This window comes from Manis javanica, chromosome 9, assembly GCF_040802235.1.
Source record: "Manis javanica isolate MJ-LG chromosome 9, MJ_LKY, whole genome shotgun sequence".
Taxonomy (NCBI): domain Eukaryota; kingdom Metazoa; phylum Chordata; class Mammalia; order Pholidota; family Manidae; genus Manis; species Manis javanica.
Genome location: NC_133164.1, coordinates 73500663 through 73572751, shown reverse-complemented (window position 1 = coordinate 73572751; position 72089 = coordinate 73500663). Strand labels below are relative to the sequence as shown.

Genomic DNA, 72089 nt, shown 5'->3' with positions numbered 1-72089 from the left:
AGGTAGAGAAAGACAAGTACCAAATGATTTCCCTGATTTGTGGAGTATAACAACAAAGCAAAACTGAAGAAACAAAATAGCAGCAGACTCACAGACTCCAAGAAAGGACTAGTGGTTACCAAAGGGGAGGGGTGTGGGAGGGCGGATGGGGAGGGAGGATGAAACGGATTGAGGGGTATCATGATTAGTACATATGGTGTGGGGGTTGGTCATGGGGAAGACAGTGTAGCACAGAGAAGAGAAGTAAGGACTCTGTGGCATCTTACTACACTGAGGACAGTGACTGCAATGGGACATGGTAGGGGGGACTCAATAATGAGGGTGAACGTAGCAACCACAATGTTTTTCATGTGGAACCTTTATAAGATTGTATATCAATGATACCTTTAAAATAAAGTAAGTAGCAAAGGAGATTTGCAGAGAGAAGGGGGAGGATGGTAGAGACAACAGAGCATTTGGCCACAGAAAGCATGAGAACAGACAGAGGAGTGGCTGAGAAAAGAGGCTTGAGGAAGGCTGGAAGATCGACTTTCAAGGGTACTTGCCTTGTGGTTGCAAACAGTGCTGGTTGAGGGTGTGGACTTTTCCACGCCACTCCTATCTCAGGAGAAAGCAGCTGGTTTCCTGGCACAAGTGACCCAAGAGGGAGCAAGACAGAGTGACAGTGTCTTTTATGACCTAACTTCAGAAGCCACACACCACTGTTTGTGCAGTCTTATTGGCTACCCATAGGTCAGGCCTATTTGGAAGAAGAGGGCCACACACTAGGGAGTATGGGAATACATGGAGGGGAGAATCTTTGTAGGCCATTAGGCAACTTTCTAATGCCTGTGAGGCCCCTTTGAGATTCTTCTTACTCTTATGAGAGCCATCTCCTTTTTTTTCTCCTTGATATAAAGTGCATTTCTGCATCTTTGCAACAAATGAACCCTAAAGAAGTGATGAAGGGAGAAAAAGACACTTATTACCTGTGCCATCAACTCTTAACAAATGCACGTGTCTCTGAGGTCTTGCCCTTCGAGGTGTCTTTGTGGTAGCCTCATGTCTCTTCCTGGCATGTGGCATTTCACTCTAGCCCCTACTCATCTATGCAACAAGAGTGACTGTTGGGCCCTGGGGAAATGGTCATAGACAAAACAGGAGAAGACTGTTGCCTGGAGCTTACATTCCAGTGTGGGAAGACAGACACCAAAGAAACAGAGAACGTACCAGGTGGCAGTATGTGTTATAAAGATAAATAAAGATAAAAAGCAGGTACGTATATTATTTCATAAAGAGTGATCAGAGACAGCCCCTCTGCCGAAGCAACATTTGAGCAAAGCCTAAATGAAAAGAGGGAAGGAACCATGAGGAAAGTGGAGGAAGGAGGGCCCAGGAGTTTGCTGAGAGGGAAACCAAGTAGTGGGCAGTGGGAGTGGAACATTGGGTCAGGGGAGAGCTTTTTAAAATGGGACTGCAGCATGACCTATAGCCAAGGAGCAGCTCATGGCTTGAGGTTGTAGGAGAGGTCAGAATGAAACCCAGAGGCAAAAGAAAGACAACACCCTCCCAAAGAGCTGGGACCCTTTTCCCCCTTAGCAGGAGTGAAGGCGGATGCAGCTCAGATGGAAGCAGACTGAAGATATGCTAAAGGGAGCAAGGGAATTGAGGATGACTGCTTCTGGATTCTCAAGGTGGTGTGAGGCTAAGACTCTTTCATGGGAGTCAGAAGACTTTGGGAGAAAGAAAAAGATGATAAATGAGTTTCTGGTGATCTGGAAAGCAACCACTAGGGCAATGCTTCTGAACATTTACTGTAGAAATCACTTAGGGACTTTGTTAACATGCAGATCCCAATTCAGCAGGTCCAAGTGGGGCCTGAACTTCTGCATTTGCAACAAACTGCTTGGTAATGCCTGTGCTGTTAGTCCAGCACCATCTTTAAAGCAGGAAGGGATGTAAGGCATATATAGAATTTGTGGTTATGTAGGAACATCTGAGGTACAGTCCCTCTAAATACATTTTCCTTCCTGGTTATGTCCTGTAATTCACCTGTACAAGGTCATTCCTTTGACTGGATTTTGTACCCTGGCAAAATGTAGGCACTCTTTACAGAAAATATTTACCATTATTTACCACATGCCATGTGCTGCTGTTTTACACCCATCATTTCATGTGCTCAGTAGGAACCCTATGCACTGGTTAGTACTATCCTCATTTTACAGATGGGGAACTGGACTCAGAGACCAGAGGACATGTCTAAATGCTCAGAAACCATCAAGGGCAGGGCCAGCCCCTGCCGCTGGTCCTGCCCCCACTGAATGCTGCACCCCTGACTCCTAGAGCTTTGGATGGGCATGGCAAAGACACTCAGCTGGGAATGGGAGAAAGGAAATATGCTGAGACCTGAAGACTGGATCCTGTAGGCTCTATCCAAAGCACAGGGATTGTTCTGTAGACCTTCTTCTCTTCTATTATGACTTTCACCCATAAACATCTTTTAAGTGTATTTACTCTCCATGAGACCCAATAATATTTACTTAGATATTTGTGATGACATGTTTGAACAAAGAAGTTAGAATAGCAAAGGCCTCCAGGAGGCAGGCCTCCTTGCATCTACTAATCTGTAGAACAAGTGTGTAAGGGGTGGGGGCAGGGAGGCTGTCTCAGTTCGGGTCTGTTCTCCAGGGGTCTCAATGCTGCCCATCTTACACATGGAGTGTATGATGCCTGGTCGACTTTGGTGTGGGCAGGTGAGATATCAGAGAAGTTTTAAAGCTGCTGCAGTTAATGACACCAGCTTGTGCCATGAAGGATGGACAGAGACAAACAGGAATCCATGTTCTTTATTTTATAAACATAGAAACCCCGGAAGGGCCTGGTCCACTCAGCACTGGTTAGCACAACAGGACCAGAATCCCAGCCTCTCATCTGTTCCTCTAATCACTCCAACCCTCTTAAAAAGAATCACTACAAAACCAAACAACAAAAACTCCAGAAAGAACTGGCATCTTTTGAATAAGCATGGCCTTCACTAAAGAGTTTTCTGAATGTGTTCTTGGTCCCAATGTCCCATGGATCACAGCTGTTCTGTGGGCAAGTACACGTCTCCATGGCTAAACATTTTGGGCTCTGAACTATTGGCAGGATGGATGGATGTCTGGATGGACGGTGGGTGGATGAATGGTTTAAGTGCAGGAAGTAGTTGAAGAATATCACCTTGACATCCTCGGAGTACAATTCAGTGACACAGAACATCAAATTAGCACTGGTTAGTTTTTCTGGCAAAGAAGATTATGTCTTGGTGGAAAAACTCTGCCATTGCCCTGCAGTGTAGACAGCAATAGTCAATTAATTATATATAGTTACCACTGTTGTTTTCTAATGTGTCCTGACTCCTTCAGTGGAGAGGCAATAAACAAAACACTTGCCCCTAAGCTATTCTAAATATTACTTTTGAGTGGCTGTGAAAATCAACCATCCTAAGGAATAGAGAAGGGGAGAAAAGAAAGGAAAGGAATTAACCCTCAATTCCCTCACCTTCAGAATACATCAGGGCAATAACAAAATCACTAGTGGAATGCAAACATTGGTAGAGATGTCTAGGGCTGCAGTAGCAGCTGCCAGTACCTCGGAGAAAAAAGGAAGGATTATAAAAGCTGTTTTGGTTCTCTTGCCTCTGGGGTCTTTTGCTGGGTCCATGCCTAGATCTGCAAGTCACTTGGTCCTCAGGGGTGGTCACTTAGGACTCCCTCTGGCCACAGAGGCGTTTTGCTGCTTTTGGAGGCTGACAGAGCTAGGTTCTACTCCACTAGCTGTGTGACCCTCCACTTGTTACTTAACCACTCTGTGCCAAATTTACTATGTGAGAAGCAATAGGACCGTCCGGAACAAGTGATGTAGCACCCCGGGTGTCAGGGTGCACCCAGCGAAGCGCTCAGGGGGACTTCCCTCTCCTCAAGTTACTTCGGGAAGGACAGAGGACAGCTGCAGGCAGCCCTCCACACAGCCTTCAACAGCTCTCTGCGCTCTGCACTGAACGCTGGGCTTTCAGCTTCGAGTTCTGGAGACAGCGCGCCCCCTAGAGGCCGAACTCAGGAACAAGGGAAGCTTCCACCCAGAGCGAAAGACCTTAAGGGCGTTCCAGGCCAATGCACAGAGTACCCAGAGCCAGCGAAGCCTTGGATTGCATTTTCTGGAGGCCTAGAGAGGATCCTGTGGATACTAGCGTGCATTTCCACGCTGCCGAAATGACCACATCCGGCTAAGCTGAAAATGATACTTGGTTTGCTAAAGCGGGAAAGACTCAGATTTGACTAACATTTACCCAGCACCTACCACCTTCCAATCTCTGTGCTAGGTGCTTTCCTTTACATTATCTTACTTAAACTTCTCAGTAACTCTGTGAGGGAGGGTTTATCTTCTGTTTTTCCAAGGTAACCAAAGCACTCTAAGAGAAGTTATGTTTGTACAGTTGAAACATAGCTCTATCAGAATTTGTATCAGTTTGCTGGAGTTGCAGTTGGGTGGCTTAACCAACGGAAATGTATTGTCTCACAGCTCTAGAGGCTGGAAGTCTGAAATAAGGTATTGGTAGGGTTGGTCCTTCCTGAGCGCTATGAGTGTGGGATCTGTTCTAGGCCTTTCTCTGTGGCTTGTAGATGGCTATCCTCATACTCAGTGGTATTTGCTCTGCATGCGGTCTGCCCCAAAGTTCCAGTTTTATAAGGACACTAATATTGGATTAGGTGCCATCCTAATGACTTCGTTTTAATTTGATTATGTTTGTAAAGATCCTGTCTCCGAATACAGTCATGTTCTGACGCATTGGGGGTTAGAACTTCAACATATGAATTTTGGGGGACACAATTCAACTCATAACTTGGCTCAGGAGTTTGCCTGTGCTTGCCTGTATATTCAAGCAGTAGTTCTCAAACTTGGTATACATTGAATTTACCTGGAGAATTTAAAAAATATATTGATGCCTGTGTTCCACCCCCACAAATTATTATTTGATCGACACAATGTGTGTCTGGACACTAAGAATTTAAAAAATCTCCCAGGTGGTTCTAGGAGCAGCCAAAGTTAGAGCCACTGGTTTAGAGTGCCTTTGTATCACCATTTCCGGGCTCCACCTTGGAAGAAGGCAGCACTCTTCCCTTGCTTTGTTGTTAGGGGAAGGAGGAAAATTTGTCTTTAATGTCCTAACTTCGGTCACATTTCTGTTTCCCTCTTATTAAGTACATTGTTATTTAAGTACATTTGCTTCTCACACCTATCAGAACCTAGCATAAAGCCTGACACACAGTTGACCTTAATAAATATGTGTGGGAGTATGGGAGGAAAAAGAACCACAAAAGAAGAAATAAAAAGAAATGGGTTATAGAATTGGGAAATTCTTGAAAATAAGATATTTCTTTCTAAATAAAAAAATATACTTCATAAAAAATATACTTCATGGAAAATGTTAGCACAGCCCTAGGGCTGGCAAATTACAGTCCCAAGAGCCTCCTCCTACTGCTGGATAACCCTAGAAGACAAAGTGATGTCCTGACTTCATTGTTTTGTATGGTGAAGAGTGAATGATCCTGGTTTTATGGTGCCCTGGCCTCTTTCCCCATCTTGGGCCTAATCCATCCCCACCCACTGGGCTAAATGTGGTTGACAGGGACTGAATGAATTAGGGCTTGTCTTCTCCTATCTACATTAACAGACAGAAGAGTCCATATCTCCAGAGGAAAATGAATTCACATGTCAAAGTTACAGGAGATTAGAGATGCAAAGCTATTTGAAATGAAAAGTAACATATTGGATTGCAGAATCCAAGTATACATGTGAAAACAGATGAATCGATAATATAATATTGGCCCAATAATTTGATCTATTTTCAAGTTTAGAAATTTTGCTACTGGGCTGGTCACTGCTACTGTTTATATGAGACATTCCTACTTTGGAAACAACTCTGAAGTATTTACTATGCTTAGATAAATCACATATTTTTCCTTGCGAGTACAGCCTGTTCAGGTTTATGCATACCATTGTGTAAATTCCCCAAGCACTTTTTCCAGCTTAAAAGCATGATGTCTGATGCATTTGTAGAAGTTGACGTGAAAAGATCTTTGCTCTTTAAAATATTTGCTAACCAGGCCAGTTAAAAATATGCTTTATTACTGAATTGGCTTTGATTGGTATTGGCTTCAAAAATAAAATAGGACTAAAAGAAATCAGCTTCTTTTTCTAGAATTTGAATGGAGAAACCCATGACTAAGAAAGGAAAATTTGTCATAATGAGAACAGAATCCTTAAAAGGAGAGACACAAATGAATCCAGCTAAGAACCCAGACACTTCCCTGTTTTCTGTCATCCTGAGACTTTGATTCAAGAAATACCCCGATCTTTTTCTGTAATCTTCTGTCATGTGCTAAGATACCTAAACAGTCCATATTATTAGGAGAAAATGACTCAGTCATGAGTAGATCCCAGAGGAGATCTTTACTGTTCTCATCAAATCATTGTTCATGCTCCCCAACAAGGCCCAAAACACACTCCCTCACTAAAGCACTGAGAAGTACACTAACAAGGGGGGTGTCTGCAAGCCCTCTAAAGACGGGTCGTGGTCACTCTCAATAGGTCAGGTGGATGATATTGCCCTAATTCCAGTGGGGATGATAGGGTCTTACAGTGGCAGAGGTAATGTCAGCACTTCCTCACCAGAGACAAACTGAATCTATCTGCTGTGAAGGACAATAGTAGAGATCTTCGATGGTGGTTAATTAATCATGGTGCTCCAAGGAACCAAGTAAATGGGACATCTAGGCGGCCCTTGCAGTGGCCCAGAAGGCCCAGGAGGAAGTGTACACCACCAGGATCACTGCCAAAAAGTTCTCCCCCTCCTTCCAGCACAGGGTAAATGGTGAGTATGGGCCCCAAGTGGGGTCCCACCTCCTGGCCTCCGCCATGCACCAACATGCACGCCTTGGCACAGGTGTCTGTCCCCCAGGGCATGCACGCATGCCTGTGCATTACACTCCTGCTTTCCATGAGGTGAACATTCACATGCTCTGTGCGCAGGCTCTCTGCTCATCCCCGTTATTCTAGAACCTCCTGTGGCCAGGGAACTATTACCTGCTCTGTCCAGCAAGGTGGCTCCTAGCTGTGCAGGAACTGCAGCTGTGATAGCTGAGGAGCCAGGTCTCAAGCTTCATGTAGCTTTGGCTCACAAGCTCACACATAAAGAGCCACGTGTGTCCAGTGGTGCCATATTGGAGGGCACGGCTCTAGAATGAGGCGGCCTCCTGCCCTGTCCTCTGGTGGCAGCTGGAGGAGCAGTTGGCCAGACCCATGGCCCTCACCTTTCCGAACTCTCAGAACAGGGTCATGGCTGTGTCTGGCCCACTGAACCTCGGCATAGCTCGAGGCCTGTGGGAATGGGTGGAGCTGGAGAGGGGTCTGGCTGAGGCCTTCAGGCCAGACTTCCCTTCTGGCCTCACTAGAAGCTTCTTCCAGAGTGGGTATGGACTGCACCCCTCCAGTCCCTGCTTCCAACTGGAGCTCAACCCCACCGAGTGCTCCTCCCAGAGCCCTGCAATCCTCCCAGAGCCCTGAAACTCAGTCCCAGCCTTCAGTGCAACAGAGGGAGGGAGGCCAGGTCTGCTTCTGGAGGCAGGAAGACCTGAGTGGCCTTTGAAACTGCAGCACCCAAGATAGGGGCTGAAGGCGCTGGGGTTCAGCTGCAGACACCCAAGCTCCACCTGGTTTTCACAGAAGCACTTCCAGGAATGTCATGTGCTAGGAAGCTAATTGTAGCTGAGGACATTTCTCAGCTGGTGACACTGACAGGGTGTTACTGTGTGTGTGTGGTGTAGGGTTAGCAGCCTGGCTGGGGCTCCACCGGGGCTGTCTGTGGACCCTGCAGGGATGTGTCCAGGCTTGTATGGGTTCCTGGGATCTCAGGTGTGGGCCCTGCCCTGAGGGAGTCACAGTCAGGCAGGGCCGGGCCACAATCATGGGATTCCTCTGATGGAATGGGACTCCAGTTCAGGCTGGAGGAAGTAAGACCCCACCTGTTCTCTCATGCCACCCCTGACCCCCAGAATGCCCTGGGTTACTTAGAAAGATGCTTCCTTTCATCCCTGGAAGGGGCCCATCGGGGTGGGACCTTAGAAGCCCTGGGGCAGGCCAGCTGTACACTCTCACACTGTCCAAGCCCTGGGTGTCCCTGAAGCTGGGGCCAGGCCTGGAGCTGCTAACACTGCCTGTCATTACCTGGGCGTCCTCAAAGTACCCATGGTGAGTGGGGGCTTGGGACCACTGTCGCCCACTTCCCTCAGCCCTCACCCTAGTGGTGAGCAGTGAGGGTCCTGGCTGCCTGTGACCCTAGTCCGGGTCCTGTCCTCATGCCGCTGCAGCCTGGTCCTCGGCTCCTGCTGTGCTTGGGCAAGATCAGGCCTCAGCACAGAGGGTCTGAGTTACCCAACCTGTGTGTGCTTTCCACCACTGCATCAAGGCCTCGAGTACCACAGGCTGAAGCATCAGCTCTCCAGCATGACATTGAGGTGGTCTCCACTGGGACACCCCTGCAGCAGGAGAGCCCCGAGCTGTACTGCAAAGGGACCACCCCCTTGGACCTGATCCCCAGTGACAGCCCTCTGTAGAGCTTCCCTGCCAGCTCCACAGCCATCCTGCCGTAGGTCCCTGTCTTGAGGGACAAGGTCTCCCACTTCTCCCAGCAGGTCTTGGTGGATGAGGAGTGAGGCAGGGACATCTATATGGTCCTGGAGGGCCAAGGAGGGTACTATGTCCCCAACAGCTGGGGCAAGGAGAAGGCTGGGGGCTCCAGGGCCAGCTGTGGCAGTGCCCTCCATAGCAGCCAGCCCACAGATGACTTCAACACCTGGGGCTTGGGTCACAAGGCCCCCAACAACCCCATGCCCTGGGAGTAGTGGATGGAGTCTTCCCCTACATTCTCCTGGACTTCCCACCATTGGGCCAGCGACCCCAGCTCTGGGGGCACCAAGGTACTAGAGCTGGATGAGAAGCTGAGCAACTATGAGATGGAGATGAAGCCCCTGCTGAGGATGGATGCACAGATGCAGGAGGAATCCCCCAGAAAAGGCATTACAGCAAGGGAGGTGCTTGCTGGAGTCTGGGGGAGGACCACCACTCTAAAGACTGGGGCTTTGGGGCACGGAGACCGAGGTCCAAGTCCCAGAACAAGGAGAGCTCCAGGCCAGCCCCATGTGTAGAACCCACAGCGCAGAGACTGGGGAGCCTCTGGTTGGGCAGCAGGGCTGGGCCTCATCTGCTGCACTGGGACCTGGCCTTCTCCCCACCCCAGAAGTCCTTGCCTATGGCCCTGGAATTGGACAAGGAGAGCAGGGATGAGCTCATGTCCAGCATGGTAAGTGGGCGCAGCTCTGACCACTGAGAGCCTAGGGTCCCCAGCCAGCTGAGGGCCAGGCAGGGAGGCCAGCATGGTGGCATCTGTGTCCAGGGACTGGAACCTGCCGCACAGGAAGCCAGTGGAAGGGGTTCATTCCCTGGCCCAATCCTTTTGGTGAAAGTACTTGGGTGGTTTCGGAGGCCCCAAAAGGAGCCATCCCTGCTCAGGCCTCCTGGCTGTCCCTTGCCTGAGCTGGTGGCCTTCTGGTTAGAAGCCACACCATCGTGGAGCTGGGAGAGTGTCCCATGTCCTGGAGGTAAACCCAGAGGACTGGACACAACACATGGGTGGAGCACCGGCCAGGGACACCTTTGTCCAGGCCACACCTTTTCCTTGTGGGCCAGACAAGGTGGTCTGTGCAGCTACCAGAGTAGACATGTGTCCTGCCCACGAAGCCTATTCTGGCAAAACAGAGTCAAACTGTGTCTGGCCATCCACACTGGGGCCTCCCTTCCCTGCAGTCATGGCTCCTCATGCGTGGTCTGGGCTGTGCATCAGCCTTCCCTGGGAGGCCTGAATGAAGCCTCTTGGGCCTGCCCTGGCCTATGGACTCAGATCACCCTGGGGGACTGCTGGGGCTTGCTTGTGGAGGACCATGTGTCATGTAAGACTTGCCCTAAGCACACACCTCCCACAGACAATGGCCTGGAGGACAGAACAGGGTCCTAGGACCCTTGCCTGGCAGCTTCCATCTATGAGCAGACACACCTGCCCCTCTGGCCGAAGGGCAGCAGGGCTAGTACAACACCTTCTCAGGCCACTTGGGCAGATGGCCTGGGCATGGCATGTCTCTGCCATGGTGCAGTGACACATGCCTGTGTCACCTGCAGTAAGGACACAAGGGCCTCAAACACCCAAGCTTCACACACCCCAGCAGGTCCTCTGGGACCTAGCACGGCCTCCAGGGCCCCCTGGAAGAGACATATTCTGTCAGAAAGAGGCTTGCTGGCCTAAAGCCCCTCTGGCCTCCCCTGGAAGCCACTGTGAGCCTGCCTTTCTTGCTGGTGGGCTGGTTCCTAAAACTTTCTGCCTCCTCACACTCCAGCCTCCCAGGGAGCAGCCACTGTGAAGGACCAGATTACCAGCTCCTCCTCCAACTTGACTGTCCCAGAAGAGCAGCTGAAAACGTGGGTAAGTGCAGTACCCAGGCATGCTTCAAACAAGTTCCTCAGGAGCCAATGTGGATGAGGCTGGGGAGTGAACAGGCTTCTGTTTTGGATACTTTGAAATTAGGCTCTGGCCTTGGTTAGAGTCAGGGGTGTGGGGCTGACTTTTCTGGTGCCAGGACTTTCTCTGCTCCCCAGGGGTGGCTCTGCAGGGCACTCTGCATCCGGGGCCCCTTCTGGGGTCCTCATGGCCTCTGCTTCAGATCCTGTGGGCCATCTGCTGCTCAGGGAGGCAGCCAACAGTGTGAGCAGCATTGGGCAAGGGGGTGGTTCCCAGGAGGGTTAGCAAGCACTCCTGCTGCTGCCTTTGGGGTCTTAGGCTGAATTTTGGGTCCACTTCAGGTCAGCCACAGCTGAAACCCCAGTGACAGTGCTCTTGGTCTGGTCCCAGGACAGAAATGTCATTGGAACCCAGTTGCTGTAAAGTTCCTAAGAAATCATTGCATTTCTGTCTCCCAAAATAGACAGCCTAACTTGTCTCAAACAGAGACCGGTTCCTGGTATTTCTGCCTTCTCTGCCAGCACTGTTCCATCATCCAAACAAAAAAAGAACAAGGTGAGAGAGGAGACAAGATGGCGGCATGAGTAGGACAGCAGAAATCTCCTCCCAAAAACATTTATATTTTTGAAAATACAACAAATACAACTATTCCTAAAAGAGAAACCAGAAGATACAGGACAAAAGCCAGGCTACATCTACACCTGTGAGAACCCAGTGCCTCAAGAAGGGGGTAAGATACAAGCCACAGCCCAGTGGGACCTGAGTGCCCCTCACCCCAGCTCCTGGTGGGAGGAGAGGAGTCAGAGTGGGGAGGGAGAGGGAGCCCAGGACTGCTAAATACACAGCCCCAGTCATCCGCACTGGGAGCGCAGACACACAGTGAGCAGGGTGCTGGATACTAGAACAGTAAAACCTGCAAGCGGGTCCCTGCAGCCAGCACCCCTGGGACAAAACAAAAGTGAGTGCTTTTTGAAAGTCTTAAAGGGACAGGGGCCTCACAGCTGGATGGAAGCGTCCCAGCACACTCAACCCAGCAGCTGGGAATCCCAGGGAACTCTGGGCACCCTAACCCCCTGGACTGCAGCACAGCTCTGAGACCCCTCATGGCAATAAACAGCCTCCCACCCATTCCCCCTCCGGCAAAGCCCCACCATAGCGGAGCAGCAGCCTGAGGCCAGCCATGCCCACAGCAGCCGTGGAACTTACTACACAGCAGCCGGGCAAGAATCAGAGATACAGTCTGTGCACAACTACCCAGCACAAGCCACTAGGGGTCGCTGTTCTCCCAGGAGAGGAATGCGATGAGCAAGTAGGAAGAGATTTTGTTCTCCCAGCTGACAGACGCACCATCTACCCATCACCATGAAAAGGCAGAAGAATTTGATTCAGACCAGAATCACACAGAGATGCACCCCTGAGAGGGAAAGTGGGGAGATAAACATAACCAATCTTTCTGAAAAAGAATTCAAACCATGAATTCTGAAAAAGAAGTCAGAACCATGCTGATGGACTTGCAGAGAAATATGCAAGAGCTAAGGAGGGAGAATACAGAAATAAAACAATCTCTGGAAGAACTTAAAAGCAGAATGGATGAGATGCAAGAGGCCATTGATGGAATAGAAATCAGAGAACAGGAATGCAGAGAAGCTAATGCAGAAAGAGACAAAAGGATCTCCAGGAATGAAAGAATATTAAGAGAACTGTGTGACCAATCGAAATGGAACAATATCCACATTATAGAGGTTCCAGAAGAAGAGAGAGAAAAGGAATAGAAAGTGTATTTGAAGAAATAATTGCTGAGAACTTCCCCAAACTGTGGGAGGAAATAGTCTCTCAGACCATGGAGGCCCACAGAACTCCCAACACAAGAGACCCAAGGAGGACAACACCAAGACACATAATAATTAAAATGGCAAAGATCAAAGACAAGGACAGAGTATTAAAGGCAGCCAGAGAGAGAAAAAAGGTCACCTACAAAGGGAAAACCATCAGGCTATCATCAGACTTCTCAACAGAAGCCTTACAGGCCAGAAGAGAATGCCAAGATATGCTTAATGCAATGAAACAGAAGAGCCTTGAACCAAGAATACTGTATCCAACATGATTATCATTTAAATATGAAAGAGGGATTAAACAATTCCCAGACAAGCAAAACTTGAGGGAATTTGCCTCCCACAAACCACCTCTAAAGGTTATTTTAGAGGGACTGCTCTAGATGGAAGCACTCCAAAGGCTAAACAGATGTCACCAGAGAAAATTACAGCAAAGAAAGTGGAACAATCAAATACTAACTAAAGGCAAAAAATAAAATAAAATAGCCACAAAAGCAGTCAAAGGAAACACAAAAGAGCACACACACACACACACACACACACACACACACACACACACACACACAAACACACACACACACACACAAAAACGACCTAATGTATAAAGAATGGAGGAGAAGGAATAAGAAGGGAGAGAAACAAAGAATCATTAGACTGTGTTTATAATACCTCAATAAGCAAATTAAGTTAGACAGTAAGATAGTAAAGAAGCTAACCTTGAACCTTTGGTAACCACAAATCTAAAGCAAAAAGTACATATCTTTCAATAATCACCCTAAATAAAAATGGACTGAATGCACCAATTAAAAGACACAGAGTAATAGAATGGATAAAAAAGCAAGACTCATCTATATGCTGCTTACAAGAGACTCACCTTAAACCGAAAGACATGCACAGACTAAAAGTCAAAGAAAGGAAAAATATATTTCAAGCAAACAAGGAGAAAAAAGCAGGTGTTGCAGTACTAGTATCAGACAAAATAGACTTCAAAACAAAGAAAGTAATGAGATAAAGAAGAACATTATATAATGATAAAGGGGTCCGTCCAACAAGAGGATATAACCATTATAAATATATATGCACCCAATACAGGAGCACCAACATATGTGAAACAAATACTAACAGAATTAAAGGAGGAAATAGAATGCAATGCATTCATTTTAGGAGACTTCAACACACCGCTCACTCCAAAGGACAGATCAACCTGACAGAAAATAAGTCAGGACACAGAGGCACTGAGCAACACACTAGAACAGATGGATCTAACAGACATCTATAGAACTCTACAACCAAAAGCAACAGGGTACACATTCTTCTCGAGTGCACATGGAACATTCTACAGAATAGACCATATACTAGGCCACAAAAAGAGCTTCAGTAAATTCAAAAAGATTGAAATTCTACTAACCAACTTCTCAGACCACAAAGGTATAAAACTAGAAATAAATTGTACAAAGAGAGCAAAAAGGCTTACAAACACACATGGAGGCTTAACAACATTCTCCTAAATAAACAATGGATCAATGACCAAATTAAAATGGAGATCCAGCAATATATGGAAACAAATGACAAGAACAACACAAAGCCCCAACTTCTCTGGGATGAAGCAAAAACAGTTTTAAGAGGAAAGTATACAGCAATCCAGGCATATTTAAAGAAGGAAGAACAATTCCAAATGAATAGTCTAAAGACACAATTATCAAAATTGGAAAAAGAAGAACAAATGAGGCCTAAAGTCAGCAGGAGGTGGGAGATAATAAAGATCAGAGAATAAATAAATAAAATTGAGAAGAATAAAACAATAGGAAAAAAATCAATGAAACCAAGAGCTGGTTCTATTTATTTATTTGTTTGTTTGTTTGTTTCTTTGTTTTTATTAGTTTATTTTGGTATCATTAATCTACAATTACATGAAGTTTACTAGGCTCCCCCCTTCACCAAGTCCCCCCCACATACCCGTTCACAGTCACTGTCTATCAACATAGTATGATGCTGTAAAATCACTACTTGTCTTCTCTGTGTTGCACAGCCCTCCCCATGCCCCCCCCCCACACTATACATGTTAATCATAATGACCCCTTTCTTATTTCCTGCCCTTATCCCTCCCTTCCCACTCATCCTCCCCAGTCCCTTTCCCTTTGGTCACTGTTAGTCCATTCTTGGGTTCTGTGCTTCTGCTGCTGTTTTGTTCCTTCAGTTTTCTTTTGTTCTTATACTACACATATGAGTGAAATCATTTGGTACATGTCTTTCTCCACCTGGCTTATTTCACTGAGCATAATACCCTCTAGCTCCATCCATGTTGTTGCAAATGGTAGGATTTGTTTTTTTCTTAAGGCTGAGTAATATTCCATTGTGTATATGTACCACATCTTCTTTATCCATTCATCTACTGATGGACATTTAGGTTGCTTCTATGTCTTGGCTATAAACATAGGGGTGCATCTGTCTTTTTCAAACTGGAGTGCTGCATTCTTGGGGTAAATTCCTAGAAGTGGAATTCCTGGGTCAAATGGTATTTCTATTTTGAGCATTTTGAGGAACCTCCATACTGCTTTCCACAATGGTTGAACTAAATTACATTCCCATCAGCAATGTAGGAGGGTTTCCCTTTCTCCACAACCTCTCCAACATTTGTTGTTGTTTGTCTTTTGGATGGTAGCCATCCTTACAGGTGTGAGATGATATCTCATTGTGGTTTTAATTTGCATTTCTCTGATGACAAGGAATGTGGAACATCTTTTCGTGTGTCTGTTGGCCATCTGAATTTCTTCTTTAGAGAACTGTCTATTCAGCTCCTCTGCCCATTTTTTAATTGGATTATTTGCTTTTTGTTTGTTGATGTGTGTGAGCTCTTTATATATTTTGGATGTCAACCCTTTATCGGATCTGTCATTTACGAATATATTCTCCCATACTGTAGGATACCTTTTCTATTGATGGTGTCCTTTGCTGTACAGAAGCTTTTCAGCTTGATTATAGTCCCATTTGTTCATTTTTGCTTTTGTTTCCCTTCCCAGGGAGATATGTTCAAGAAGAGGTCACTCATATTTATGCCTAAGAGATTTTTGCCTATGTTTTTTTCAAAGAGTTTTATGGTTTCATGACTTACATTCAAGTCTTTGATCCATTTTGAATTTACTTTTGTGTACAGGGTTAGACAGTGATCCAGTTTCATTCTCTTACATGTAGCTGTCCAGTTTTGCCAGCACCATCTGTTGAAGAGACTGTCATTTCCCCATTGTATGTCCATGGCCCCTTTATCGAATATTAGTTGACCATATATGTTTTGGTTAATGTTTGGAGTCTCTATTCTGTTCCATTGGTCTGTGGTTCTGTTCTTCTGCGAGTACCAAATTGTCTTGATTACTGTGGCTTTGTAGTAGAGCTTGAAGTTGGGGAGTGAGATTCCCCCCCCCCACTTTATTCTTCCTTCTCAGGATTGCTTTAGCTATTCAGGGTCTTTGGTGTTTCCATATGAATTTTTGAATTATTTGTTCCAGTTCATTGAAGAATGCTGTTGGTAGTTTCATAGGGATTGCATCAAATGTGTATATTGCTTTGGGCAGGATGGCCATTTTGACGATATTAATTTTTCCTAGCCAAGAGCATGGGAAGAGCTTCCATTTGTTAGTGTCCCCTTTAATTTATCTTAAGAGTGACATAGTTTTCAGGGTATAGGTCTTTCACTTCTTTGGTTAGGTTTATTCCTAGGTATTTTATTCTTTTTGATAAAATTGTGAATGGAGTTGTTTTCCTGATTTCTCTTTTTATTGGTTCATTGTTAGTATATAGGAAAGCCACAGATTTCTGTGTGTTAATTTTGTATCCCACAACTTTGCTGTATTCCGATATCAGTTCTAGTAGTTTTGGAGTGGAGTCTTTGGGGGTATTTTATGTACAATATCATGTCATCTGCAAATAGTGACAGTTTACCTTCTTCTTTACCAATCTGGATTCTTTGCATTTCTTTGTTTAGTCTGATTGCCGTGGCTAGGACCTCCAGTACTATGCTAAATAACTGTGGGGAGAGTGGGCATCCCTGTCTAGTTCCCGATATCACAGGAAAAGCTTTCAGCTTCTCGCTGTTCAGTATAATGTTGGCTGAGGGTTGATCATATATGACCTTTATTATGTTGAGGTACTTGCTCTCTATACCCATTTTGCTGAGGGTTTTTATGAATGGATGTTGAATTTTGTCAAATGCTTTTTCTGTGTCTATGGAGAAGATCATGTGGTTTTTGTCCTTTTTGTTGATGTGGTGGATGATATTGATGGATTTTCGAATGTTGTACCATCCTTGCATCCCTGGGAGGAAACCCACTTGGTCATGGTGTATGATCCTTTTGATATACTGTTGAATTCTGTTTGCTAATATTTTACTGAGTATTTTTGCATCTACATTCATCAGGGATATTGGTCTGTAGTTTTCTTTTTTGGTGGGGTCTTTGCCTGGTTTTGGTATTAGGGTGATGTTGGCTTCATAGAATGAGTTTGGGAGTATTCCCTCCTCTTCTATTTTTGGAAAACTTTAAGGAGAATGGGTGTTATGTCTTCTCTGTATGTCTGATAAAATTCCGAGGTAAATCCATCTGGCCCGGGGTTTTGTTCTTTGGTAGTTTTTTGATTACCACTTCAATTTCTTGCTTGTAATTGGTGTGCTTAGATTTTCTGTTTCTTTCTGGGTCAGTCTTGGAAGGTTGTATTTTTCTAGGAAGTTGTCCATTTCTTCTAGGTTTCCCAGCTTGTTAGCATATAGGTTTTCATAGTATTCTCTAATAATTCTTTGTATTTCTGTGGGGTCCATCATGAATTTTCCTTTCTCGTTTCTGATTCTGTTGATGTGTGTTGACACTCTTTTCCTCTTAATAAGTCTTGCTAGAGGCTTATCTATTTTGTTTATTTTCTCGAAGAACCAGCTCTTGGTTTCATTGATTTTTTCTATTGTTTTATTCTTCTCAATTTTGTTTATTTCTTCTCTGATCTTTATTATGTCCCTCCTTCTGCTGACTTTAGACCTCATTTGTTCTTCTTTTTCCAATTTCGATAATTGTGACATTAGACCATTCATTCGGGATTGTTCTTCCTTCTTTAAATATGCCTGGATTGCTATACACTTTCCTCTTAAGACTGCTTTTGCTGCATCCCACAGAAGTTGGGCTTTGTGTTGTTGTTGCCGTTTGTTTCCATATATTGCTGGATCTCCATTTTAATTTGGTCATTGATCCATTGATTATTTAGGAGAATGTTGTTAAGCCTCCAAGTGTTTGTGAACCTTTTTGCTTTCTTTGTACAATTTATTTCTAGTTTTATGCCTTTGTGGTCTGAAAAGTTGGTCGGTAGGATTTCAATCTTAAGGAATTTACTGAGGCTCTTTTTGTGGCCTAGTATGTAGTCTATTCTGGAGAATGTTCCATGTGCACTTGAGAAGAATGTGGATCCTGTTGCTTTTGGATGTAGAGTTGTGTAGATGTCTATTAGGTCCATCTCTTCTAGTGTGTTATTCAGTGCCTCTGTGTCCTTACTTATTTTCTGTCTGGTGGATATGTCCTTTGGAGTGAGTGTTGTGTTGAAGTCTCCCAAAATGAATGCATTGCATTCTATTTCCTCCTTTAATTCTGTTAGTATTTGTTTCAAATATGTTGGTGTTCCTATCTTAGGTGCATATATATTTATAATGGTTATATCCTCTTGTTGGACTGAGCCCTTTATCATAATGTAATGTCCTTCTTTATCTTTTGTTACTTTATTTTGAAGTCTATTTTGTCTGATACGAGTATTGCAACACCTGCTTTTTTCTCTCTGTTGTTTGCATGAAATATCTTTTTCCATTCCTTGGCTTTAAGTCTGTGCATGTCTTTGCGTTTGAGGGGAGTCTCTTGTAAGCAGCATATGGATGGGTCTTGCTTTTTTATCCATTATATTACTCTGTGTCTTTTGATTGGCGCATTCAGTCCATTTACATTTAGGGTGATTATTGAAAGGTATGTACTTATTACCATTGCAGGCTTTACGTTTGTGGTTACCAAAGGTTCAAGGTTAGCTTCTTTAATATCTACTGTCTAACTTAGCTCACTTACTGAGCTATTATAAACACGGTCTGATGATTCTTTATTTCTCTCCCTTCTTATTCCTCCTCCTCCCTTCTTCATATGTTGGGTGTTTTGTTCTGTGCTCTTTTTAGGAATGCTCCCATCTAGAGCAGTCCCTCTAAAATAACCTTTAGAGGTGGTTTGTGGGAGGCAAATTCCCTCAAGTTTTGCTTGTCTGGGAATTGTTTAATCCCTCCTTCATATTTAAATGATAATCGTGCTGGATGCAGTATTCTAGGTTCGAGGCCCTCTGTTTCATTGCATTAAGTATATCATGCCATTCTCTTCTGGCCTGTAAGGTTTCTGTTGAGAAATCTGATGATAGCCTGATGGGTTTTCCTTTGTGGGTGACTTTTTTTTTTTTTTTTATCTCTGGCTGCCTTTGATACTCTGTCCTTGTCTTTGATCTTTGCCATTTTAATTATTATGTGTCTTGGTGTTGCCCTCCTTGGATCCCTTGTAATGGGAGATCTGTGTACCTCTGTGGTCTGAGAGGCCATTTCCTCCCCTAGTTTGGGGAAGTTTTCAGCAATTATTTCTTCAAAGACACTTTCTATCCCTTTTTCTATCTCTCTTCTTCTGGTACCCCTATAATGCAGATATTGTTGTGTTTGGATTGGTCACACAGTTCTCTTAAAATTATTTTATTTCTGAAGATCCTTTAATGTCTCTCTGCATCAGCTTCTCTGTATTCCTGTTCTCTGTTTTCTAGTCCATTAATGGTGTCTTGCATCTCATCCATTCTGCTTTGAAGTCCTTCCAGAGATTGTTTTATTTCTGTATTCTCCCTCCTTAGTTCTTGCATATTTCTCTGCAAGTCCATCAGCATGGTTATGACTTTTGTTTTGAATTCTTTTTCAGGAAGATTGGTTAAATCTATCTCCCAGGTTCTTTCTCAGGGGAAGATGTAGAAGATATCGAAGCTGGCTGGGTTAGTCTTGTCTGGATCAAATTTTTTTTGCCTTTTCATGTTGATAGGTGCAGTGGTGTGCTATTGACTCATCTGTCAGCTGGGAGAGTCAAGACTCTTTCCACTTGCTCCTGGCCTTTCTTTACTGGGACAACTGCGACCCCTAGTGGCTTGTGTTGGACAATTGCATATAGATTGGGTCTCTATCTTGCTCAGCCGGTATGGAGGAAGCTCCCTTGCTGTGGGCATGGCCAGCTTCAGGCTGCTGCTCTGCTATGGCAGGGCCCCGAGGGGTAATGAATGGGGGGCTGTTTGGCTGTTTACCTCCATGAGGGGTCTCAGAGCTGTTGCCCAGGGGGTTAATGCACCCAGTGTTCCCTGGAATTTCCAGCTGCTGGACTGTGACCCAGGATGCTTCCATCCAGCTGTGGGGTCCCTGTCCCTTCAAGACTTTCAAAAAGTACTCACTTTTCTTTGTCCCAGGGGCGCCGGCTGCGGGACCTGCTCACAGGTCTTACTGTCTTGCTTCCCTAGTTTCCAGCACCCCATACAAGTACTGTGTGTCTGCGCTCTGGTGCAGATGGCTAGGGCTGGGTGTTTAGCTGTCCTGGGCTCCCTCTTCCTCCCCACTCTGACTCCTCTCCTCCTGCCAGGAGCTGGGGTGAGGGTTCTCAGGTCCCGCCAGGCTCTGGCTTGTATCTCACCCCTTTCACCAGGTGCTGGGTTCTCACAGGTGTGGATGTAGTCTGGCTGTTGTCTTGTGTCTTCTGGTCTCCTTTTAGGGATAGTGGAATTTGTTGTATTTTCAAAAATATATGTTTTTGGGAGGAGATTTCCACTGTCCTACTCATGCTGCCATCTTGGTTCTGCCCCCATGAGCTGGTTCTTTGAGAAAATAAACAAAATAGATAAGCCTCTAGCCAGACTTATAAAAAGAAAAATAGAACCTACACACATCAACAGAATCAGAAATGAGAAAGGAAAAACCACAGTGGACCCCACAGAAATACAAAAAATTATTAGAGAATACTACAAGAAACTATATGCTAACAAGCTGCAAAACCTAGAAGAAATGGACAACTTCCTAGAAAAATACAACCTTCCAAGACTGACCCAGAAAGAAACAGAAAATCTAAACAGACCAATTACCAGCAATGAAATTGAATCAGTAATCAAAAAACTACCCAAGAACAAAACCCCTGGGCCAGATGGATTTACCTCGGAATTTTATCAGACATACAGAGAAGACATAACACCCATTCTCCTTAAAGTTTTCCAAAAAATAGAAGAGGAGGGAATACTCCAAAACTCATTCTATGAAGCCAACATCACCCTAATACCAAAACCAGGCAAAGACCCCACCAAAAAAGAAATCTACAGACCAATATCCCTGATGAACATAGATGCAAAAATACTCAACAAAATATTAGCAAACTGAATTCAAAAATACATCAAGAGGATCATACACCATGATCAAGTGGGATTCATCTCATGGATGCAATGATGGTACAAGATTCAAAAATCCATCAACATCATCCACCACATATACAAAAAGGACAAAAATCACATGATCATCTCCATAGACACTGAAAAGGCATTCGACAAATTCAACGTCCATTCATGATAAAAACTCTCAGCAAATGTGTATAGATGGCAGGTACCTCAGCATAATAAAGACCAGATATGATAAACCCACAGCCAACAACATGCTTAACAGTGAGAAGCTGAAAGCTTTTCCTCTAAGATTGGGAACAAGAACAGGGATGCCCACTCTCCCCACTGTTATTCAACCTAGTACTGGAGGTCTGAGCCACAGCAATTAAACAAATCAAAGAAATACAAGGAATCCAGATTAGTAAAGAAGAAGTCAAACTGTCACTCCTTGCAGATGACATGATATTGTACATAAAAACCCTAAAGACTCTACTCCAAAACTACTAGAACTGATATTGGAATACAGAAAAGTTGCGTGATACAAAATTACTACACAGAAATCTGAGGCTTTCCTATGCACTAACAATGAACACATAGGGAAGGGAAACCAGGGAAACAATTCCATTCACAACTGCATCAAAAAGAATAAAGTACCTAGGAATAAACCCAACCAAGGAAGTGAAAGACCTATACCCCGAAAACTACAAGACATACTTAAGAGAAATTAAAGAGGACACTAACAAATGGTAACTCTTCTCATGCTCTTGGCTAGGAAAAATTAATATTCTCAAAATGGCCATCCTACCCAAAGCAATCTACATATTTAATGCAATCCCTATCAAATTACCAACAGCATTCTTCCATGAACTGGGACAAATAGCTCTAAAATTCATATGAAACCACCGAAGACCCCGAATAGCCAACGCAATCCTGAGAAGGAAGAATAAAGTGGGAGGGATCTTGCTAACTAACCTCAAGCTCTACTACAAAGCCACAGTAATCAAGACAATTTGGTACTGGCACAGGAACAGAGCCACAGACCAGTGGAACACAATAGAGTCTCCAGACATTAACCCAAACATATATGGTCAATTAATATATGATAAAGGATCCATGGACATACAGTGGGGAAATGACAGCCTCTTCAACAACTGGTGTGGCCAAAACTGGACAGCTATATGTAAGAGAATGAAACTGGATCATTGTCTAACCCCATATACAAAAGTAAATTCCAAATGGATTGAAGACCTGAATGTAAGCCATGAAACTCTTAGAAAAAAACATAGGCAAAAATCTCTTGGACATAAACATGAGTGACTTCTTCATGAACATATCTCCCTGTGCAAGGGAAACAAAAGCAAAAATGAACAAATGGGACTATATCAAGCTGAAAAGCTTCTGTACAGCAAAGGACACCATCAACAGAACAAAAAGGCATCCTACAGTATGGGAGAATGTATTCATAAATGACAGATCCAATAAAGGGTTGCACCCAAAATATATAAAGAGCTCACACAGCTCCACAAACAAAAAGCGAACAATCCAATTAAAAAATGGGCAGAGGAGTGAACAGACAGTTCTCCAAAGAAGAAATTCAGATGGTCAACAGACACATGAAAAGATGTTCCACGTGGCTAGTAATCAGATAAATGCAAATTAAAACCACAATGAAAAATCACATGTTCACTAAGTTTTCTATATCACATAGGAGCAAGTTGCATGCAAGGGGAAATCAGCGTAGTATTCTCTCAGGTAGGGTCTCCTCAGTGCACGGTGGATTGTTTCCCCAGCAGAGTTTGGCATGAGGCTCTTCTGAAGCAGTTTTTGACACTTTACTACAAAGGCATCTTCATGGCATTGCTTTCACTCACCAGGACACTCCACTTCTGTGCATCCTCTTCTAGCACCCCCAGGAAACAAGGACCTCCCAGATGATTCCAAACCTGTGGAGAAAACAGCCAAGCACGAAAGGCTTTCCTCAGTGTGCTTGAATGCAGAAGTCTTAGGACTGCCTTTAAGCATTTAGCTTTAGAATCATAGCAAAGGATTCTTTCCCCCTGCAGATCACAAAGAGAGAGTTGTGCTGCACACGGTTAGTTCAGGTTGATGGAGTTCTGGCCCAGAGAAGAGCTTTGTTCTGATGAAAGGATGATCAGCTGAAGGAGTCCCAACAGCATCTTCCCTTAAACCTAGTTGCAAGTCCTATTTACAGCACATGTATCTCTTGGACATAAGGTGCATTCAGAGAGGACACCATGCACACCTACGTTTGGCCATTTCACCCTCTACAAGTGAGGAGAAAGTAACTGAAAGTGTTAGATCATGAAGTTAGAGCTCAGTTACCCCAGGACAATTTCCATTGCAGGTTTGAATTAAGCTTCACTAGCCATAAAGAGGAGCTTCCTTGACAGAGGCTCCTGGTGTTGCCTGCTTTTCACCTGTTGAACAAAACGCCCATCTGTCCTGCTTCCAATGCTGCGCAGAAAGCAACTTGCTCTGCCTCTTCCCCTGAGGCTGAGCAGAAGACCTCTTCACAGTATCCTTGTGTCTCGGAGTACAAGTATATATAAGAAGCTAACCTTGCCACAGCAGTGTTTAGCTGTCAGTCTGGATATGTCTGAGAAGCAAATCACTTGGACTGAGACAGCCTCAGAGCCTTCTCTGCAGGACAACAGCTCTGAGGCTTAGGGCCCATCTGCCACCAGGCCTTGGAGAAGCTTGCACACACCTCTTGCTGACATGATGCTGGGGGACTGAAGCCAATGTACACTTCATTTACAAAGCTTAGACTGTGGCACAGTAGACCAGTTTACATACCCCACAGACCAACCTGGGCCTCTCTGAAACAGCCAGGTAGTAGCAGAAAAAAGTGACTTTTTAAACTTCCAAGCTAAATTCATTGTATGCGGGTATTTTTCTGACAGCCAGGCTTCCTCAGCAAGGAAGTCCTCATGTTAATGGCCACACAATCAAGCATCTGCCGCTCAGCAAAAGAGAGCTCTACACAGCAGACCTCACTCAGGTGCTTAGAGTGCAGGCACACAGGACAGACACGGGAAGCACATTGCAAGCTCAGTTTCAGCATCCACTGCAACAGTGTCAATGATTCCCTGAATGGGGCATCCTGCACTGCTTTCTTTCACCCACGTAAGCTGAATCCAAAGCTGACTTGCCTCCACTGCTGTTATTTCAGAGCATCTTGTTCTGCAACTTCCTGTGTGGCTAGTGCTAAGGCCTATTCGAAGCCCCCTTACATCTTTGAGACAGAGGGCGTACAGAGAAGACCGCCTTCTACTACAATGTTTACTATTTTCCATATCACATAGGAGCAAATTGCACGCAAGGTGAAAGCAACCTATTATTCTCTCAGGGAATGTCTCCTCAGTGCACGGTGGACTGTTTCCCCAGCAAAGTCTGGCATAAGGCTCTCCTAAAGCAGTTTCTGACTCTTTGCTGCAAAGGCATCATCAGGGCATTGCTACTAAAGGGATGAGGTGGCTCTTTGCATCATCTTCTAGCGCCCTCAGGAAACAAGGCCCTCTCGGAGGATTACAGACCTGTGGAGAAAATGGACAAGCATGAGACGCTGTCTTCAGTGTGCTTGAATGCAGAAGTCTCTCAACACACAAACAGCACATCACACTAAACATCAAACCCCACACACACCGAGAACATAACTGCACACAATACACATGAACCACGGTTCTCACAGTAAACACAACACGCACAGTTAGGCTCACTTGCCAAGCATGACCACACACAGTACACACATCACAAATTACACTCATCAAACAGCCAACCACACACACAAACTCTCAAAAACAACCACACAGAAATAACAATCACACATGCAAAATGCACCCCACATATACAACACATACAAACCCATATGCAAAATACACACAAACCACAACAAAAAGAACACCGAATTTATAAAACACACATTTCACACACTGCTCACAGCACACACAACTGCACACAGACACCCCACACACATATACACACATGGGCACCTCTATGCAATGCACACACACACAAACAAAACTCAAAAAGTAACAACACAACAGTCACAGTCCACACAGCAGACACAACAGAGCACATGTTTCTCATAAAACACACTAATCACACTTGCTAGAGTACATGCAGCACACACACAATGAGGCACACTAAACAATAACAACCACACATGGACAACACATCTCACATCACAAACATAACAACCACACACACTCAACCACTCAAACACAACCACACACAAATCACAATCACACATGCAAAACACACACAACACTAACAAATCTATAGGCAGAACACACATAACCAACAAACAACACAAAGAGCACACATTTCACACACTACATGCTACACACACAACCACACACCAGACACACCACGCATATATCCTCACATAGGAGCACAACACAGAACACACACACAACACAGAAACACACAAAACAGGGTCAAATGCCACACGCCACACACCTCAAGGCACACAACTGTTCACAATACACATGAAAAACATTGCACAGACTACATAGTGCACACACCATGAGATATACTAAACAAGCACAACCACACACAGCCAACACATCTCACATCACACGCATAGCACTAACAGTCAAACATAACCACAACCACTCAAACACCATACACAAATCAAAATCACACATGCCAAACACACATAACACATACAAACCCACATGCAAAACACACAAAAACCACAACAAAAAGAACACCGAATTCATCCAACGCACATTTCACACACTACACACATCACTCCAAACACACAGAAAACATACAGCAAACAGAGCCTAACAGAATGTGCAATGCCAAATACAACATACACACAAAGCATATCAGTCATAACACACAATATCTCACACAACATGGAAAACACACAGACCACACAACACACACACACAATATGCAACACACAGAGAAGAATAGACACAAGACAAACACAAATCACAGAACAACACATCACACAACACACAGGCATCACACATAGAAATTAACATCACAACTCATAACACACACAACACCCTGCATTAACAATGCAACACAAAGAACAACACAACCACTATATACCACACATAAAGCCACACAAAATGCACACTCAAGAAACAACCACAACACACACAAGGAAACACCCACATACACATACATACAGAACACACAGAACCTCTCAACACACACACAGTACAACATAGAAAACAACATACACCGCAAACATCACAGTACATTAAAGCACACAATTCACACAAACCACAGTTCAATGAGTACACACAACACACAATGGGGCACACTACACAAGCACAACAGCACACAGACAACACATCTAACATCACACACATAACTCAAACAAACACACAACATCTCAAACAGAGCCAAATACATATCACAATCACAGACACAAAACAGGCACACCACATAAAAAACCACATGCAAAACACACAAGCAACAAAAACCCACAGAGCACACATTTCACATACAAGACAACACACAGTCATGCACAGACACACCACACCTATATCCACGCATGGGCTGCACTATGCAAAGCGAACACACCCAATACCAAATGTAACAATGCAAGTCACAAGACACACACTGGACACATCAAAGCACATAATTGCTCACAACACACATGAACCACATTTCACAGAGTACACACAGCACACACAATGAGGCACAATAAACACACACAACCACCCACAGACAACACATTTCACATCACACACATAACAAACAGCCACACAACCACTCAAACAGAACCATGTACAAATCACAATCACACACGCAAAACACACACCACACAAAACACATGCAAAATGACATGCAAAATATATACAAACCAGAACAAAAAGAACACCGAATTTATGAAACACACATTTCGAACACTACACACATCACACAAAACACACACTAAAGCAAACAGCATGCAGGGCCTCACAGAATGCACAATGCAAAGCCCACAATGTATATACAAAGCATATAAGACACAGCACACAATATCCCACACAACACGTACAACACACAGATGACACAACACACGCACAATTCGCAAAACAGATAAGAATACACACAGCACACATGCAACTGAGAATACAATACATTGCACATCGTGAAACACACGTGCGGTAACACCACACTAAACATGAAAAAGAAAACCACTCACAGACCACATAACAGTCCCAACTATGAACACAACATGCTACACAAAAGACCCAAAACAGACAACACACAAAGACACATTCCAAGCACACAACACCCAACACAGACCCACCCACAAACACACCAGTCACACAGCACTCCACAGAGAAATACACACAGAACATACACTACAAACAACAAAGTACCCAAACTGCACACATCACATACACAATAGTCACAACACAGAAAGAACACAACACACAGGAAACACACACACAGCCACATAAACACCACCACACACATTAAACCAACAGATCAGACATCACAGCAGAAAATACAAAATAAGACAGCACACAAAATGGAACACAACACAGAAGACACACACAATCACACAACAAACACCACAAAACACACCCTACCATATACACAAAAGACAAATAATGCACTTCACACATAACACAAAACCCAGCAAACACAAAACATATCACAGAGAAGGTGCACAGCATAAACAGTGCACACACAACACACACATTAAAAGAAACACACCAATACATTACCACAACACACAAAATAATACACAAATCACAGAACAATACATCACACAACACACACAAACATCACACACCAATTAAACATCACAACTCATAGCACATACAACACCCTGCATTGACAACACAACACATGGAATGACACAACGACTACATACCACACATAAAGCCACATACAACACACACTCAAGGGATGACCACAAGAAACACAAGTAAACACCCACAAACCCAGAAATGGAAATCACGCGCAAACTCAACATGCAAACAGCACAATATATGAAACAACATACACCACAGACATCACAGAACATAAAGGCACACAATTCTCACAAACTACAGTTAACCATGTACACACCACACACACAATGAGGCACACTACACAAGCAAAGAAACATACAGATAACACATTTCCCCTAACACACACAACAACCAATTACACACACAACCTTTCAAACACAGTCAAACACATATCAAAAACACGCAAAACACACACAACACATACAAAACTACATGCAAAACACACAACCAACAATAAACACACATAGCATACATTTCACACACTACACACCCCACATACCACCACACACAGACACCCACACACATATATAAACACGGGCACAAATATGTAATGCACACACACACAAAGCACAAAATGTAAAAACACAACAGTCACAGGGCACATACCAGACACAGCAGAGCTCATGTTTCTCATAAAACACACAAATCTCATTTGTGAGAGTACATGCAGGACACACAATGAGGCACACTAAGCAAGGACAACCACACATGGACAACACATCTCACATCACATACATAACCACCACACACACACACAGCCACTCAAACACAGCCACACACAAATCATAATCACACCCGCAAAACACACACAACACTCACAAATCCATAGGCAAAACACACATAACCAACAAAGAAGACAAATAACACACATTTCACATATAACATGCTACACAAACAATCACGCACAGACACACCACACATACAGCCTCACACAGGAGCACAATGCAGAACACACACCTCAGAGAAACACTCAACACAATAGTCACAATGCACACACCACACCCTTCAAGGCACAGAACTGCTCACAATACATTGCACAGACTACATACTGCACACACCAAGAGACATACTAAACAAGCACAACCACATACAGTCAACACATCTCACATGATGTGCATAACTCAAACAGCCAGACACACACACAACCTCTCTAACACAACACACAAATCACAATCACACACACAAAACTGACACAACACATACAAATCCACACACAACTGATGAAAACACATGCAACATACCTATAACGCACAACACACAACACATACAACCACAAGCATACAATACAGAGCACACACAGACTCACAAGCAGGCAGCGTGAACCAAAACTCACAAACACACACACTACAAACACATGCACACAACACGTCTGACACAAGGCTTAATCAACATCACATATAATGCTCAAATTACACAGACCACCCAACATCTACCCAGTATGGAACACACAGAAAACGTATAGACAGCACTCACACAACCGAGAACACAGTACATAACACAACAGATAACAGAAAGACCAGACACGTTTCACACTAAACATTAGACTGGAAGCCACACACCAGACACACCACATATACAACCGCCAACAGATAACTCATCAAAAAAAGCAAAATATACAATGCACAAAGAACCACTCAACACACACAACACAACTCACAAATACCAGCATCACACATAACACACCACACAGTGAAAAATACACAGAACAGTGTACTCAACAGTAAGGAACGTACACCACACATATTACATACTAAATACACACAACATGGACAACACGTAACACAATAAACAAGCAACACCCACAGACCATAGACAACACAACGCAAACCACACAAGACCATGGCACACACAGCATACCACAACAGATAATACACACAGAATCACAATAAAACACCACAAATCACTCACTACCATATACCGGCAACACGTACAGCACACTACACACACAACAAACCCAAAAAACACAAAAGAAATCAAGTGTATAGCCTTCTACTGCATCACACCAGTAGGGATCGCCACCATCCAAAAGACAAACAACAACAAATGTTGGCGAGGTTGTGGTGAAAGGGGAACCCTCCTACACTGCTGGTGGGAAGGTAAATTAGTTCAACCATTGTGGAAAGCAGTACGGATGTTCCTCAAAAAACTGAAAATAGAAATACCGTTTGACCCAGGAATTCCACTCCTAGGAATTTACCCTAAGAATGCAGCAGCCCAGTTTGAAAAAGACATATGCTCCCCTATGTTTATCACAGCACTGTTCACAATAGCCAAGAAATGGAAGCAACCTAAGTGTCCATCAGTAGATGAATGGATAAAGAAGATGTGGTACATATACACAATGGAATATTATTCAGCCATAAGAAGAAAACAAATCCTACCATTTGCAACAACATGGATGGAGCTAGAGGGTATTATGCTCAGTGAAATAAGCCAGGTGGAGAAAGACAAGTATCAAATGATTTCACTCATCTGTGGAGTATAGGAACAAAGGAAAAACTGAAGGAACAAAACAGCAGCAGACTCACAGAACCCAAGAAAGGAGTAAAAGTTACCAAAGGGAAAGGGACTGGGAAGGATGGGTGGGAAGGGAGGGAGAAGTGGGGGGAAGAAGAAAGGGGGCCTTACTATTAGCATGTGTAATGTGAGGGGGTCACAGGGAGGGCTGTGCAACACAGAGAAGACAAATAGTGATTTTACAGCATCTCACCATGCTGATGGACAGTGACTAATGGGGTATGTGGGGGGAACTTGGTGAATGGGGGAGTCTAGTAAACATAATGCTCCTCATATAATTGTAGATTAATGATACCAAAAAAAAAGTACAAGGCCCCGTAAGTCTGGGTGCCCCTTGGTCTTGGCCTGCATGGACGGGCATCTGTGGTCCCAAGCCTGTCGGTACGCAGCCCCTGAGCCCATGCCTGGAAGGTCCTGACAGTGGGTCCCCACAGACATCCTGGGTGCAGCCGCGCTGTGGGCTTTGCCTTGCTTTGCTTATGTTTGGCTGTTTCTCTACCACCTTTTGAGCAGATATCTTTACTGCACTTAACTGCACTGGATGGTTATATATATATATTTTTTGAGAGGGCATCTCTCATATTTATTGATCAAATGGTTGTTAACAACAATAAAATTCAGTATAGGGCGGTCAACGCTCAATGTAGAATCATTAATCCATCTCAAGCCTAATTCTCGTCAGTCTCCAATCTTCTGAAGCATAACGAACAAGTTCTTACATGGTGAACAAATTCTTACATAGTGAATAAATTCTTACATGGTGAACAGTACAAGGGCATTCATCACAGAAACTTTCGGTTTTGATCATGCAATATGACCTATAAACAATCAGGTCAAATATGAATATTCATTTGATTTTTATACTTGATTTATATGTTGATCCCACATTTCTCCTATTATTATTATTTTTATTTTTAATAAAATGCTGAAGTGGTAGGTAGATGCAAGATAAAGGTAGAAAACATAGTTTAGTGCTGTAAGAAGGCAAATGTAGATGATAAGATGATCAGGTGTGTGCCTATGGACTAAGTATTAATCCAGGCTAGACAAGGGCAGCAAGACATCCACGGATGCAGAAGATTTCTCTCAAAGCAGGGGGGGTGAGGTTCTGAGCCTCACCTCTGTTGATCCCCAAATTCTCACCTGATGGCCCCCCTGCGACTGCGCCTGTCTTAGGTTGTTCCTCCCTTGAGGAATCTTACCCGTCTCTGGCTAACCAGTCATCTTCCGGGGCCATACAGGGAAATGTAAAGTTGGTAAGTGAGAGAGAAGCCATATTGTTTGCAAAGGTTAGCTTTTTACTTCTTTGCAGATTTATGCCCTGTGGCTTCTATGCCCAGCACTTGTCTCGAGGTATCTTTACCACCTGGAGGAATTATGATACTCGGTAAATTCGATATGAGGCACGAATTCTATTTAAGGGTTGTAATTAGGAAGGAAGAAGAAAAGCTATAGATGTAGCATATGAAGGAAACATGGGAGGATTGATTATTTCTTTGACATATCTTCTTGTATAGTACCTTAAGTATGTATAGCTTTTAAACTACTAACTAATTTGCACACACATATTAACATAATAGGAATACGGTGACATAAACAAAGCAAATCTATAATTACCATCCATCTCCAGTGAAGCCAAGAAAACCATTTAGGCACCCTAGGCATTTGTGAAAATTTATCTATGATATGATGGATATTGTCCAACTGTACTTGAACCATCAGACAAATTAAAGCAGCCCATTTCTGGGATCTGTTCACATACCATATGTTCTTTTAACCATAGATAGTCTATAGTCATGAGATTTTGGAGTGCTACAACTTGCACCCCTCCCAACTCCTGGTTGAGTTCCAACAGTACAGATCCGGTCAAATTCGTTGTCTCACTGTATGCACATGCCAGCCTAGACATCTCCCTCCTCATTCTTATGGCAAGTCCAGGAGATGGTGGGCTGGATGCAGCCACAACCGCAGCATCGTCCGGATCCCTGTGGAGGCTTTTTGATGATCATCCCCCGGCACAAGTCCTCCAGAGAGTGCTGATGCCGGAAGCTCCTCCTCATATCGTATCTTAGTTCATTTTCTGGGTATCCAAGCTAGGCCTTGATCTTCTGCGTAGAAACAAACAGACCCTTTGCCCACACTTTGACATGACCTCTATACCACTGTGCAGAACTCATTGGAGGTCAGCACACAGTAACTACTTTTTTTTTTTTAAATTAAGAGAAAGGAATATTATCAGAAAAGAGTACCTCCATAGCTGATCATCTGACACCCTTTAAGTGATCAACATTAAGGATATTTAAAGCATGCGTTGATCTTTGATTTACCAATAGTTTTATCCTGTTAAGGAGTAATCCCCCTTTTCTTTCTTTCTTTCTTTTTTTTTTTTAATTTTTAATCTACACTTACATGAAGAATACTATGTTTACTATGCTCTCCCCTATATCAGGTCCCCCCTAACAACCACATTACGGTTACTGTCCATCAGCTTAGCAAAATGTTGTAGAGTCACTACTTGTCCTCTCTGTGTTGTGCAGCCCACCCTCCCCTTTCTCCCTCCCCCCATGCATGCTAATCTTAATACCCCCCTTCTTCTTCCCCCCCCTTATCCCTCCCTGCCCACCCATCCTCCCCAGTTCCTTTCCCTTTGGTACCTGTTAGTTCATTTTTGGGTTCTGTAATTCTGCTGCTGTTTTGTTCCTTCAGTTTTTCCTTTCTTCCTATACTCCTCAGATGAGTGAAATCATTTGGTATTTCTCTTTCTCCGCTTGGCTTATTTCACTGAGCATAATACTCTCCAGCTCCATCCATGTTGCTGCAAATGGTTGGATTTTTCCACTTCTTATGGCTGAGTAGTATTCCATTGTGTATATGTACCACATCTTCTTTATCCATTCATCTACCGATGGACATTTAGGTTGCTTCCAATTCTTGGCTATTGTAAATAGTGCTGCGATAAACATAGGAGTGCATCTCTCTTTCTCAAACTTGATTTCTGCGTTCTTAGGGTAAATTCCTAGGAGTGGAATTCCTGGGTCAAATGGTAGGTCTGTTTTGAGCATTTTGATGAACCTCCATACTGCTTTCCACAATGGTTGAACTAATTTACATTCCCACCAGCAGTGTAGGAGGGTTCCCCTTTCTCCACAGCCTCGCCAACATTTGTTGTTGTTTGTCTTTTGGATGGCAGCTATCCTTACTGGTGTGAGGTGATACCTCATTGTAGTTTTAATTTGCATTTCTCTGATAATTAGCGATGTGGAGCATCTTTTCATGTGTCTCTTGGCCATCTGTATTTCTTTTTTGGAGAACTGTCTGTTCAGTTCCTCTGCCCATTTTTTAGTTGGGTTATTTGTTTTATGTTTGTTGAGGCATGTGAGCTCTTTATATATTCTGGACGTCAAGCCTTTATCGGATCTGTCATTTTCAAATATATTCTCCCATACTGTAGGGTTCCTTTTTGTTCTATTGATGGTGTCTTTCGCTGTACAGAAGCTTTTCAGCTTAATGTAGTCCCACTTCCTCATTTTTGCTGTTGTTTTCCTTGCCCGGGGAGATATGTTCAAGAAGAGATCACTCATGTTTATGTCTAAGAGGTTTTTGCCTATGTTTTTTTCCAAGAGTTTAATGGTTTCGTGACTTACATTCAGGTCTTTGATCCATTTTGAGTTTACCTTTGTATATGGGGTTAGACAATGGTCCAGTTTCATTCTCCTACATGTAGCTGTCCAGTTTTGCCAGCACCATCTGTTGAAGAGACTGTCATTTTGCCATTGTATGTCCATGGCTCCTTTATCAAATATTAATTGACCATATATGTTTGGGTTAATTTCTGGGGTCTCTAATCTGTTCCACTGGTCTGTGGCTCTGTTCTTGTGCCAGTACCAAATTGTCTTGATTACTATGGCTTTGTAGTAGAGCTTGAAGTTGGGGAGTGAGATCCCCCCTACTTTATTCTTCTTTTTCAGGATTGCTTTGGCTATTCGGGGTCTTTGGTGTTTCCATATGAATTTTTCAATTATTTGTTCCAATTCATTGGAGAATGTTGCTGGTAATTTGAGAGGGATTGCATCAAATCTGTATATTGCTTTGGGCAGGATGGCCATTTTGACGATATTAATTCCTCCTAGCCATGAGCATGGGATGAGTTTCCATTTATTAGTGTCCCCTTTAATTTCTCTTAAGAGTGACTTGTAGTTTTCAGAGTATAAGTCTTTCACTTCTTTGGTTAGGTTTATTCCTAGGTATTTTATTCTTTTGATGCAATGGTGAATGGAATTGTTTTCCTGACTTCTCTTTCTATTGATTCGTTGTTAGTGTTTAGGAAAGCTACAGATTTCTGTGTGTTAATTTTGTATCCTGCAACTTTGCTGTATTCCGATATCAGTTCTAGTAGTTTTGGAGTGGAGTCTTTAGGGTTTTTTATGTACAGTATCATATCATCTGCAAATAGTGACAGTTTAACTTCTTCTTTACCAATCTGGATTCCTTGTATTTCTTTGTTTTGTCTGATTGCCGTGGCTAGGACCTCCCATACTATGTTAAATAGCAGTGGGGAGAGTGGGCATCCCTGTCTGGTTCCCGATCTCAGAGAAAATGCTTTCAGCTTCTCGCTGTTCAGTATAATGCTGGCTGTGGGTTTATCACATATGGCCTTTATTATGTTGAGGTACTTGCCCTCTATTCCCATTTTGCTGAGAGTTTTTATCATGAATGGATGTTGAATTTTGTCAAATGCTTTTTCAGCATCTATGGAGATGATCATGTGGTTTTTGTCTTTCTTTTTGTTGATGTGGTGGATGATGTTGATGGATTTTCGAATGTTGTACCATCCTTGCATCCCTGGGATGAACCCCACTTGGTCATGGTGTATGATCCTTTTGATATACTGTTGAATTCTGTTTGCTAATATTTTATTGAGTATTTTTGCATCTATATTCATCAGGGATATTGGTCTGTAATTTTCTTTTTTGGTGGGGTCTTTGCCTGGTTTTGGTATTAGGGTGATGTTGGCCTCATAGAATGAGTTTGGGAGTATTCCCTCTTCTTCTATTTTGTGGAACACTTTAAGGAGAATGGGTATTATGTCTTCTCTGTGTGTCTGATAAAATTCCGAGGTAAATCCGTCCGGCCCCGAGGTTTTGTTCTTGGGTAGTTTTTTGATTACTGTTTCAATTTCTTTGCTTGTAATTGGTTTGTTTAACTTTTGTGTTTCTTCCTTGGTCAGTCTTGGGAGGTTGTATTTTTCTAGGAAGTTGTCCATTTCTTCTAGGTTTTCCAGCTTGTTGGCATATAGGTTTTCATAGTAGTCTTTAATAATTCTTTGTATTTCTGTGGAGTCTGTCGTGATTTTTCCATTCTCATTTCTGATTATGTTGATTTGTGTTGACTCTCTTTTTCTCTTAATAAGTTTGGCTAGAGGCTTATCTATTTTGTTTATTTTCTAAAAGAACCAGCTCTTGGTTTCGTTGATTTTTGCTATTGTTTTATTCTTCTCAATTTTGTTTATTTCTTCTCTGATCTTTATTATGTCCCTCCTTCTGCTGACTTTAGGCCTCCTTTGTTCTTCTTTTTCCAGTTTTAATAATTGTGATGTTAGACTATTCATTTGGGATTGTTCTTCCTTCTTCAAGTGTGCCTGGATTGCTATATACTTTCCTCTTAAGACTGCTTTCGCTGAATCCCACAGAAGTTGGGGCTTAGTGTTGTTATCATTTGTTTCTATATATTCCTTGATCTCTATTTTGATTTGTTCATTGATCCATTGATTATTTAGTAGCATGTTGTTAAGCCTCCATGTGTTTGTGAGCCTTTTTGTTTTCTTTGTAGAATTTATTTCTACTTTCATACCTTTGTGGTCTGAAAAATTGGTTGGTAGAATTTCAATATTTTGGAATTTACTGAGGCTCTTTTTGTGAGCTAGTATGTGGTCTATTCTGGAGAATGTTCCATGTGCACTTGAGAAGAATGTATATCCTGTTGCTTTTGGATGTAGAGTTCTATAGATGTCTATTAGGTCCATCTGTTCTAGTGTGTTGTTCAGTGCCTGTGTGTCTTTACTTATTTTCTGCCCGGTGGATCTATCCTTTGGGGTGAGTGGTGTGTTGAAGTCTCCTCAAATGAATGATTGCAGTCTATTTCCCTCTTTAGTTCTGTTAGTATTTGCTTCACATATGCTGGTGCTCCTGTATTGGGTGCATATATATTTAGAATGGTTATATCCTCTTGTTGGACTGAGCCCTTTATCATTATGTAGTGGCCTTCTTTATCTCTTGTTACTTTCTTTGTTTTGAAGTCTATTTTGTCTGATATTAGTACTGCAACCCCTGCTTTCTTCTCACTGTTGTTTGCCTGAAATATGTTTTTCCATCCCTTGACTTTTAGTCTATGCTTATCTTTGGGTTTAAGGTGAGTTTCTTGTAAGCAGCATATAGATGGGTCTTGCTTTTTTATCCATTCTATTACTCTGTGTCTTTTGATTGGTGCATTAAGTCCATTTACATTTAGGGTGACTATTGAGAGATATGTACTTATTGCCATTGCAGGCTTTAGATTCGTGGTTACCAAAGGTTCAAGGTTAGCTTCTTTAGTATCTTACTGCTAACTTAGCTCGCTTATTGAGCTGTTATATACACTGTCTGGAGATTCTTTTCTTCTCTCCCTTCTTATTCCTCCTCCTCCATTCTTCATATGTTGTGTGTTTTGTTCTATGCTCTTTTTAGGGGTGCTCCCATCTAGAGCAGTCCCTGTAGGATGCCCTGTAGAGCTGGTTTGTGGGAAGCAAATTCCCTCAGCTTTTGCTTGTCTGGGAATTGTTTAATCCCGCCATCATATTTAAATGATAGTTGTGCTGGATACAGTATCCTTGGTTCAAGGCCCTTCTGTTTCATTGCATTAAGTATATCATGCCATTCTCTTCTGGCCTGTAGGGTTTCTGTCGAGAAGTCTGATGTTAGCCTGATGGGTTTTCCTTTATAGGTGACCTTTTTCTCTCTAGCTGCCTTTAAAACTCTTTCCTTGTCCTTGATCCTTGCCATTTTAATTACTATGTGTCTTGGTGTTGTCCTCCTTGGATCCTTTCTGTTGGGGGTTCTGTGTAATTCCATGGTCTGTTCGATTATTTCCTCCCCCCGTTTGGGGAAGTTTTCAGCAGTTATATCTTCAAAGACACTTTCTATCCCTTTTCCTCTTTCTTCTTCTTCTGGTACCCCTATAATACGAATATTATTCCTTTTGTATTGGTCACATATTTCTCTTAGTGTTGTTTCATTCCTGGAGATCCTTTTATCTCTCTCTATGTCAGCTTCTATACTTTCCTGTTCTCTGGCTTCTATTCCTTCAATGGCCTCTTGCATCTTATCCATTCTGCTTATAAATCCTTCCAGGGATTGTTTCACTTCTGTGATCTCTTTCCTGTCATCTGTGATCTCCCTCCGGACTTCATCCCACTGCTCTTGCATTTTTCTCTGCATCTCATCCCACTGCTCTTGCATTTTTCTCTGCATCTCATCCCATTGCTCTTGCATTTTTCTCTGCATCTCTGTCAGCATGTTCATGATTTTTATTTTGAATTCTTTTTCAGGAGGACTAGTTAGGTCTGTCTCCTTCTCAGGTGTTGTCTCTGTGATCTTTGTCTGCCTGTAGTTTTGCCTTTTCATGGTGATAGAGATAGTTTGCAGAGCTGGTACAAGTGACCGCTGAAGAGCTTCCCTTCTTGTTGGTTTGTAGCCTTTTCCTGGGAGAATAGCCACCTCTAGTGGCTTGTGCTGGGCAGCTGTGCACAGACAGGGCTTCTGCTTCCTGCCCAGTTGCTTTGGGGTTTATCTCCGCTGTTGCTGTGGGCTTGGCCTGGCTGGGGCTGTTCCTCCAAAAGGGTGGAGCCCCATTGGAGGGGGAGCGGCCGGGAGGCTATTTATCTCCATAAGGGCTTCTGTGCTCCCTGCTGCCCAGGGGGTTAGAGTGCCCAGAGATCCCCAGATTCCCTGCCTCTGGTCTAAGTGACCTGTCCTGCCCCTTTAAGATTTCCAAAAAGCACTCTCCAAACCAAAACAACAACAGCAACAATGAGAGAGGGAACAGAAAGAAAAAAAAAAAAGGAAAAAACACGCGATTTTTTTTTTTTTTTTTTTTTTTTGTCCTCAGGTGCCTTTCCCAGGCACCCGCTCACTGGTCCTGCTGCCCTGTCTCCCTAGCACCAGGGTCCCTGTCCTTTCAAGGCTTCCAAAAAGAACCCACCCACCAGTCCCGCAGGGAAGGAACGCTCGATATTCTTTGTCCTCAGGCGCTGGTCCCAGGCACCCACTCACCAGTCCCGCCGCCCTGCCTCCCTAGCACCAGGGTCCCTGTCCCTTTAAGGCTTCCAAAAAGCACTCGCCAAAAAGAGAGAAAAAAAGGGGAAAAACGCGCGATTTCCTCCGTCCTCAGGTGCCGGTCTCAGGCACCCACCCACTGGTCCCACAGGGAAAAACACGGGATATTCTTTGTCCTCAGGTGCCGGTCCCAGTCACCCGCTCACCAGTCCCGCCGCCCTGCCTCCCTAGCACAGGGGTCCCTGTCCCTTTTAGGCTTCCAAAAAGCACTCGCAGAAAAGAGAAAAAAAAAAGGGGAAAAACGCGCGATTTCTTCTGTCCTCAAGTGCCGGTCTCAGGCACCTGCCCACTGGTCCCGCAGGGAAAAACGTGGGATATTCTTTGTCCTCAGGTGCCGGTCCCAGGCACCCGCTCACCAGTCCCGCCACCCTGCCTCCCTAGCACCGGGGTCCCTGTCCCTTTAAGGCTTCCAAAAAGCGCTCGCCAAAAAGAGAAAAAAAAAGGGGAAAAACGCGCAATTTCCTCCGTCCTCAGGCGCCGGTCTCAGGCACCTGCCCGCCGGTCTCGCAGGGAGAAATGCGGTATATTCTTTGTCCTCAGGCGCTGGTCCCAGGCACCTGCTCACCGGTCCCGCCACCCTGCCTCCCTAGCAATGGGGTCCCGTCCCTTTAAGGCTTCCAAAAAGCACTCGCCAAAAAAAAAAAAACCGCTGGGAGCCACGGGGAGGGGCGCTCGGGGCCCGCCGGGCCGGGGCTTGTATCTTACCCCCTTCGCAAGGCGCTGGGTTCTTGCAGGTGTGGATGTGGTCTGGATGTTGTCCTGTGTCCTGTGGTCTCTATTTTAGGAAGATTTTTCTTTGTTATATTTTCATAGCTCTATGTGTTTTTGGGAGGAGATTTCCACTGCTCTACTCACGCTGCCATCCTCTGGATGGTTATATTTTTAACAAGAAATAACCTAAAGATCAGAACATGTTTTAGTTAAATTCAGCTTTTTTTCTCTTAGATGTTCACTCCCCATTCCTTTTCATTTTGGTTTTGCTTGGGGGTCTTGTCTTGGGAAGTGGGGACCTGGAGGGTGGGCAGGTGTGTGGGACCACGTGCTGACAAAACTACTTCCTGAAGGGGTCCTGTCGTTTCTACACCTGCTTTCCATTCCTCTCTCTTACTGTGCAGGTGCTGCTGCAGACCTGAAGTCTGCCAATGAAAGCCACCTGCCCCCAGCACCCCCACCTATCTCTGCTGGGATTGTGCTTTAGAAATGTTTGCAACTCTTTGTAAAGATGAGACGTCTTTTGTACTTTTCAGCAACTGCATGACACAAAACAGTACATACAAACAAGAGTTACACATGCACATGCAAACTCCATGTGGCATTTTGGGACATAACTAGAACAAGAGCAGTGGTGGGTTAATGACTAGGGTTCGCACTTAGGTGACCATCTAATGTCCTGGCACTTCTGTTTGGCAATAACACTCCTGTGAAGCCAGATCCTCACCCACCTTCCCAGCACTCTGCTGCTGCCCCACACTCCAGTAAGCCGAGTGGGTCCTGCCAAGGCCACAAAGTACTGGGTCTGAGAGACTCTAGAAGCTAATTTATAATCAGTTTCCAAACCACTTAAAGCCCAGGCTGCCTAGCAGGACCCCTGCCCATCCTCCCGTCCCTTCCCACCTGCTTAGGGCCTCCGGCATCCAGATAGGTGTGCCAGTCAGCCTACCTGCTTGTCTCACATGCCTTCCTGGTGGCCATGTGCATGCTGGGCTAGACAGGACATAGACCTGCATGTCACAGCTGGCCCCCAGTGTGCGGAGCATTGACAAGTTCTAAGCAGTCCCAGAGAAGCCTCATGAGATCCATCTTATCTCCCGACAGCTGCTTCCATGCCCTGAATGTGTAAAGAAGAGGCAGAAAAACAGAGTGAGTGCAGATAGCCAGACCCAGAAAGCCGCAGCTCTACCCTACTCCTACCCAGGAGAGCAAGAGAGATGGGCGTGGGCCCTGGCACTGACTTGCTCTGGGGTGCTTGTGTCCCAGCCTCACTTGCACTCCCTCAAGTTTGCGTGGTGCCTCTGAAGTACTTGGCCAGTTTCTGGCTCCCGGGAAAGTCTCCTGGACCCTTGTTTTGAATTCTGAGTTTCATAATCACTAGCAGGATTCCCAGGACGGATTCCATATGCAACACATAAGCCAGAATGGATAAGCTGACAGTAACGTAGAAAAATCCAGCACAGCCACCGAAGTGCAAGGCCTGTGGCTGAAACCACTGGAGAGGAGGGGAGTCATTAAGATTCAAGGCCCCTCTGATTCCCTCCCCTGAGTACCCAGTTGCATCTAACCATTACAAATTTCACTTCTCTGCTGCTACACCATCTGGGGCATGTGAACACGTACATCATGGGGTAATGACACTTCCCCACACTCGCTAGCCTGAGAGTCCCCAGTGAAGCATGGAAAGCACAGACCAGGCCTCACCAGCCCACACACTCCCCTCCGGGCCCGGCCTGGGGCTCAGGGCACATAAATAGGGCAGCCCCATGTCCTGGCCAATGCATGATGCCCCAGTCTGGTCATAAACTGCTCCCTTTGCTGTCAAATGAGCCCCAGTTTGGACAATAAATCCTGTGACCACCACACTTAAAATCTGAAGGACATAGCTGGGCACCCAGTGGAGTCAGATACCAGGTCCAAAACATCATGGACTTGCAGGAGCAAGTGAATATTTGGGAGAATGAGGTGAGATGAAGTATATATTTTTTGCCTGTTTTTTTTTTGGTTTGGATTTCTGATCCTTTGAAAGCTTCCAAGAATCTCGGATCAGCACCAGGACTATGCCCCTGGGCAGGGCTGTCCTCCCACAGTGGGGTCCCCTGAACCTGGGGGTGGGGAGCCCTGGGATACCTCCTGCACCCCTGCCCCACAGCAGGTGCCCCCTCCCCACATGAGCAACGACATACCCTCTCCGCTACATCAAGCTCACTTTCTTCAACTCCTACAGCTTGTCTTCCAATTTTCTGGACTTTGGTCTTGCCAACAGCACAAAGGCACCTCCTGGGCTGTGGCATCTCTTTCCATAGCTGACCTGCCACCTGACCCAAAGGTTGGCTGGCCGTGTTGGTGTGGCTGACAGATACGTCTGTTCTCCAGTCCTGAGTCACGCCACAGCACTTTTCATCTTGCCTGGGACAAGGGTGTGCCTCTGTGCAGGCCCGAGGTTCCAGATCAGAAGAGGGTGGTGATGCTTAGCTCTGCTGCCAAGCGTGGATGTCTTACGGGTTTTGTTCTCCTGCCCAGGCCAGGCCAGGTGCTAGGATTTACTGTCAGCAAATCCTGGAGCAACAATCTGTCCCAAGTGTCAACAGGTGACACTAACTCAGCCTTAAAGGAAAAAGCACAGTTGCCTTTGTTTTACAACAAAATGAAGCTGTATTTTTAGTGTTTCCATATGCCTGGACAGTGTGAGCCACAGGACACAGGAGCACCTGAAAGCTACGGGAGCGCACAGCCATGGTCACTGAAGCACTTGGGGTCAGCCCTTCCTGGGCCAGTGGGATGGGGGAAAGCTATAAAAGAGGGCCTCTCAGAGTGCAGGCAGACAGGTGGGAGCAGTGAGGGCAGTGGGGGTGGCTCCTGGGGGACAGGGCCCCGTCCTGTGCAACTGCAGCCCACATGGTAAGAACACACTGTTCTTGGAGTTTGCTTCTGTGTGAAAGCCCAATGTGGAGGCTCCTGAGATACAAAAGGGCAGGCCCTTCTGCTCCAGCTCTGCCCTAACTCTCAGAAGAGCAGGCAGCTCGCCAGAGGCACATCAGTGTAGATGTGATCAGCTGGCCCCAGTGAGTCTGGGGTGCAGTAAGCCCAGGCCTGGAGGTTGTGGGGGACGGCAGGGCAGGGCATGGTAGGGAGCAGCAAACTGAGCATTGGCACATGCCATACCCACTGCCCTTCTCATACTCTGTGCCACCCATGGGCACAGGTCTCCAGCTGCACCACACTGCTTGGTGACATGATAACAACCAAATTCCAACCCCATGAGGGGCAGGAGGTTCCCCAGTAGTGGCCAAGAAGGGACTTGGCTAGATCCATGCGCCCTCCACCTTCCCAGCAGCTCCCACCTGTGAAGGACAGACAGGTGCCCAGGCTGCTGCTTTAGAGGTCAGTGCTTGACACACCAAGGCAGTTGTGGGTGTTCTGGTCCCCTAATATCAGAGGCCTCGCCCTCCAGCTTCCCACATGCTGATCATGAACAGGTGAGGGTCTCCCTCGGATCTGCTGGGCCATGGGCACCCCAGCACTTGTGCAGCCCTGCCTGAACACTAGCGATTCCAAACAGAGCAGGCACGTCATGCAGCCGGCCCTTTGTGGGCAATGCCTACATCCTACTCCTCACTAGGTGTTGGCTTCTGATATCAGGAACAAGTTCCAGGAGAGTGGGTGGGAGGCAGGGAAGGAAGGGAGTCAGCTCTGGGGAGAGAGCCCCATGGCACACCTCCTCCAAGCTGTTGTGCACAGGGCCTGGGGCCTCCTGCCCTTTCCCCTGCCAACAGAGCCCTGCTGTTTAGGAGCCACTGCCACCATTGGAGCAAGGAGGCTGGCACCCGGCCCTCCCATGCAGTAGCTGGGGCACTGACCTGGTGCCTCCTGTACACTGAGCTGACAAACGGATGACCTCTCAGCAGGACCCCACTTGTTTGCACCACTCACCATTTCCAAAGAGCTACCCCTGAGGCAGCCTGACCAGATGCCCCTGTGGCCACTGCTGTGTGCCATGTGAAAGCCTGCCCTTGCTCCAGATGCGAGACCACTCGCCCAACGCAGATGCCTTTTTGTGAATTCTAACATAAATTGGTCTCAATCTACATTTTCTTTTCTCCATCATTTTCCTAGTGCATGTAAACAATTTGTTAATATGGTGTGATCATTCTGTGCACTGACAAAAAGGGAATGTTGACTATATTCTGATTTTTCTTACTAATGAAGTGGCTAAAAACATTACCTCGGCCTTTTTTTCCTTTTAGCTGGAAAAATAGCTTAGTTACTTAGAAAATGAAAACAAAATAATTTTCTTTAATGAAGGTACATGTTTAAATCATATCATTACTATGTATTTCACCATCTGAAAGCAAAGGACACTGTTGAGATTAAAGAAAAATTTTTGCTCCTTTTAATAATAAAAGTTATTTCAAACATTGGTCAGTTTGCACCACCTCATTATAAACCAGTGTCTTTAAGTTCCTCCTAGTGCCCAAATTTCAAGATGAATAAATGAGAATTCCTTAGTACAGAATTGAGCTTATGTTCCCCAACAGCATCCGTCTGTCTTATCTGGAGGGTCTTCGGGCTTTCTGAGCAGGAGAGATTCAGTAACATGAATCTGGAATGTGCCCCCCACCTCCTGTGCCTATAGTCCATTTCCTGTGTCCACTGTCTCAGGGGCCAGTTTCCCACTGTGAATGGGGTGCCCCAGGCCACCCCACCCCACTGGATGTGGTGCTTTCTCCTCTGCCAGCTGGTGGAGGGCACAGTTGGCCTGGAGATGAGCTCTGCCAGAGCCCCCCAGCATCCATTCTTCAAAGCTAATTTTCTTAAACTTCCACACCCACATTTCTCATGGGGTGGCTACTCAGCACTTTGCTTTCCATGTAGTTTCCCCTGCCTCAGAATCCTCCTAACACCCAGGGTCTTCTCAGGCCACAGGGGCAAGAACCCTTCCCAGGCTGTCCTGTGCTCACCAGTGCTTGGTTGTGGTCCAGAGACCAACCCAGCCCCTCTCCTGCACAGCACAGCAAACCAGCCTGACCCTGGCTATGCCTGGTGCTCCTCACACCCAGATGGCTCCTACCCAGCATGAGGGTGGGAGTAGAGGGTCAAGGGGCTGTCAGGACTGAGGCAAGGAGAATGCTAGCCTTGCACCAGGCTCGGAGGAGCCTGGGTCACCCTGGTGCCAGCACCTGTGTGGCCGCTAGCCACACAGCTCGGTGCCTCAGCTTCCTGCTGGTCACCACACTGAGACCCCGAGTGACCAGGCCAGGCCTAGACTCATGGCACCATCTAAGCTCTCTTGCATAGCAAATGAAGACTCTGGTCTATGCTTGGGTGCTAGCTGGGTATAAGGAGACTGGTGTCTGGTGGCTAACAGCCTATACAGCTTGCTTCCCAGAGGAAACAGTAGTTACTAGAAAGTTCTTTCAGCACTTGGAGAACTAAGCAGTAGATGGTAGGCTGATTTCATGCTCCCCTGAGCTGACTGGACTTGTCTTTGTGCTAGGGAACTATGGCCCCTCCCCCGCCACTTCCCTGCAGTTGACATGTGTCATCTCCTCCTAACACTTTCAGTTGAGAACTTTGCTCCCTCACGTTCACCAGAGCTCATTCCTAACCTCGTGTGGTGTAGTCCCTTGGGCTCCCTTCGACCACCCCCACAGCAGGCCCGCCGAGCATCTGGTCCCTCGGTGTATTTCTGTCACATAGCAACTGGTTCCTGCTAGAACCAATTTGGCAGAGACATCAACCGCAATAAACACCACTGTACACCTTACAAATACAAATTAATCCATGTTGGACAATTACAATTTTGGAGCTGAATTGATGGTTCCCCTTTCATCCACTCCAACCCCAGAAACCTGCCCCCTCAGAACAGCTTTTCATGTTGTTTCTGCAGCCTGGCCAAGCCTGCCAGCTGCTCGCGGGAAGTAGACAGAACAGACAGCTACTCATACTCTAACCCCATGAAACCCTGGGGAGCTCTGACCTGGTGCTGCAGGGGTGATGTGGCCAGCTGGTGGCACCAGAAAAAGGGGAAGAAGCCATTAAGTGGGAGGGTGGGTAAGGGGGGCTGGCTTACCAAGAGCTCAGTAAATCATAGTGTGGGTGAGACAGGCCCTTCCCCAACCCTGAGCACAGCAGGCTCCCAGCTGTACTGTCTCCAGCAAGGCAGGGAACAGAGGCCTCAGATCTTCTCAGGGGCCACTCACGGCTGTGTGGCCATCAGGCATCAAGAACATACAGTTCAGCCAGCCAGCCAGGCAGAGGGAGGGCACTGCCTGCACCCAGGGTGCCCCTCCTGGCCGCACGCTGCAGGCACACACCTCTCTGGTGTCTTGGGGGCACAGCCACTAAACAGCAGCAACGCTCCTCTTCTGGAAGCTTGTTTAAACCTCATGGTTCTGATCAGCCTCTGCAGTTCAAACTGGATTCAGCAATAACCTTGCAGACATGACAGAAAAACAGACTTGTTTGCAACACACATTTCTTCTTCAGGGGTTTGTTATTTTTCTTTCAACTTGATGGATTCAAGACTATCTTCTTCCTCCAAATCTCATCTAGTTTAGAGACTTAAGGAAAATGGCCTCTGGTAACAGATACTGCCCTGGAGCCACCAAGATCTTCCCGCTACCTTCTCCAAAGTGGCAGCAAAGCCAGAAGCGGTGCCCCTGGGCCTGCAGTGCCCCCATAGGGGGAGTAGAGATGGTACCCCATGATGCTCACCCATGTGGTCTTCTTGCTGGATTCCACCCACCAGTCAGAACAAGACCCTAGCTGCCCCAAAGCCCAAGGCTAGTGCCTCCAGCCAGACACCAGACCAAGGTGCCTAGCTCTTGTCCCCAGCACAGCCTGTGTCCCCCAGACCTGCACTGTGCTGCCCGACACCTGACCTGGCCTTTCCAGGACTAGGGCTCCCAGAGATATTGCTACCCCATCACACTGGGAGCCTCTGGCTAGCAGATGTTGCAGGCAGGCTACTGCAAAGGAGCTTCTGGTTTCTGATCAGCCTGGAGCCCACGAGCCCACAGAGCAGCACACAAGTCAGGTGAGAGAACCCTGACCAGCGAGGTGGTGCAGGAAAAGTTTGGGGGCCAGGCACCATGAAGATAAAGGACAAGTTAGGTGAAGGGCTATGTCTTGGCCAAGGCAGCCCTTGTCCTCCCATTACATCCTTCCTGGGCCCAACCCCTGATCTGCCCATGGTAGGTATTCCTACTCTTTTTTAACTTTGTGGTAATGAATGGGATGTTTGCCCATTACTAAAAACTCAAAATCCTACTACATCCTCACTGTTGAAGATATTTAACTAAAAAAAATGAACCAAGTATGAATTCAAAACCTAGCTTTTGATCCCAATTAGACAAACGAAAAGTGGTCTCCTGCCATTAACCTTGGAGTGAGGGTCAGGCAGTGAATCTGCATACTGGTACTACACCACCAAGATCCCTGCTCCCGCACAAGGAGCCAGATGGCAATGATCTGTGGGGATGGTGGGGTCTCGGCCCTCAGGCTTCCCTTCCTCTTGGCACTTGGCAAAGGATAATGTTGAGCCCAAAGGCTTGCCACCTCCAGGCCAAAAAGGATAAAGGGGTGGTTCTGAGGAGCCAGGTCTGTCATTCACCACAAGAGCCTGAATGAAGTCCACAGCATTAGAGAAGGCAGAGACGCCCAGCTGGCAGGCACTTGATCTGAGGACAGAAAGGTCAACTAATTGCCCACCAGCAGTCGGGGCGCTGCTGACATTTAGCAACCACAGGGGCTCCAGCTGGTGACCTGTGGCCCACCAGGACATTCATCTCCTGGCCTGTGTTAGACAGCCCCCAACCCCAACCCAGCACAACAGGATCCACTTCCCGTTCATGGTGCTACCTGCTGTGGGCCTATCTCATGTGCAGATGGCACAGACTCACAGAAGACCATCCATGCTGCAGCCTTGGTCCAGGTCCACATTATTTTAATCACACCCATTGACACGAAGGGACAGCAAGAACACTTGACTCAGGCCAACTTCTGGCCCCATGCGGCAGCTCACGCCGAGTCATGGAACAAAGCTCTGGCCGAGGTGCAGGCATCTCTCAGCACTCTCTTCTCATCAGCCCGGCATCCTTCGGGCCGGCTTTACACAGCCAGTACTGCTCCGTCTTGGGCAGGTAGTCTGTGAACTGCTCACCAGGTGTCACCTGGGGGTGCTGTTGCTCTTCTGTCAGGGCGTAGGGGAATAAGAAAGAGACATGTTCAGCCAAGGATTGCAGCCTGAGGAGGGCAGGTTCAGAGCTGCAAGTTCAGAGCCTGACAGGGCATACATGTGAGCACTGCACTGACACCACAAGGGCACTCTCCCCTCCCAGGGGAGCTGTGGTGCTGCTCAGGCAGTCCGCAGACAAATACTTTGCACACACCTGAGACTGCCTCAAAAGCACTTGTACAAGGAAAAGTCAAGTTTTAATAGAAATTCAATGATACTTGAATGGCTCTCACTGGCAGTGACAAGGCCTTTGGGAGCTGAGACAAGGGCCCTGCCTGGGCTGCCCCCACCCCTCATGGGCAGCTAGCCAGCACACTGACCTCTGTCCTCACCTCCACCCCCCACTCCCTCAACCTCCTCACTGTCCTCTTATGAGTTGGTCTCCTCCAGCCACTCCTGAGTTTCTTTAGAGCAAAATAGATATTTGGGGTGTCAACACAGCTGGGGCCTGGGCTCCTGAGGACTCTGCCCTCCCACCACAGGAAATGCTGAACACAAGTCCCTGGAGAGCCTGTCTGTGTCTCGGAGAAGAGGTGGGTGACAGTGGGGTGTGCAGAAGCACTTGCTGCCCACAGCTTCCCGGCTCCACCCGGCTTGCTGGGAGACATGGAGGAGGCCTGTGCTAGCTACCTGGTGCCTCCTTGATGTGTGTATCTTCACTACGTCTGTACTCTCAGAACTCAAAGAAGTGAGCAGCAGCTTGTGTCAAGCAGCCACCTGGGTACAACATGGAAGTGAGGGCTGGAGGGACTCATCATTTGGATCAGAGAGAAAATGAGGCCTGAGGGTCAACTAGAAGGTCGTGCATGGTGGGACGGCCCTCTTGGGCAACTAACTGTGTGTACACAGCAGGCCAATGCGGATGAAATCTGCTTTGCAAGAGTGTACAGCAACCCACAGTGCCCAGGTATGTCTGAGACACCCCTAGTTGTGTCTAGGCCTCCATCAGCTCCTGAGTGGGATGGGTGTGCATGGGATGTACTCCTCACTGTGACCAGGAGGGCCTGCTCTCACTTGAATGGCACAAAGCCGAGAGCACATGGGACGTCAGGAAGGCACCTCCTCAGCCAGCTCACCTGGATCCGTCCCTGCCAAGGCCGTCCACTCCTCCATCTTGTGGAGGTCGAGGCAGTCCAAGTCATTGAGGGTCACCTGGCGGTCGCTGGCCTCAAACATTCCTCTGTAGAGGTAAAGCCACCCATGCTTCTTCATGGCCAGCATGGTGTTGGAGCAGGGGCTCGGCCCTGTCACAGGCCTGCTGGCTTTGTCAGGGCTTTCTTCCCTGGAGGATGGTAGCGGTGCTGCCAGACCAGTGGCTGTGAGCACCTGTTTAATGGTGACCACAGTCCCATCGTCTACGACCACTTCTCTGATCACCTCCAGGGGTTCCTGAGCACTAGCCCCCTCACATTCCTGCTCATCTGCACCTTTGGGCTCTGCTTTTTGCCCCACCTGTGCTTCCTCCTCTCTGACCTAGGTCCCTGTTGATGAACATAAGGCAGCAGACAGTGGGTGTGAACACAGGGTACCCCAGGCACCCAAATGCAAGCAAATGAAAAAGCTGCTTATGAGCACCACCTACCAGGGGTGGGGACCAACAGCTGGAGGATGGCATCCCAATCCCCCTTTGGGGCTCACCCTGAGACCACTGGCGTCTGCCTGATGTAGTCCCTCAGAAGAAGAGGGTGGTGAGTCCCGACAGGAGCCCAGCCGAGGTGCCATGGCACCTGGACAGGAGCAGAGTCTGTCACCCAAGGGCACTGCCCTCCTCCAGCCTGGGGACCAGTTTCTGAAGTCACTGACCTGACCACTCATCTATACCAGAAGCCTCTGGGGGAGCTCCCTGTGCAGACACTGCTCACCATGCCACCTGTCTGGGCTGGTGCCATACAGGGCTGAGTGGTGTCCCTGCTTATGATGACAGTACAGATGGTGAGGCTCCAGAGCCTCACAGGCAGAGGGACTGGGGTGGGGGTCCTCGCCTGGAAGGAGGCAGTGGGAGCACTGATGCCAGAAGCAGGTGTGGCCCTACCCTTTGAGTCCAACTCTACCTTCAGCTGTTCTGTGAACCAGCATCATAGAAGCACAGGTCATTGAGGAAGTTGCCCTCCAGCCTCTCCTCCTCTCCCTCATCACAGATGCCCCAGAAGAACAGTTTCTGATGGTTTAGGGCCACAGCCACTGAAAAGCCAGAGATGTGGGGTGGGCTTGGCTCCCAAAGGGCTAATCCGAGTCCACACCGATCTGCCTGTCATAGAGAGCAGACATGTAGTGAGGGACAGCCCCCAAGGCCGCACCAGGAATCCCCCAGTGACCAGGAAAAAGAAACAGTGTGGGGCTACGGCACTCGCTTGGCTCTTCCTCAAATGCACAATGTGCAGTCCAGCCTGCCGTGGGGTGGTCTGCCATGAGGGACCAGTGCTGGAGCAGGACCATGATGGAACTCTCCACCGGTGCTCTTCAGGCAGGGGCAGCAAGCCTTGATGGCCAGTGGGCACCACCCTCCAGGGGACCCATCCAGGAGCACTGCTCCCACAGGGCGCAGGAGCTTGGAGTCACAGGTGCCACCAGCCCTCTGGCACCTGACCCTGCCTCATGTTCCTCCTCAGAATGGGTCTCATTCGTGGTAACCCTGGAACATAACCCCACATGAACCATTGGGGATGTCTTTCCACCATGTCCAGGAAGAAGGACTGAGGCTTTTCCTTTAATGAACATACAATAGCTTAACAGAAGCAGCATATGGGAAACTCTCTCCTGAGTCACACTGTCACTTGGGTGCATGGCAGCCCACCCATGAGCTGCTCACTCACAAGGCTTTACAGGCACAGGGAAGGGGACGGGAAAGCCAGCCACCCCTCTGGCCAGGGCCAGATGTGCATCAGCTGTGGGATGTGACTGTGTGCATGCAAAGCTACTCCGTGGCTCAAGCCTTGGTCCCCAAAGGGAGGGCACATGTCCATGCCCGTCACTGTGATGGTGTGGCCAGCTGCCTTCAGAAGCCCTGCCTTGAGGAATTTTACAATGGGGGAGGTCAAGGTGTCCTGCATGACCATCCTCTTATTTACAGTAATGCACCAAGTGGAGGACAAAGGACTTCATGCAGGTCACAAAGCAGAGTGAGGATCAGCCTGGACCCCTGGTACCACTGCAGTCCTCTCCCCAAACTGTGGCACACGATGGACTACAGCCTTATGGTCTGAGCTCTAAACAATACACACTAGGAGATCAACCCCACAGTGTTCTGAAACCCCACACCTAATGGCAGTCACTTGCTCCTAAGCAAGAACAAGGGAAAGAACTGTGAAGCAGTATTCCTGCTTTCTCCCAAGGGGCATCCCCATCAGCACCACCCTGTCTGTAAGGCAGCTCACCTGCAGCACCCCCAAGTGGAGCAAACACAGCCCTGTGCACCCAGAGGGCTATTTACAGAGGGTCTGGCCTGGTCCACAGCTTCCGCAAACCAGCCCCACATCCACAAGGGTAGCTGGCTTCTGTGCCTCAGCCCTGCCTTGCAGTGATACACAGACTGCTGTGTCCTCCACATAGTTCCAGTACCTTCTTGCCTGTCCTCAAACTTCATCAGTGTCTTGCCAATGGACTTCAGCCCCTGGCAAGTTCGCTATGGATTCAGTGTGAACAAAGAAATGACAGCAGAACGTTTCTTTGGGGTGAAAGGGTTTATTACCTGGCTTGTTCTCCCAGTGGCAGGTCGAGCACTAGCATCTCTGCCTCTGCCCAGAGCACTGGGCCAAGCTTTCTATATAGCACAATAATAGCTTATTGCCTAAAAGTGTGAAAGCAGTAGTTCAGCAACAGGCCAGTTACGTCATCAAGTGACTTAAGTTCACTGAGGATTCTGGCCATAGGAACCCCAACTTCGCTGCATTCCACCTCTCCAGGATTCTTGCCTTACAATTTACACACTCTCAATCTTCCACAATGGTCCCTGTGCGAGAAAGCTGGAGCACTGTAACCAGATTCCACAACAGCAACAGAGGATAACAACAACTTAGATAAAATAATAAAAATAAGCTACAACAAGATTTTGATATAGGCAACAAAAATTATAATAACCCTCAAGCCAGAGGAGGTTCCTAATAACAAAAATTATAATAATCCTTAATGCAGAGGAGGTTCCTAATCCACAAAGACCTTACGGGTGATAATGAACAACAACTTAGAGATAGTAAAAAAATTTTAAATACAATATTTTGAAAAATAACAATCCTCAAGTCAGAGGAAGTTCCCAATCCAGAAAGAACTTAGGGGCAATAAGACATGTTTTAATGATACCAACATAAGCAAATCTTGTCCATCAGGTAGGATGCATGCAAGAGAGTGGTCTGTGATAGGACTGTAGCAGGAAGGGGATCCCTTCCAGGTCTAGTATAACATACTTTTACTCTTTTCCCCATGGGGGTTACTGAAGGGTCTATATATAGTGCTACTGGAGGTGCATGCACTGGCCACAATGATAAAACAAAACTCTCCAGTAAGCTGCTCCTACCTTCTGGTCATTCAGGATATACTACTGTGACCTTTTGGGGTCACTCTGCTGTAATTCCAGAAATACACAGGAGGCCAGCTTCCAGGCCTTGTCCCCAAGGTGCCAGGAGAGCCAGCCATTGTTGGTCCATGTGTCAAAAGGTCCAAGGCCATGTCTGCTCCATGGAGTCTCTGGGGTTCAGTGCAGTTGTTGCTGGCAGCAAGATATTATTCTGGTGGGTGAACCTCGGCTTCAGTGATTCTTCCTTGGTTTTTTACTTGCAGTTGTATGGGGGAGGCAGCCATATGTGTTATCATGTCTATGGGACTCAGCGCTCCATTTTGGGGTCTCTCATTCAAACACTGTAGCACAGTCCATAGGCAGACTGACCATCTCTGCAGACTATTGGTATCTGAATTTAGTCTGGATGTCTGGATTTTTTTTCACTTTTTTAAAAGTTTTGTTATCATTAATCTATAATTACAGGAAGAACATTATGTTTACTAGGCTCTCCCCTACCCCAAGTCCCCCCCCCCATAAACCCCATTACAGTCACTGTCCATCAGCATAGTAAGATGTTGTAGAATCACTACTTGTCTTTGTGTTGCACAGCCCTCCCCTTTCCCCCACTCCCCACATTATATATGCTAATCATAATACCCCCTTTCTTCTTCCCCGCCCTTATCCCTCGCTACCCTCCCATTCTCCCCAGTCTCTTTCCCTTTGGTAACTGTTAGTCCATTCTTGGGTTCTGTGATTCTGCTGCTGTTTTGTTCCTTCACTTTTTCCTTTGTTCTTATATTCCACAGATGAGTGAAATCATTTGGTATTTGTCTTTCTCTGCTTGGATAATTTCACTGAGCATAATACCCTCTAGCTCCATCCATGTTGTTGTAAATTGTAGGATTTGTTTTCTTCTTATGGCTGAATAATATCTATTGTGCATATGTACCACATCTTCTTTATCCATTCATCTACAGATGGACAACAAGGTTGCTTCCATTTCTTGGCTATTGTAAATAGTGCTGCGATAAACATAGGGGTGCATCTGTCTTTTTCAAACTGGAGTGCTGCATTCTTAGGGTAAATTCCTAGAAGTGGAATTCCTGGGTCAAATGGTAAGTCTATTTTGAGCATTTTTAGGAACCTCCATACTGCTTTCCACAATGGTTGAACTAATTTACATTCCCACCAGCAGTGTAGGAGGGTTCCTCTTTCTCCACAACCTCGCCAACATTTGTTGTTGTTTGTCTTATCGATGATGGTGATCCTTACTGGTGTGAGGTGATATCTCATTGTGGTTTTAATTTGCATTTCTCTGATAACTAGCGATGTGTAGCATCTTTTCATGTGTCTGTTGGCCATCTGAATTTCTTCTTTGGAGAACTGTCTGTTCAGCTCCTCTGTCCATTTTTTAATTGGATTATTTGCTTTTTGTTTGTTGAGGTGCATGAGTTCTTTATATATTTTGGATGTCAAGCCTTTATTGGATCTGTCATTTATGAATATATTCTCCCAATCTGTAGGGTACCTTTTTGTTCTATTGATGGTGTCCTTTGTTGAACAGAAGCTTTTCAGCTTGATATAGTCCCACTTGTTCATTTTTGCTTCTGCTTTCCATTCCTTGGGAGATATGTTCATGAAGAGTCGCTAATGCTTCTGTCCAAGAGATTTTTGCCTATGTTTTTTTCTAAGAGTTTTATGGTTTCATGGCTTACATTCAGGTCTTTGATCCATTTTGAATTTACTTTTGTGTATGGGGTTAGACAGTGATTCAATTTCATTCTCCTACATGTAGCTGACCAGTTTTGCCAGTAGCATCTGTTGAAGAGACTGTTATTACCCCATTGTATGTCCATGGCTCCTTTATAGAATATTAATTGACCATAGATGTTTGGATTAATGTCTGAAGTCTCTAATCTGTTCCACTGGCCTGTGGCTCTGTTCTTGTGCCAGTACCAAATTGTCTTGATTACTGTGGCTTTGTAGTAGAGCTTGAAGTTGGGGAGTGAGATCCCCCCCTACTTTATTCTTCTTTCTAAGGATTGCTTTGGTTATTCGGGGTCTTTGGTGTTTCCATATGAATTTTTGAACTATTTGTTCCAGTTCTTTGAAGAATGCTGTTGGTACTTTGATAGGGATTGCATCAACTCTGTATATTGCTTTGGGCAGGATGGCCATTTTGACTATATTAATTCTTCCTAGCCAAGAGCATGTGATGAGTTTCCATTTGTTAGTGTCCTCTTTAATTTATCTTAAGAGTGTCTTACAGTTTTCACTTTTTGGTTAGGTTTATTCCTAGGTATTTTATTCTTTTTGATGCTATTGTGAATGGAATTGCTTTCCCGATTTCTCTTTCTATTGGTTCATTGTTAGTGTATAGGAAAGCCACAGATTCTGTGTGTTAATTCTGTATCCTGCCACTTTGCTGTATTCCGATATCAGTTCTAGTAGTTTTGGAGTGGAGTCTTTAGGGATTTTTATGTACAATATCATGTCATCTGCAAATAGTAACAGTTTGACTTCTTCTTTACCAATCTGGATTCCTTGTATTTCTTTGTTTTGTTTGGACTTCCAGTACTATGTTAAATAACAGTGGGGAGAGTGGGCATCCCTGTTGTGTTCCCGATCTCAGAGGAAGAGCTTTAAGCATCTCGCTGTTCAGTATGATGTTAGCTGTAGGTTTATCATATATGGCCTTTATTATGTTGAGGTACTTGCCCTCTATGCCCATTTTGCTGAGAGTTTTTATCATGAATGGATGTTGAATTTTGTCGAATGCTTTTTCAGCATCTATGGAGAATAATCATGTGGTTTTTGTCCTTCTTTTTGTTGAGGTGGTGGATGATGTTGATGGATTTTCAAATGTTGTACCATCCTTGCATTCCTGGGATGAATCCCACTTGGTCATAGTGTATGATCCTTTTGATGTATTTTTGAATTTGGTTTGCTAATATTTTGTTGATTATTTTTGCATCTGCGTTCATCAGGGATATTGGTCTGTACTTTTCTTTCTTGGTAGGGTCTTTGCCTGGATTTGGTATTAGGGTGATGTTGGCTTCATAGAATGAGTTTGGGAGTATTCCCTTCTCTTCTATTTTTTGGAAACCTTTAAGGAGAATGGGTATTATATCTTCTCTAAACGCCTGATAAAATTTCAAGGTGAATCCATTTGGCTCAGGTTTTTTAATTCTTGTGTAGTTTTTTGATTACCACTTCAATTTCTTTGCTGGTAAATGGTCTGTTTAGATTTTGTGTTTCTTCCTTGGTCAGTCTTGGAAGGTTGTATTTTTCTAGGAAGTTGCCCATTTATTCTAGGCTTTCCAGCTTCTTAGCATAGTAGTCTGTAATAATTCTTTGTATTTCTGTTGGTTCCCTCGTGATGTTTCCTTTCTCATTTCTGATTCTGTTGATGTGTGTTGATTCTCTTTTTCTCTTAATAAGTCTGGCTAGAGGCTTATATATTTTGTTTATTTTCTCAAGGAAACAGGTCTTGGTGTTATTGATTTTTTCTATTGTTTTATTCTTCTCAATTTTATTTCTTCTCTGATCTTTATTATACCCCTCCTTCTGCTGACCTTAGCCCTCATTTGTACTTTTTTCCAATTTTGATAATTGTGATGTTAGACTATTCATGTGGATTGTTCTTCCTTCTTTAAATAAGCCTGGATTGCTATATACTTTCCTCTTAAGACTGCTTTTGCTGTGTCCCACAGAAGTTGGGGCTTTGTGTTGTCATTTGTTTCCATATATTCCTTGATCTCTATTTTAATTTGTCCATTGATCCATTGATTATTTAAGAGCATGTTGTTAAGCCTCCATGTATTTGTGAGCCTTTTTGTTTCCTTTGTAAAATTTATTTCTAGTTTTATACCTTTGTGGTCTGAAAAGTTGGTTGGTAGAATTTCAATATTTTGAATTTACTGAGGCCTAGTATGTGGTCTATTCTGGAGAATGTTCCATGTGCACTTGAGAAGAATGTGTATCCTGTTGCTTTTGGATGTAGAGTTCTATAGATATCTATTAGTTCTAACTGTTCTAGTGTATTGTTCAGTGCTTCCATGTCCTTACTTATTTTCTGTCCAGCGGATCTATTTTTTGGAGTGAGTGGAGTGTTGAAGTCTCCTAAAATGAATGCATTGTATTCTATTTACTCCTTTAGTTCTGTTAGTATTTGTTTCACATATGCTGGTGTTCCTGTGTTGGGTGCATATATATTTATAACAGTTATATCCTCTTGTTGGACTGACCCCTTTATCATTATGTAATGTCCTTCTCTATCTCTTGTTACTTTCTTTGTTTTGAAGTCCATTTTGTCTGATACTAGTACTGCAACACCTGAGTTTTTCTCCCTGTTGTTTGCATGAAATATCTTTTTCCATCCCTTGACTTTTAGTCTGTGCATGTCTTTGGGTTTGTGGTGAGTCTTTTGTAAACAGCATATAGATGAGTCTTGCTTTTTTATCCGTTCTATTACTCTGTGTCTTTTGATTGGTGCATTCAGTCCATTTTTATTTAGGGTGATTATTGAAAGATACATACTTATTGCCATTGCAGGCTTTAGATTTGTGGTTACCAAAGGTTCAAGGTTAGCTTCTTTAGTATCTTACTATCTAACTTAACTCACTTATTGTGCTATTATAAACACTGCCTGATGTTTCTTTATTTCTCTCCTTTCTTATTCCTCCTCCTCCATTCTTTAAATGTTGGGTTTTTTTTCTGTACTATTTTGTGTTTCCTTTGACTGTTTTTGTGAGTAGTTGATTTTATTTTTTGGCCTTTAGTTGGTGTTTGGTTGGTCTGCTTTCTTAGCTGTGATTTTATTTTCTCTGTTGACATCTATTTAACCTTAGGAGTGCTCCCATCCAGAGCAGTCCCTCTAAAATACCCTGTAGCCGTGATTTGTGTGAGACAAACTCCCTCAACTTTTGATTGTCTGGGAATTGTTTAATCCCTCCTTCATATTTAAATGATAATCATGCTGGATACAGTATCCTTGGTTCAAGGCCCTTCTGTTTCATTGCATTAAATATATCATGCCATTCTCTTTTGGCCTGTAAGGTTTCTGTTGAGAAGTCTGATGATAGCCTGATGGATTTTCCTTTGTAGGTGACCTTTTCCCTCTCTCTAACTGCCTTTAAAACTCTGTCCTTGTCCTTGCTCTTTGTCATTTTAATTATTATGTGTCTTGGTGTTGTCCTCCTTGGATCCCTTCTGTTGGGGGTTCTGTGTGCTTCCGTGGTCTGAGTGACTATTTCCTCCCCCAGTTTGGGGAAGTTTTCAGCAATTATTTCTTCAAATACACTTTTCATCCCTTTTTCTCTCTCTTCTTCTAGCACCCCTATAATGCAGATATTGTTCCTTTTGTATTGATCACACAGTTCTCTTAATATTCTTTCATTCCTGGGGATCCTTTTATCTCTTTCTGCCTCAGCTTCTCTGTGTTCCTGTTTTCGTTTCTATTCCATTAATGGCCTCTTGCATCTCATCCATTCTGCTGTTAAATCCTTCCAGAAATTGTTTTATTACTGTAGTTTTCCTCCCTACTTGTTGGTTAGCTCTTGCATTTTTCTCTGCAGCTCCATCAGCATGATTATGACCTTTATTTTGAATTCTTTTTCAGGAATATTGGTTAGGTCTATCTCCCATGTTCCCTCTCAGGGGAGGATGTCTGTATGATTCTGGTCTGGATCAAATTCTGCCTTTTCATGGTGATAGAGTTAGTTGTGGGGAGTTGGCACATGTGTCAGCTTGGAGAACATCCCTTCTTGCTAGTTTGTGGCCTTCCGCTCTTGGGAGAACGGCGACCCCTAGAGGCTTTTATTGGGCAGCTACACACAGACAGGATCTCTGATTCTTGCCTGGTCCGCTGTGGTTCTTTGTGCTGCTGCTTTGGGTGTGGCCAGCCTCAGGCTGCTGCTCCCCTATGGCTGGGCCACACCAGAGGGGGAAAGGGTGGGAAGCTGTTTATGCTGTGAGGGGCATCAGAGCTTCACTGCTGCCCAGGAGGTTAGGTCGCCCAGAGTTCCCTGGAATTCCCCACTGCTGGGATGAGTGCTCTGGGATGCTTCTGTCCAGCTGTGAGGCCCCTGTCCCTTTAAGACTTTCAAAAAGCACTCACTTTTCTTTTGTTCCAGGGGCTCCAGTTGTACAGACCTGCTCAGAGGTTTTACTGTCCTGTTTCCCTAGTATCCAGCACACCACACAGTGTGTGTCTGCACTCCCAGTGCGGATGGCTAGGGCTGGGTATTTAGCAGTCCTGGGCTCCCTCTCCTTCCCTGCTCCAACTCCTCTCCTCCTGCTGGGGAGCTGGGGTGAGGGGTGCTTGGGTCCCACTGCACCATGGCTTGTATCTTACCCCCTTTGTGAGGCACTGGGTTCTCATAGATGTAGATGTAGTCTGGCTGTTGTACTATATCTTCTGGTCTCTCTTTCAGGAATAGTTGTTGTTGTATTTTCAAAAATATATATGGTTTTGGGAGGAGATTTCTGCTGCTCCACTCATGCCACCATCTTGGCTCCTCTCCCCCACTTTAAAAAATTTAAGTATCATTGATATCCACTCTTATGAAGGTTTCACATGAAAAACATTGTGGGTACTGCATTCACCCATATTACCAAGTTCCCCCCTCCCCATAGCCCTATTTTAGTCACTGTCCATCAGTGTAGTAAGATGCCACAGTGTAGTAAGATGTCTCTACTTATCTTCTCTGTGCCACACTGTGGAAGTCAAAGCACTTAAGCAAAATTACTTCTGATAATCCTTTTCCTTCTAAGATAAGGATTCTTCTGCCTACAGGGGAGAAATCAATCCTTGAGATGGACCATTACATGGCTCTTCAGAGGATACCTGGCAGGACTCCAGAGAGAAATGAGGTCGCTGGCTGGAAAGGGACAGAAGCAGGCTTTTTTTCCTATTCCCTGCTTGCGTGCTGTGTATTGTAAAGCTTATTGAGAGAGTTTACACCCCTAGGCAATCTTATGGGTGGTGCATGAATTTTGGAGGTAAAGTGATAAAAATAAAACACCTTAAATATTTTTATTATTGCACACACAGTAGTTTTGCAGTAACTGTTCAAGCTCACTGACAATCAACACCAGGAGGCTCTATGCTTCTGGGGATTTGGGTTTGTTTGTTGAAGTCTCAACTGTAATAAGATCCTTCCTGGAAAACCTGAAGTTCACAACTCTCCCACCAAATGCCAAAAAATAAAAATAAACCCCAATGCAGTCCAAATAAACACACAGACTCTGTGAATGGATTCTGACACCAACTGCATGCTTTAACTTCATGAAATCTGAGCCCTAAAAATGCACGACAGTCTCAGGACCAAAGAAAACATGAAATACTGAGCAGCATGAGGAATGGTGATCAGAACATTCTGTTGCCATATCCCAACCTCAGAGAGTGCCTCTGGTGCCTCACCTGTGAAAGATACTCAGCATGTCTTTCCTGAATAACCCAGGACTCCTGCAATGACATGACTGTTCAGCTGTGACTTGGGGACACTTACCCTTTCTGCAGTTCAGACACTGCGAAGGAATTAGACTCACTTCATGAGGAAGCCTTCGATATGCAGGAACTCTTCTCCATAAACTACATACTGCTAATTAACGCACTAAGGGTGAGAAAACACAGATGACATTCTTAAACCATATGGAACTCTTCTAATTTATGAGAGAATGCATTTTGTTTCAAGTCTTAGCTACTTCTTAGGGAGAAACAACCACCCCATGAATAAACACGAGCTCATGATCTTCACCTCCCCTTCCTCACCCACACCCCCATCACAGACAGCTCGCTCACCCCTGTCCTCAACAGTCCAGGCAGAAGAGCATGAACGTCCCTTCTCCCCAAGGAAATGGTGTGCAGGGAGAGCAGGCAGCTGAAGCCTGCACAGGCCATCAGGCCACATGTCCAGCAGATGTTAGGGCCTTTCACTTCCTCTCTCCCCACCATACTCATTTTAGAAAGGGCCATCTAAACTCTCAAAATACACCAAAATAAGCTTCACCACCCCCCACCCCAAATTCCAGGATCTAGGGGACAAGAAAAAATAAAGTACATAAAGTTTCTCTTTCTACTGCTTTTGCTCCCGATTAAAGATAAAGAATAGGACTTCTCACAGACGATGCATTAAACTAGGCCATGATGAGCAAGCTTTTATGTCTCAGAATTTAATATAGATTAAATTCTGTATGATTAAAAACTGTAATGACCTTTAGGCAAAAAACTTTATAATCAATTTTCTGATTCCCATCACTCTGATTCATTGTGAAATTCTGAGTAAAGAGCAAGCTAACTTAACTACAGGATGTTATTAATAAGGCATGCATATACAATGGAACTCCCAGCCAAAGCAGCTGAATTAAGCATCTCAAAGACTTTCACAGCACTAATTCTCCAAAGAGAGTTAATGACTATTAACTTGTGCTCACATGAGGCACCCCGAGCCTGGGAGTCTGCATTGCATGGCCATCAGGACAGCAGCATTCTTGGGCTCAGGAATCTAACGCGGAATCAGCACAGGGCTGGGGTCCTGGTCCCAGCTCTTGGCCTGCAGGCCTGAGTGGGCAGATGATGCTCTCAGTAACTGGAGCAGGCTCTGTGAAAGGACTGAACTTAAGATCCACCTACATATCAGAATCCAAGCTTACTAAGATCTGAGCTTTAAAACTGAGAGCAAAGACATCCTTCTTTTCCAGATGATGAACTGGTTAGTCCAAACACTGAGAGCCTTCTGTGTACAAGACATTGGGGCAGTCCTGGCAGGCAGGCCCTCCTCTCAGACCCAAGTTCAGCTCTGAGGCCTGAATCAGGAAAAGAAAAGTATGTCCTGTGCAGGGAGTTTCCATCGTGCTGTGGTTGCCCACATGTGGCAGCTCCACACCAGAGGTAACACTTCCTCAGCTTACCCATGGTGCCATGGCTTGTTCCCACTACCAGGTTATAATCATGAACAAGGAAGAAAAACACTTGACCTCCCGGACCTTACATACCCTGAGCCCAGGATGCCACCCAGCAGGAACAGCAGCTCTGCTGGGGCCCCCTTGGGCTGAGTAGGAACAGCCCACAGCTCACTGGCCTCAGCAGATCCCTCAGGACATGCTTCATCCACAGCCATCACCTTTCTTCCACACCTCACCCCTACAACTGGACATTCTAGTTCCCACTTTCCTCTCAAGGCACCAGACCTCACGCCTCCAGGAGCCTCTTTCTCAGATCGACAAGGAGCCTCCTGTGTGACTTCAACACTCCAGGTACCACACTAGGTATGCTGCCTGGATGGTCCCTATGACCTCAGAGCCCAGGGAGGAGAAGGTGCCCATCTTCCTATCTTACATGAAGATACTAAAGAGCAAGGCTATTCAATGATGAGTCCAAGTTAGATAGCAGCAGAGGCCCCTCCTCACCCTCAGTGCCCTGACACAGCCCTCCCAGAAAAGCACATGCAAAGGCGTGGGGGCAGAGAGTCAGCTGACATATCTGGTGTGCACACTGCCTTAGAGTTGGATTGGGGATCTCAACTTTTGTCCAGGTGTCCTTCCTGATGTTGTAGATATAGAGCTCATTACACAAAACATAATCTACAGAAAGGAAGAGAAACTTTAGTGTTATGAATTATACTTCCACGGAAGCACCAGTAGGTGGGATAAAGGACCTCAATCAGAAGGTTTCCCTAGGAAACGTGTGTCCTAGAGCAACAAAATCACACCGATGCAGGGAAGCATGTAGTTGGCCCCTCAGTTTTGAGATGGTGGCACAAAGAGGGCTGCCTGCCCTGGGCCCGTGAGCATCCAGGGCACTGGGCTCACTGCTCAGTGAGACCCCCATCTTCCAATTCAGGCCCAGCGTGAGAGCCTGCCATGGCAGTGGACCAGTTGGGTCAGACTCACAACACCCCCAGTGCATGGAGGGGACATGAACTCATGCCTCTATAGCTGCTTCACATAGAACTCTCAAAATGAAAATGAGCTCTGAGGGTATCTGCACTTCCTCTGCTCTAAACAGCTCATGGACCACCACAAGGAAGACCCCCAAGACAGATCTATATGCATGACTGGTATGATGGTCAGTCTCAGGCAGGTGGGGAGAGGAGAGGCCCTAAAGGTCACTAAAGCCACCAAGGCAGGACAGGAGGACAGTAAAAGGACCAATGCATATTTGGTATCACTGCTTTAATTTTACTCCAACTGGGACCCACAGGGAGAGTCTGGGGAGGAAAGAAAAAAATAGATACTTTACTTTTTGGCCATTGAAATATTCATGTCCATAAAGAATTAATTTATCTTTCTCAGAATGGGCAGAGAGCAAGGCATTTAACCTGCATGAGACAAAAGCAACTCAGCCAGAATTGAAGACTTTAAAGGCTTGCATGGCTCCCCTTCCAGGCCAAGCCTTCTCAAGCTTCTGTGAGAGGGGACTGGTCCTGAGACAGGTGCTGAATCAACAATCTAGGGACAGGCTCATGCTCCTGGAGCACCTAGGCCCAGCTACTTGCAGGATCAGCTAAAATCATCAGGCAGTGGGAAGGTGAGGTGTGCCTACACACGTGCCAGATTTCCCAGAACTGACTTAAGGGTCTAGCTTCTTAAATCACCATCAAAATTGCTCTAAAAAGTCCAGTATTTAAGCATTTCAATATGCACCCCAGATACCTTCCAACATGCAAAAACTTTCTACAGTTTTAACACATGAAGACAAAAGAATAGCTATAAGGAAATTATAAATATGCCCTGAGATTTTCAGTAGAAAGTAAAGAATCATGTAGTAAGTGGGTGGGTCAATCCCAGAAAAATGACCTTCTTTCAAAATCCCCTATGGTGGTATCCCTTCAGGGGTGTTTCAAAAGATGCTTCTTAAAGGAAGAAGAGGTTTCAAGGTCAAAAAAGTTTGAGAAACCTGGCAACTCTTTTTTTTATCTTGGGGATTTACTGTACACAAAAACATTTTGTAGACTGGCAAATTTTGCAGTAAAAAAACAGTGTGAAAACAGTACAGCTGCTGTGGAAAACTGTCTCACACCTCTCCAAAAAGTTAAGTACAGAATTACCACCTGACCCAGCAATTCCTCCCTAGGTACAGACCCCAGGACAATGGAAACAGACTCAGATCCCTGTGCAGCAATGTTCATTTTGGCACTATTCACAGCAGCCAGAAGATGGGAACAACCCAAGTGTCCAGCAGCAGATGGATAAATAAAATGGGGTCTATCCAACCATGGAATATGATTTAATCTTAAAGGGCATGAAGTTCAGATTCATACTACAACAGGGATGAAACTTGAGGACATCATGCACAGAAGCCAGTCACACGGGACAGATAATGTCTCCATTTACATGAAATACCTAGACCAGCCAAGTCATAGGGACACACAGAGGGTGGAGGTCACCAGGGTCTAGGAGGAAGGGGCTTTGGGAGAGACTGCTTAATGGGTATGGAGTTCCTCTTTGGAGTGACAAAAAATTCTGGAAATAGATGGTTGCACAGCATTATTGTAAGCAATCTCACTGAACTGTACCATTTAAAATGGGAACTTCTGTGTAATATATATTTTACCACAACTAAATAAACATTTTTAAGAGGAAACCAGTAATCCCCAAACTTCTTTAACCTCAAACCTTTCTATCCCTTAAAACCTATTCAATTTTCTATGGAAAAGTAACAACACAACCTGGCCAACCACCACCCAAACTGGGCCCAGAGCACCCAAGTGTCACCACTGCACACACCCAGCCCACCCCCACTGTCTGGGTGTCAGATGCTGGGACTCCCTGAAGCAGATGCCAGGGGCACCTTCTCCTTATCACCCCACTAATGATACCTGAGCCAATACCTGGGGATATACACTTCCCAAACTGGGCAATGTTCAAGGTTTTCTCCCATAATGTGGAGAGGCCATCTGGGAGAAGTTACTTAGTTACCAACCAAAATGCTTTCAGCTCCAACAGCTGCTTCTTCTGGCAGGAAGCACTCTCAGCAGACCCAGGCATTTACCAACATTTCAAATCATACCCTGACCTGGCTTTACTTTAGGAAAAGTTCTAAAAAGTAATAAATACATACATACATACATACATACATACATACATACATACATACATACATACATACATACATAAATAAATGAATAAATAAATAAACACCTTCTGTGGGGGAAGTTTGGGTTCCCATGGTCAGGATCCTCACTGAACTCAAACCACCTGATGATGTAACTGGCCTGTTGCTAGGCTACCAGCTAGGCTACCATTTCCACACCTGTAGGCAATAAGCTATTATTGCACTATATAGACAGCTTAGCCCAGTGCTCTGAGCAGAGGCAGAGATGCTAGTGCTTGACCTATCACTGGGAGAACAAGCCGGGTAATAAACCCTTTCACCCCAAAGAACGTTTTGCTGTCAATTTCTTTGGTCACATTGAATCCATCGAGAACTTGCCCGGGACTGAAACCCATTGGCAAGACAATTGGCAAAAGTTGACAGGGTACATTGTTGACCAGGAAAAAGACAGGCTGCCCTTATGGGAGGGGTGCTTCAGCGGGCTGCCCCTGTGAATGGGGAAACAGTGGATCGTCCCCCAGTGGGTATGTAGTCTGAGGTGGCTTGCCTCCTAGAGGATTGGGCCCCACCCCAGGACTGGAGGCAAGTGGAGGTGACACCTGAGGCAGTAGAGGTGGCCCTTGGTATAGTAAGCAGATCCTTTGAGAAGCAGAGTGCCTGTGAGGCAGTGGGGACTGTGGGTTGGTGGCCTCTCACACTCCTGAAAAGGTCTACAGAAGAAACCCAAGAAATGGGTATTGAAAGCAGGCACAGTGGTTGTAAAAAAATAAAGACCCATCAGCTAAAAGTTCCCCAAGGAGAGGAGCAGCCCCCTCCCCAGGTCGTGGAGCACTCTATGGTCTGCCCCTATACTCAGGCTGAGCTGGTGGATTTGGGCGCCCGGCTTAGGCAGAAGTCCTCTGAGTCAATACCAGCTTGGCTCCTGCATCTGTGGGACTTAGGGGTGGATGGACTTGTTCTGTTGTGATCAGAGATGGGAAAGCTGGCTTCCCTAACAGTTCAGCCTGCCTTGAGGCAGTGATTACAAAATTCACATCAGACCCCAGGGAGTCACTCCCTCCTCGATTAGCTTATGGCTGCACCTCATGCTGTGTGGCCCAATCACGGTGATTTACTGTCCTTTCCTGTTAGATGGCAGGCATATGCTGAGCTCCAACAGGTGCTACAAGAGCTAGGCATAAGAAATTCCATCTATAGTCCAGAGAATTATAACCCAGATGAAGAGATTTTCACTACTGGGATGAGAAATATTGTACTTCAAATGGCTCCTACATCCCTCTTTGGGTCTCTAGTGGCCATTATTTCCCCTCACTTAGGGCAGCCCATAAGCAAAATGACACATACAGTAGCAGACTTAGAAGAGGCTAAAGCAACAAGAATCTGGAAAGAAATAAGACCTGTTACTCACACGAAGAATTTACAGGGCTTCATGAAGGTTACAAAGACCCAGATGTGGGTTGATTTAATATGGGCAGGAGCTGATGGAAGGAAATTAGATCAGAAGTCAAATAGGATCTTATGAGAGCTATGAAAACAGCTGAAACCAGAGCAGCAGTTTCAGAAATTAAGACCAAAGGAGCAGAGGTACGATACACTTTGAGAGAAAAACAACTGGCTGCCATGTATCACGCCTTGCAGACTACAGAACCCATCACTGGAATGGCCCCGATAAAGGTAATAACCACCTATCCCATATTGAGGTGGATACAAGACTGGACTCAAAAGCCAAGGAGTGGTGTGGCACAAACACCCACACTAGCCAAGTGCGGTGTTTACCTACAGCAGCATAGTGCCCTCTCTAGTAGCCCCTTGAGTGAAGAACTCCAGTGCTTGTTGGGGCTGGTGACATATACTAGTGAAAAGCAGGAAGAACTTGCTTTTTAATCATTAGTAGCAGAGAGTCCCTATCAGGAGGGAAGAGCCCCTATACCCAAAGATGCATGGTACACAGATGGCTCCAGCTGTTGGCAGTCCCAAAATGGAGAGCCATAGCTTTCCATCCTAAGACTGAGACAATATGGTGGAAGATAGTGACAGGAAGAGAAGCCAGTGGGCAGAGTTGCAGGCCATGTGGCTTTGATCAGCCAGGAGCCCTCCCCTATGGTTGCACTGAGAGGTGGGCTGTCTATTGGGGCTTGACCCTGTGGCTACCAACCTGGTAACATGCCAACTGGCTGGTTGGTCACTGACCCCTTTGGGGGCAAGAATTGTGGCAAGACTTATGAGCCTGTGGTCAGACTAAAATAATTACAGTGTACCATGTGACAGGTCATTTGCCACAGGCATCCCCAGGAAATGATGAAGCACATAAATTGACTCATATCCGTTCATTAGAAGGAAAGCCTGTCTCTGACATAGCCCAATGGCTACATCAGCGTTTGTTGCATGCAGGTCAAAAGACAATGTGGGCTGTAGCCTGTTGGTAGTGCCCGGCAGGAGTGTGTCGTGTGCTCCAAAAGGGACTTATACCGAGTTCCACAGCAACATGGGACAATAGCAAAGGGGCCTATACCCTTTGTCAGGTGACAGATAGACTGTATTGGGCCTCTACTTGTGTCAGAAGGATATCGGTATGCGATGACTTGTGTGGACACAGCTACTGGACTTCTGGTTGCTTTTCCTACCTGTTGTGCAGACCAGTAGATGACCAAAAGAGGCCTGGAGTGTCTCTTTGCTGCCTTTGGCTGACAACAGGTAATTGAGCGTGATCAGGGCACCCATTTTACTGGACATATGCTGCAAGAATGGGTACAACAGCTGGAAATCAAGTGGAAGTTTCATGTGCCATACAATCCTACCACAGCAGGCATGATAGAGAGGCACAATGGCTTGTTAAAATCCAGACTAAAGTCAGATACCAATAGTCTATGGAGATGGTCAGTCCACCTATGGACCGTGCTATGGCATTTGAACCAGAGACCCCAAAAGGGAGCCCTGAGCCCCATAAACATGTTAACACATATGGCTGCCTCCCCTATACAACTGGAAGTACAAACCAAGGAAGAATCACTGAAGCAGAGGTTTAGCCACCAGAATAACATCTTGCTGCCAGCACCAACTGCACTGAACACTGGAGACTCCATTGACTGGACATGGCCTTGGACCTTTTGACACATGGACCAATGATGACTGGCTCTCCTGGCACCTTGGGGACAAGGCCTGGAAGCTGGCCTCCTGTGTATTCCTGGAATAACAGCAGAGTGGCCACCAAAGGTCACAGTAGTATATCCTGAATGACCAGAAGGTAGGAGCATCTTACCAGGGAGTTTTGTTTTATCATTATGGTCAGTGCATACACCTCCAGTAGCTCTATATATAGACCCTTCAGTAACCCCCACAGGGAAAGGAGTAAAAGTATGGTATACTAGATCTGGAAGGGACCCCCTTCCTGCTAAAGTCCTATCATAGGACCACTATCTTGCATGCATCCTACCTGATGGACAAGATTTCTCTATGTTGGTGACATTAAAACATGTGCCTTATCACCCCTAAAGTCTTTGTGGATTGGGAACTTCCTCTAGCTTGAGAATTATTATAATTTTTGTTACTAGGAACCTCCTCTGGCTTGAGGATCATTATAGTTTTTGTTACCTGTATCAAAATCTTGCTGTATCTTAATTTTTATTGTCTCTCAATTGTTGTTATCCTCTGTTGCTATTGTGGAATCTGGTTACAGTGCTCCAGCTTTCTCACACAGGGACCACTGCGGAAGATTGAAAGTGTGTAGATTGTAAGGTGAGAATCCTGGAGGAGTGGAGTTTGGGGAAGTTGGGGTTCCTATGGCCAGGATCCTCACTGAACTCAAACCACCTGATGATGTAACTGGCCTGTTGCTAGGCTACCGCTTCCACACCTTTAGGCAATAAGCTATTACTGCACTATATAGAGAGCTCGGCCCAGTGCAGAGATGCTAGTCTCAATCTACCGCTGGAGAACAAGCCAGGTAATAAACCCTTTCACCCCAAAGAATGTTTTGCTGTCAATTTCTTTGGTCACACTGAATCCATAGTGAACTTGCCCAGGGCTGAAACCCATTGGCAAGACACCTTCTCAGTGGCTTCCCTCAGGATACCATGATTTAGAAAGCCTTAAACATCTCCAGGATTTATTTGCCTCAACAATTCAAAGGAAAATGCATATCTATCCCATGTGGCCCCAACACTAACATGCCAAATGAAGGGATAATAAACCATATTCTTAGCATAATTTATTCAGTGAAGAACAGGGATAGCTTCCAACCTTGGGTGTTGCTGGAGCTGTGTGTCCTTTCAGGGCTAACCATGTGGTTCCCATCTTGCAGCAGCAGACAGCAACCTCAGGCCCACAGAGGGTGGGGTTAAGACACTAGGGCCATCATGTGCATGTCCCTGAAGTGAGAGTGCTACAATACCACCTCCCTGGCTAAAGTGTCAGACCCCTGGCCTCCTCTCCTACTGGTGGCAGTTCCAGAGATTACCTCCTTCTGAGGGGATCAAAGCAATTCACTTCCCAACCCAACAAATAGTCCCAGGGGCTTGGGTGGCTCCCTCACTCCCATTCCCTGAAAGATTAGGTGTTTTTAGGGTCACTGGCCTTTCCTAGTTCAGAGATATGCTTCTACTCTACTATAGTAAGTGTAAGAATTACAGAGACCAGGTCAAACTGGAAAACAACTGATTCTGAAATCGAGATGACAAGAACTGAAGCAGCAGAGTAAGTCAGATGAACACCAAGGCCTGCTCACTTCAGCTCACTCCACAAGTATTTGAAATCTTAAAAAGACTTCAGAGTTCTTCATAGAATTTATAGATTTATTTAAAATGGCTGATATACACAATTTATATTTAATAATCACACTTGTCACATGAGAATTTAAAAGCATTATAAACATAGCAAAACCCTACCATGATTCTAAGTTTTCCACCCACAGGTCACTTTTTAAAACACTTCAAGAACCAAAGAAAAGCTCACTGGGACAACACTTTGGTCTGCAAATTCTTACCAGTTGGAGAGCTTTCAAGTCTGGCACAATTTTCCTGATGAGCAGCTGGGCTGGGAGCCCTTATTTACATGTTTCTGCATGACAATAAAGCTGAACCGCCTCACTCCTGTTATTCAGAAGTGAAAAAATGTTCTAAGGGAACTGGTCTAGAGAAGGAACAAGTTTTAATGATGAAAATGTCCCAAATGTCCAGTTATTTATAAAAACTTGGTGCCAGTTTAAAGCAGCTGTCCAATGTATGAAAGAAAACTCTGAGAAGCTATAAGGAAGAGTCCTTTCTCACTTACCTTAGGGAGGGTGGGGACCATGGTGTTTCCACGATCTGCATCTTCCTGGCATCTAGTGTATGGAAATGGGCTATAAGGGCTTCAAGGTCTTCCTAAAGGCAAACAACGAGTCACACCTGAGACATCTGCTCAAAGTCTACTGCGTGGGCAAAACTTGGCTCAGCCTGCCCCCTCTGTCCATGCACCCAACCAGGGTCCAGTCTCCTCCATGAATTAGAACAGCTTCCTCCCATTTCAAAAACATAGAATCTGACTGTCTTGCCAATGGGTTTCAGGCCTAGGAAAGTTTGCTATGGATTCACTGTGACCTAAGAAAATGACAGCAAAACATTCTTGGGGTGAAAGGGATTTATCCAACTTTATTTCCAGGTGACAGGTCAGTCACCAAAATCCCATTCACTCAGAGCGAGTCTGCATGCAGCAAGTTGGTCTCTGCCTCTGGGCCCCTCTGTCCCCACAGCCATCCCACAGAGCTGTCCTCTGGGCCTCTCTGCACAGTTGTCCTGCACAGCCATCCTCTGGGCCTCCATCCTTGGTGCTGCCACCACTCTAGCCTCGGCTCTGCTCTCCTGTAGCCTTGCAGCCCTGCCACCGTGTTGCACTCAGACCACTGGGTGGAGCTCTTTATATAGAGTCAACAGCCATGTATTGCCCATAGGTGTGCAGTGGGCTAGTCAACCAGGGCCAGGTGAGAATCCTGGCCACAGGAACTCTCATTTTATCCACACTGACACACCCAAAACTACTCAGAGCTTGTCTTACAGTTTCCTGGACATGTGCACAGATGCACAAGAGCTGCCCATGACACCTCATTCCAAAACCTCACACCGCCAAGGGCCTTCCACTTAGCCCACCCTGTGCGTGAAGGACAGCACCTTCAACCACCTCGCAGAGACCCAGGCCTCAGCCACCCACCAGCCTGCTTTGACATCTGCATAGCACTGTCTTATATTCCTCTGGCTCATTTATTTTCTGTCTCCACCACCCTTCCACACAAATAATAAAATCTAAGATCCAAGCAAGGAAGAATTGTCAGTCTGCTAGAACAGTGCCTACATGCTGGGTGCTCAGCAACTATCAGCTGAAACCAATCTGGAAGATCTGTTTTTATAAGTGCAGAAACAGAATTAGAAGTTAAGGTCCCAACATACCTGCACAGTTGGGTAGCACTGGAACTCAGCCTTCCCACCTCCAGGCCACAGCCAATTTCCCTAAATTTCCTAAACTTAGTGGCCCCACCCCACCTCTGTGTCTTGGGGAATGTCCCTTTTGTCCTTACTCTTCTGAGGGAAAGCTCACTCTCCTCACCACACACACACATACACACACATTCCCTGATTTCACATTCTGCACTTCAAGTAGATGTCCTTCCTGCACTACAGACACTTTGAGACCATTCAGCCAACCTCATTTCCCACCCCACTTCCTCACCCCACCTCTGGCAGCTCCCCTGGCCTCTCCAGGCATGCTAGGTAGGGGTTGAGCACAGAGACAGGGCAGAGACTGTGAGCCCTTAGGCCCAGGACACTTGTGGGCTGGAGGAGGGTGGCTGAGAGGAGGGGCCTTCAGAGCGGCATGATCCCTGCCTTGCTTAGGTGCCCTGCTCTTGAAGGGGTGTGTTACCTGACGGCCTCCTCTTCCTGCAGCTCCCACTGCCCTTCCACCTCTGCTTTCTGCTGATGACTGGGACACCAGCTGCCACCTTCATCACCACCTCCCCAGTGTCCGCTGCTGGCCAGTGCTGCCTGGTGCTCATCTCATCCTCCAGAAGCCACTTTCCCCACTGACACTGAGCCCTATGAATGCCGCCTCTGCCCACCACCACTATCCCCACCATGGCATGCCCAGAAGGGATCATCGACCATTATGACCCCGCCACGGCCTGCTGTTGCCAACTGCCAGCCTCTGCCAAAGGTCTGTTGCCTGCAGCCAACCATCTACCAAGGGTGCCAGCCACATGGCAGCCACCAGTCGAGGACACCCACCAACTGCCCAAACCCACTGACGGTGCCCTCTGCGGCCACCGCCCACATACACCTGTACCTGCCTCGGAAGTTCTGCAGCCTGCATCCCTGCCACCGATGCCTGACTGCACCACATGTCGCCTGCCACTGAGGCATTCCTCCACCACTGCTGCTTGCCTCCTGCCACTTGCCACTTTCTGCTGCTTGCCGCCTGTCACTTGCTGCCTGTTGCTTGCCACCTGCTGCCTGCCACCTGCCTCCTGACACCTGCCTCCTGACACTTGCCACCTGCCGCCTGAAACCACCACTTGCCTCATGGCCCCTGCTGGCTGCTGCTTGCTACCTGCCACCTGCCACTTTCCGCTGCTTGCTACCTGCCACTTGCCACCTGCCCCTTGGCCCTGCCACCTGCCACCACTGCTTGCCACCTGCCACTTTTCGCATGTCCCTTGATGGCTGCTGATTGCTGCCACTTGCTGCCTGCCTCTGCCACCTGCTGCTTGGCCCCTGCCAGCTGCCACTTGCCACCGCCATTTGCAAGTTTTTCTAATTGCAGGAAGGATGTTTGAAGAGAGGTGATCGGTTTATTTCCTTCATAATCCTGTGCTGACCCTGGCTGCTGGCAGGTGGCTACCATGGACATCAGAGTGACCTCTGGAGCCCTGCGGTTTTCCCCATGGCCAGGAGAGGGCGTGAGAACCCAATCTTTGTGAGTCAGGTAGAGGGCATGTGCCTTGTTTCAGGGCTTTCTCTGCATTCCATGACCCAGTGAGGATGGGCCTTCAGGGTCTTGGCTCCAGGACAGGACAGCGTGCAGAACGGCCCCCGAGGATAACTCC

The 72089-nt window shown here is 45.7% G+C and overlaps 1 pseudogene; it reads right to left on the bottom strand.

Annotated features, from left to right (window-relative positions):
* Nucleotides 1–47298: 47298 nt before the first annotated feature.
* Nucleotides 47299–71144, bottom strand: LOC108398064 (kelch domain-containing protein 4-like; annotated as a pseudogene).
* Nucleotides 71145–72089: the final 945 nt, after the last annotated feature.